Source organism: Populus alba, chromosome 18 (genome assembly GCF_005239225.2).
Source record: "Populus alba chromosome 18, ASM523922v2, whole genome shotgun sequence".
Classification (NCBI taxonomy): domain Eukaryota; kingdom Viridiplantae; phylum Streptophyta; class Magnoliopsida; order Malpighiales; family Salicaceae; genus Populus; species Populus alba.
Window position 1 is genome coordinate 10441980 of NC_133301.1, and position 71041 is coordinate 10513020.

The 71041-nt window shown below is 31.2% G+C and overlaps 6 protein-coding genes across 20 annotated transcripts in view; 3 read left to right on the plus strand and 3 right to left on the minus strand.

Annotated features, from left to right (window-relative positions):
- Nucleotides 1-525: 525 nt before the first annotated feature.
- LOC118051615 (uncharacterized) lies at nt 526-1614 on the plus strand. Its single transcript, XM_035062298.2, has one exon. The coding sequence runs from the start codon at nt 635-637 to the stop codon at nt 1277-1279; it is 645 nt and encodes a 214-aa protein (XP_034918189.1). The 5' UTR covers nt 526-634; the 3' UTR covers nt 1280-1614.
- Nucleotides 1615-9397: 7783 nt separating this feature from the next.
- LOC118051614 (golgin candidate 1) lies at nt 9398-19456 on the plus strand. Of its 9 annotated transcripts, none has more exons than XM_073406242.1 (22): nt 9398-9701; nt 10088-10168; nt 10735-10771; nt 10997-11046; nt 11154-11715; nt 11833-11895; nt 12220-12297; nt 12406-12609; nt 14249-14305; nt 14419-14493; nt 14581-14652; nt 15023-15085; nt 15185-15283; nt 16033-16110; nt 16311-16379; nt 16666-16713; nt 16812-16919; nt 17015-17091; nt 18482-18527; nt 18607-18705; nt 18799-18843; nt 18988-19456. In XM_073406242.1, the coding sequence occupies exons 3-22, from the start codon at nt 10736-10738 to the stop codon at nt 19057-19059; spliced, it is 2001 nt and encodes a 666-aa protein (XP_073262343.1). In that variant the 5' UTR covers nt 9398-9701; nt 10088-10168; nt 10735; the 3' UTR covers nt 19060-19456. The 9 variants fall into 9 exon arrangements, with proteins under 9 accessions (XP_073262343.1, XP_073262345.1, XP_073262344.1 ...); XM_073406244.1 differs by having other exon boundaries at nt 11164-11715; XM_073406243.1 differs by lacking the exon at nt 10735-10771.
- Nucleotides 19457-35974: 16518 nt separating this feature from the next.
- Nucleotides 35975-40370, plus strand: LOC118051612 (NADP-dependent malic enzyme). The gene is made up of 18 exons (XM_073406118.1): nt 35975-36449; nt 36525-36720; nt 36863-37014; nt 37104-37209; nt 37304-37369; nt 37612-37707; nt 37797-37868; nt 37962-38045; nt 38125-38223; nt 38566-38613; nt 38757-38810; nt 38925-39023; nt 39103-39192; nt 39301-39378; nt 39506-39580; nt 39663-39753; nt 39921-40049; nt 40124-40370. The coding sequence occupies exons 1-18, from the start codon at nt 36298-36300 to the stop codon at nt 40210-40212; spliced, it is 1776 nt and encodes a 591-aa protein (XP_073262219.1). The 5' UTR covers nt 35975-36297; the 3' UTR covers nt 40213-40370.
- A 2788-nt stretch (nt 40371-43158) lies between these two features.
- On the minus strand, nt 43159-47180 carry LOC118051613 (kihadalactone A synthase LFS). 5 transcript variants are annotated; one of them, XR_012168596.1, is made up of 12 exons: nt 46885-47178; nt 46583-46778; nt 46352-46450; nt 46184-46235; nt 45838-45959; nt 45641-45741; nt 45494-45552; nt 44667-44723; nt 44279-44324; nt 44048-44127; nt 43800-43947; nt 43531-43655 (listed from the first exon to the last, which is right to left on the minus strand). XR_012168596.1 is itself a non-coding variant. In XM_035062291.2 (11 exons), exons 1-11 carry the CDS (start codon nt 47011-47013, stop codon nt 43380-43382), a joined length of 1032 nt encoding a protein of 343 aa, XP_034918182.1. In that variant the 5' UTR covers nt 47014-47176; the 3' UTR covers nt 43159-43379. The 5 variants fall into 5 exon arrangements, 4 of the variants coding, with proteins under 4 accessions (XP_034918182.1, XP_073262220.1, XP_034918181.1 ...); XM_035062291.2 differs by lacking the exons at nt 43531-43655; nt 43800-43947 and adding an exon at nt 43159-43470 and having other exon boundaries at nt 46885-47176; XM_073406119.1 differs by lacking the exon at nt 43800-43947 and having other exon boundaries at nt 43477-43652; nt 46885-47180.
- Nucleotides 47181-48372: 1192 nt separating this feature from the next.
- LOC118051610 (kihadalactone A synthase LFS) lies at nt 48373-52168 on the minus strand. 2 transcript variants are annotated; one of them, XM_035062287.2, is made up of 11 exons: nt 51887-52168; nt 51571-51766; nt 51357-51458; nt 51202-51253; nt 50849-50970; nt 50648-50748; nt 50502-50560; nt 49695-49751; nt 49319-49364; nt 49094-49173; nt 48373-48660 (listed from the first exon to the last, which is right to left on the minus strand). In XM_035062287.2, exons 1-11 carry the CDS (start codon nt 51989-51991, stop codon nt 48570-48572), a joined length of 1011 nt encoding a protein of 336 aa, XP_034918178.1. In that variant the 5' UTR covers nt 51992-52168; the 3' UTR covers nt 48373-48569. The 2 variants fall into 2 exon arrangements, with proteins under 2 accessions (XP_034918178.1, XP_034918179.1); XM_035062288.2 differs by having other exon boundaries at nt 51357-51455; nt 51887-52166.
- Nucleotides 52169-65447: 13279 nt separating this feature from the next.
- Nucleotides 65448-71041, minus strand: part of LOC118051609 (putative ABC transporter B family member 8) — a 6601-nt gene continuing 1007 nt past the window's right edge. For both annotated transcript variants that reach the window (XM_035062286.2, XM_073406346.1), the window contains exons 3-9: nt 71030-71041; nt 70342-70799; nt 68296-68836; nt 67976-68155; nt 66545-67828; nt 66050-66465; nt 65448-65953 (exon numbers count right to left, since the gene is read on the minus strand). The exon at nt 71030-71041 is cut by the window's right edge and continues 167 nt beyond it. In XM_035062286.2, the coding sequence (XP_034918177.1) occupies nt 65602-65953; nt 66050-66465; nt 66545-67828; nt 67976-68155; nt 68296-68836; nt 70342-70799; nt 71030-71041 (3243 nt within the window). In that variant the 3' untranslated portion in view covers nt 65448-65601. The remainder of the gene's footprint in view (nt 65954-66049; nt 66466-66544; nt 67829-67975; nt 68156-68295; nt 68837-70341; nt 70800-71029) is intronic.

A 71041-nucleotide genomic window follows, 5' to 3' on the forward strand; every position in this document is an offset into this window, starting at 1 on the left:
ACCCCAGTTATAATGATCTCCGGTGAGCCCGGTCGACGTATCTCCGATCATCAGCTCTTGTGGCGTGCTTGTGTAATTTGGTTCTATGGGAGGGGCCTTCTAGCAATCTCGAAGGAGACTTCCGAGTGTTATAAGAGTCAAATATATTAAACTAAATGTAATTTTGGACCCAATCATGTATTATCCTTCCTTGCCACGTGTCTTTGCCGCGCATGAATTGTAAACCCAGTGTTGAGTATTTAAAAGTAAGGCTGATTATTGTTTAAAATATTTTTTATTTAAAAATATAAAATAAAAAAATTTAAATTTTGTCCAACTACCCTTTAAAACGCAATATAAATGGGTTAAACTTTAAAGGGCAACTTTTATTGGCTATTTTATTGCTTTTTGCCCCATCATTTCGCTTTATTGTATGGTGGTGGAGTGGACTAGTGCATGCTATTTTGCTCCAAGCGTAGTTTTAACTTTTAACCTTAATTAAATAGTAATTTCTAGCCCTTTAAATACCTCTCATTCCTTCCTCATAGACGAACCAGAATCCACTCTCTCTCTAATCATCTCTCTCCCCCTCCCTCTCTTCAGAAAAAAACACAGAAAAAAAAGACAAAACTCGATCGTCACTCTCTACATTCACATGGAGATGGAGCCAGCAAGCACACCGGAAGTGGGCAAGAAATTATGGCACATAGTACGAGTTATATTCTACATGGTAAGAAAAAGCATATCAAAGAGCAGAATAATGGTTGATCTCCATTTGATGCTAAAACGAGGTAATAAACTAGCAGAAAAAGCCATATGCAACCTCATGTTCCACAACTACCACCACTCTTCTTTCAGCTGCCGCTCCAACGACGCACTTTCCTTCATCTCCCCGCGAGAATACGAGTTTAGCTGCAGCAACAGCCCGGCTAATTTCAACCCTTTCTACACCCACAAACGCAAGCACCAACTCAACCTTTTCGCCAAGTCTTACAAGTATGACGATGTCACCACTGTTGCTGCTGTGCAAAAGATGCTCGAAATGTTAAACAATCCTGAGGTTGCCAGCGCCGTTGAAGCATCACCATCGTCGCTGCCAGGATTCGGAAAGAGTCCGATGGTGAGGCAGTTGAGAATAACTGACTCGCCTTTCCCACTAAAAGATGAAGGAGACAGTCAGGTGGACAAGGCAGCTGAGGAATTTATCAAGAAGTTCTACAAGGACTTGAAGCTGCAAAAAACTGCCGCCGCCACCGCCACCGCCCTTGAATCACCGTACAATGGCATGTGGGGCAGATAACAATGTGCTCTTTGTTGATAATGTTTTCATGGCTCTTTCTTGATTTCCTGTTAAGGTTGCATGTTCCATAGGAAAGCGGTAGTGCATATCCTCCTTCTTCACATACTTGTTCTTCAGTTCTTCAATTTGTCACACATCATAAAAGAATCTCACGATCATTCTCCGTCGATCTTTACAGCTATGGAACGTGTGATCAGTACATTGATTTTCTTGTGTGACAAAATAGTAGCATCTGGGATTACTTAATTGAGATGGGATTGGATGAAGGCTTGACAGTACTTGTACTCTCATGAAAAATATTTTCCAGCAATAATTAATCAAAATTTTGGTTCTCATCTTATTTGTATTTTTTCCTTTATTAATTCCCTTTCTCTTATGAATTTCTCTGCTTCTGTTTATCTATTTTATTTCTTCTATATTGTCTAAAATAATCTTAATTGTCAATGAGATACTGTAGGAGAAAACTAGTTCACTTGCTACACTACGCTACAATCGGATAAAAAAGAAATTGAATGCGAAAAAACACAAAATGTTATTTTATATCATCACTAAACTCGATCTAGCAAGTTAATTTTAAAATCCCTTGATTTGTTCTTTTATTTAATTTGTAATTAAAATAAAAATAAAAATAAAAATACCGAGTTTAATAATAGACTACAATACCAAGTTTAATTGTTGTTTTTTTTTTAACTATTTATTTAATAGATAATATAACAATAAAAATAAATATTTGTAAAATTAAAAATCAATCAAATATCAGGATGTTTATTTAAAACTATATAATTTCATAGAAAATCAATCAAAATAAATTATAAAAACAAATCCAAACCAATGAATAATAATAGATGAAATTTTAATCAAAAACAAAAAAATAAACTAGAAGACAGAATTAAAAAAGAAAAAGAAAAAAGGGTAGCTTCTTCAGTACTATTCATATCAACAGCGAAGTAGCTGAGGTTTTATCCTAAGTCTTCTACAGGCCATGAGATAATAAAGAAAAAGGAACTCCATGATTAATTTCCCTCCTTTTCATGGTGAGGTGCATGCTACATCAGGACAGAGTATAGAATTTTTAATGTATTTGCTTTCGCGGTTGGTGAGTGAGTGCTTTCGATTTATTAATTGGCCTTTTAGGGCTTTTGTATCTGTGTTCATCTTCGATGCTCGGACAGTGTGGAGCTCGTGGTTCTGTTTTATTCATGTAGTTGAGGGTCACCTTCCATGCCCGAGGGAGCACAAGTTAGTTTTTTACAATTTTTTTCTTTTTAATTTCCTCACAAATATATCGAAAAAGTATTTAGCCATCATTTTTTCTCTTCGCTGGACTCCAGCTTGTGTAGGATCTATGTCGCTGTTCACCTAGTTATTAAGTTTGCTGGCATCTTGAATTATTCAACAGTTGCTCATGGGTTTTCATTTCCGTACTTGTTTAGATATAGTGTTTTTGAGATTTGAATAAGATTTCTTCTTGTAGTTTAAATTTTTATTTGGTGGAGAATTTCTTGGGTCGAGAGATTAATTTAATGTGAAATTTCTAATTAAATATTCCTGATATTTCTCTCTGTGTAAGTATAGGATTGAATGCTAAAAGAAGACATTTTTAAAAGAGAAAAAAATAAGCTTTTGTAAATATGCCTTTTCTAAGCATGTTTTTATAAAAGATGATTAATGGAATGATTTTTAGTCAAACTATCACAACCACAATATTACATAATATCAATGAATTGTTTCGTCAATATTTAAATATTAATTTTTTTAGGAAAAAATTTTACCGGTAAAATTATTAACAGTAATTGGTCATCAAAAAATATATTGTCAATGATTTTTTTTTATCAGTTATTCTATCAATAATATCATCATCAATGGATTTATAAACAAAAAAACATGCAAAACAAAAAATATATATCAACATTATTCTGTTGATAATTCCATCGATAAATATGGCATATTATGTTGGCTTCTCGTACAATTGTCTAAGTTCTATCATCTCAAACCTACTTGGGTCATCTCATCAATAAGCTGGGTTGTCTAATCTTCAACTTATTCTTGTATAATCATATGGATGATCGAAGATTGGGAGCTCGAACCTGATTGTGAGGAACCAATGGTCGATACATCATGGCTCGTCCGTATATCCTTGGTCGTAGTGTTTGAGAAGTCATCAATTCAATTTCTATCGGGTCCACCGAACAATCTTGCCTCCAATCACAAATTCAGTCTAAGTTCTAGATAGGTTAAATGATTGTCCTTTGTACTTCTCATTTAATTGAGTGTTATATGTTTCTTAAAAAATTCAGCAAATTAAAAAAAATAACTTAAGAAAACAATTATTGAATTTCAACTTACCATGAACTTTTGAGCTCTATTAATACAATTATTGAATTATTGTATTAATTTTGACTCTATCATTGTGGGGATCTATTATGATTTCTCTATTAGTGATATCATACAAATAACATTTGAATAAAAAAAACTTTATTAAGCTCGCTATAATATTATGGCTCAATCATCTCTTCTAACTTTTCATAATAATTAACTTTAAACTTATTAAAAGTTGATCCTTCAACACAAACTTATATCATATAGAGAATCTTCAAGTTTAAAATTATGATAAAAACTCTCTATATTTAAGAAATATTACAATCATCCTTTTCGTGTTTGAAACTCTTTATGCGTTAAGACCATTTTTTATAGGTTTTTTTTAGTGATATTTATAATTTCATAATATATTAAGAAGTTTATTGCAATTTAAACCCTTGAATTATTTTAAAGAAATATTTTATTGCAGCTTAAATTTTCAGGTCTTCAAGATGAGAGGAGAAATCTATAATTTTTTTTTTGGGACAAAGATGAGAAAATGGGAGAACATGACACAAACAAAGAGTAGTTGAGGAATTAAAATCGTCTTTATGATATTGAGGAAATTCTCTCTCAAGCACGTACGAGGACTTTTGAAGTCTAGTAGTGGACTTGATTATTCTTCAAAAAAAACCAAACAACCATATGATTTCAATATTTTCTAAATAAATTGATGTAATTTTTCATAATCAAACTTGCATATCACTTTTACATGGGTGTGACTTTATATAGGTGTGTTTGAGAGTGAGTGATGTTCTTTATGTTCTTAGATATTTTTTTAAAAGAGTTTTTTTACAAAAAAAACATCAAAATGATGTATTTTTATTGTTTTTCATGATTTTAATGTTGATTTTAAAAAAACTCTTAAAAAATTATTTTAATATATTTTTAAATAAAAAAAAACATTTTAAAAAAAATACTTCACAACGCAATACAAAAATACCAAAATATAAAAGAAATCCAGACACTCATGCCACTCATAAGCATAGTAAATTCAGTTGGACTGTGACTAATGCCGTGTGAATGTGCCCAAAATGTTTGAACTGTTTAATCCATGACAAATTATTATTTTTTTCTTTTGGTTACAATTGATAAGACTTTGCATGTCCCTTGTCTAATGTTCATACCAATATTCAGCTGCAAGCATTATCTGCTGTTCCTGCTGGTTAAAGGAATTCCATAATTTATGTCTGTAGGGTATCTTGCTTTAACTAACACTTTTTTTTTTGTTTTATCATATACTTTAACTACCAAGTTCAAAGACGAAAACAAGAAAAAGAGAGATGATCCAGGAACAAAATCTAGCCCTTTACTTTAGCTGAAATCCGATGCGAGAAGCTTTCCGGTCTGTCCCCGGTGTTATACTTTAAGGGATAGCCGGGAGAGAGGCTTTCCGGTGCCTGGGCCTTTATCTTTCAAACTATTGTAGTGGCTCTTGCGCATATCTATGATCTCCCCCGGAAAAGCAGCGTCGCCGTGAAGTGGACCCTATCCTTTTCTTTTTCTTTCGACAGCAGAGATGATTGTCTAAAACGTACTGGTGCAGACCTAAATTCTGGATCCATTGTGATTTTCATCTTTACTGTAAATGAAAATTTCATTAAGGAAGAAGGAGAAGGAGAAGGAGAAGAAGAAGAAGACATCAATCGTGTAGTATATACATAACCTAGCACTAGTTATTAGTTGCTCATGAAATTTCTAAGCATGTTATTAGGGTTTATAAGCACAATTGATTGGACTGTTGAATACAATCTACTACAATATGAGAAGTTTTTATTAACCTTCTTGTTGGATCAGCAATGCGGTGGTGAATGCAATTTCTGAAAGTTTTTTTTTTTTTTTTTAATAAGTTCATAAGAAAAAAAAAAAGTTAGATAATTTGGTTTGGTCCCATTGCAATTGATTGGGAGTACTGTTTTACTTAGAAACCCAGTTACCTCTTTGTGGCTTGAGGGATGATCAATGGAATTCATGTATTAATAAGTTTTAATGGATTAACTCCTTGACCTGCTGGTCTATAACTTGGCGTAGATGAAGTTTCATTTAGAATCAAATGAAAGTTGAAAAATTAATTAATCTAATTATTATTCGGGTGAAACGTTATTTGACTTTTTTTGTTAGAAACAATTTTTTAATAACAACATCATTTTAATTTTTTAAAAAATAAATATTAAAATCAAGTTATTTTAGATTTGATCAGAATTAATATAAGTTAACTTACCCAGCTTGCGGTCAAAACCTTAGACCAGGTCAAGAGTTAAGAGTCGACCCAAGTTTTATAATTATAATATTAATAATTTGTCCTCCACGAAAAATGAAATTAGCATATACTAAAAGAGATCCTTCTTTTATTGTAGCACAATTACAGTTCACCATCACACAAATCATTGTGAATTTAGGTAGTATTATTTTAAAAAATTAATTTGGTCCTTGAATTTTTATTTGCATCATTTAGCTTTTTTGAAACCAAATTAGCACTCAATTGCATATTTTTCTTGGGAGGGAGGGTTGAATTGAAAGATAGAGGATTGGAGTGAAAAACATAGGTGAAATAGATATCAACTTTGAAATTTATCTTAAAAGTTCATTTTCATCCCCCATATTCTTTGGCTCTTAGGTTAAGTGGTCCCTTTAATTTTAAAAAATTGAATTTTGACAACAAATATTATTTCCCTCATTTTCAGTCCTTTTTTGGTGGAAAGAGATATAGGGTTTTGTTAGATTCCAATGTAGAGAAAGAAAATTATTGTTGGCGTCGATTCAGACTACTAAAACGATCGATTTTCATGTCTAATAGTTTTATATGATGAGAGGAGTTTGAATTAAGTGCTTTTTTTTACCTTGAAAAGTGCCTAAAAACCAGATATGAGTTCAAGAAGATTTTTTGTTTCAGGTTTTGAGTGTTTTTTTTGTATTTTTTAAGATATGGATTGGTTTAATAAGGTTCCTATGTTATTTTCTAGGTATTTTAAGTCAAAATGGGTTGAAAATAATTTTTTAGATAAAAAAAATAAAAACACGAACCATCTTTTCTTGGCCACCACAATAGTTGGAATCTTGAATTCTAGATGACACATCGTCTATTTTTTTTCAAAATAAATTGAGGTAGACGACATGTTGCCTACCCCCATTAACTTTTAAAAAAATATAATAAAAGGCTCGCATGCTTGGGCTTGACCTTGCAGGCCCATGTGCTAGCCATTTCTTGATGGGCTAGGCCCTGACTTACCAAACCCAATAATACGTGGCCTCATTTGTTTTTTTCTTTCTTTTTTTATTTTGATTTTTTAATTAATATCTTTTTTACATAATTTTTTAGTTTGTGTTTTAATTACTATTTTTTCTCTGTGATTGTTTTTAATTATTTAATATATTTTAAAATGATGATAGTTTTTTTTAATTATATTTTATTTAATTTTTAAGGATGTTGGTATGATTCATTAATAATTTTTCTTACATTTTATATGGATTAAATTTATTTTTAAAAATTAAAAATTTTTTTTTTATAATATGTGTAGCCTTGCATAGTATTTTTTTTCTTTTATTTTATTTAATAAATTTTATGTGTGTGTCGATTTCTGTTACAAATTGATTTAAATAAACAAACTCATTAAACACAACTCTATAAATAATTTGTGTTATGATATTAAATATTTTAATCTACATTTAGCTCTTAATTTTTTCAGTTTTGATTTTATTTATCATCAATTTTTTTCTATTAAATTATCCAAACCTCATGATTTAGAACACATGACATATATGTAATTTGAACATATCTCATGTCCAGGCCACGAGTTTCATGTGTTAGCTCAACTTTGCCAAGATAATATTTTTTTTCTTATTTGTTGTTGTTGCCTTATTTTTTTAATTATTATATCATTAAATTAATCAATATTTTTTCTCGCAATATTAAATCAATCAATTTTTATCCCAATTATCAATTTTTTTTTAATATAATCATCTTCTAATTTTTTTATTAATTTTTTTTTTTTGTGTATGGCCATGAAGCATTGCAGAAGCAACCAATCTAGTAACAAAACCATTTGTGATTGCTAGATGAATATGGGGGCAATAGTCTTAGTGAGTGTTTGGAAACCATTCAAAAAATTCAAAACATTTTTTGCGCTAAAAATTAACTTTTATTTTATATTTTCTGATCATTTTGATGTGCTGATCTAAAAAATGATTTAAAAAAAATATAAAAACACATCATTTTGATGCATTTCTAAATAAAAAACACTTTAAAAAACAACCACAACCATACTTTCAATCACATTCTTACTCTATCAGTTGTGTATTCGGTAACTTTTATAAGAAAGCAAGATCCAAATCCAACTGACTATATAATTTTTTAATTAAAGTAATGTAATGGAAGAAACCCATTATGTATCATGAGGACCGTAGAACCTCCCAATCATTATTTTCAAAAGAAGGAAAAATTGTATAAAAAATGAAATTTAGAATGAATAATACTAGTTATTTGACATGCGCTTCGTTATGGGTTAATTATTTTTCTTTTCAATAAAAAAATTTGAACATGCAATCTTTTTTGAAATTTTTTTAATAAAAATATGAAGTGTAAATCAAAAGGCTTATACACGCATTTAGTTAAACAAACCGAGAACCTTATGTGTCATTAAAAAAATCATTAACAATAACTTAATATATATCTAGAAAAGTCAATAGGCGGATATAGATTAAAATATTTGATATCATAACATGAGTCATTTACTCAATTGTGTTTAATGACTCTGTTTATTAATAAAAAAATTTTATTTAATCAAATAATATTAGAAATAGAAAAACATATAAAATTAATTGAATAAAATCAAAAGAAAAAAAAAATCTCCTCAAAATAAAAAACATCCTCTCAAGTTTAGATCTAGGTTTTAGGTAATTTCAAGTTGAAAAAAACATTCAATTAGAATCCCCCATCAAATGAAAGCTTTTGACACCAATATTTGATTATTTTGGTGGCCAAAATTGATATTAATGCTAATTTTCTCTTTATATTACTAAAATCTAATTTTATGTCCATCTCTTATCTCTTAAATTAGGGATTAAAAAATAACAAAAATAAATTTTTGTATCAAAACTGAATTGCAAAACTATTAAGAGACCATATATGTATAATTTATAAAGTTAAAGTGAACCTTTTGTGATAACTTTGAAACAATCATTTATTTGTGATATCCTTTTTCATTTTGGTTCCCTGTTTTTAAATTTTGTTTATAGTCAACAAATTTGATTTAATTGTCCCTTAATTAGGCCTGAAAAAGATAAATGGCGCAAAAACAAAGTTTAAGGACTAAAATAAAAAATTATGAATAGTAAATCCACGCAAAAATATAAAAGGGTGAATAGTATATATGTATATAATATTTTAAATTTTATCTCTAATCAATAAATTTAATTTAATTGTCTTTTAATTTGGCTTGAAAAAAATATAGTTGTCCAAAAACAAAGTTTAAACACTAAAATAAAAAAATTCTGAATAGTAAATTCAAACTAAAATATAAAAGGGTGAATAGTATATATATACCCAATATTTCGGCCACACTGTCTTGTCTAATAATAATGATAATAATATATAGTTCTTGTTCACTTAATTTCCTTTGGATCATCTTAAATGGGCCATGCTGGACTTGGGTTTCCAATCCAAACAATCATGCAAGTCAACTGGGCCCAAGCCTACTTCACCGATTGACCAACAGCACCCAGTGCAAAAATACTAAAATAGTCCAGCCACTCATCTGATCTGGGAAACTTTCATATTCCCAGAGACCCAACCACACCAAAACATACCTCATTTTCTTACATTCTACTTCAACGGTGCAACCTCCAGGCGAGGTGACACACTATACAGACGATGAGTCAGGCTTTAACTAACTAACTAACTTGACAAACACATTTTCTCTTGGTTCTCGATCTTTCAGCGATCAACCTAATCTTTCCGTTTCAAACAAGAAAACGCTCATTTGTGCTTAGAATCAGAGAACTTAGGGCTTTGATCTAACTGATCGGAGATTCTGAAAAATGGCGTCGTGGCTCAAAGTCGCAGAAGGTATGGATCTCTCTCATTCTTTTTGGTATTTCAATAATGTGGTTCGTTTGTTAATTATTGAAACAAATAAAAAAGTGTATCCTCTTCTTTTTTTTTTCTTCTTTTTTTTCCTGTTGAGATTATATAGAGCAATAAACCCTAGAAATCTCATGATTTTAGCCACCAATTTACATTAAGGTTAATTTCAATCAAATTGTTAATTTTAAAGAACTCTTGTGATAGAAATTCCAAGAAATTTAGGATGTTGGGCGTTTTGGGATTTGTTTTGAAAATTAATAAATAAATTGGTTTCTAGCGTTTGTACTAAAATACCTCCGTTGCTTATGTTTCATCTGTGGTATACTTTGATTTGAGAGATGTTTTAAGTGTGTTATTGTTGTGGTTAGATTTGTTCGAAAATATGGATCGAAAAGCAAAACTGGTTGCGACTGAATTGTCGGATGAGTCTTCTGATCTTCAACCAGCAGGTATAGATCTTGTATTCTCTGTTCATCTCTTACGTTCTTAGTTCTGATGTGGTTAACTGGACTTTGAGGCAATGTAGTTTGAAGATAGATGCTTTTGTTTTAGTTCTGTTGATAAAAAAAAGTTTCTTTCTTGCAATATATAAAACATTCTCCTAGTGCATTTATGATGTGTTTTCTTTAGATATACGAGATCATTTGTTTCTTTTGACGTAGATAATGCAATCATGAGCTTTCTCACAAACTCGTGCAGATATTATTAGTGACCCGGTATTTAAGGATTAGGGAGGGAATCCGAAAGCTTAAAATTTTAACATAATTATTATCTAATCAATTACTTTTTGCATAGAGTGATTTTGCTGGCTTCCTTGTTGTGTTTGGTATCTTGAGCATCCCAAGGGCTTTCCTAAACTGATATTCCATGTACAATTGTTACAGTTAGTTTTGGCTTAATTTGCAGAATGCATCATCATGCATTTCTTGTGCTCCTTATTGTTCTTTCTCAATAAAATTTCTTCCTTTATCCAAAATTATATATATCTTGCCATGACAACTTGGCATTTTTGCAGAATGTTTCTTCACAATGAGCAAAAATGGAAGCTAAATGTGAGAATTACTTTTAAAATCAATTCTAGTAAAGCTTTATAAAATTATTCTCTCCAGCTTGGATTCTAAGGCAGAGAGCAAACATAGGAGTTAGAAATCCAACTTAAACTACTGACATGCTAGGCCTTAGTCTTTGGAAAAGATATTGGTGTTGTAATAAACCTAGGTATGTAAATCTAACTTTTTTATGATGTCTGTACCTTTTTTTGTTGTTGAAATTTTAAGCTTCTAATGGGCAAGGATCCAAACCGAAGAAGATGGAGTCAAGGATGGAGGTATTTTCCAGTGTACCTCTAGACTCAAGATAGTACTTGGATGGTTATTTTGAATGGAATATTTTCATGTCAGACAATGCTGTCAGATGATTTAACATACATGTCAGCTGTTTGCAGGGTGGAAAGAAGCTCTCAAACAAAGAATCTCCCCAAGCAAGTAATGCTTCACAGGAGCTAGCTTGTATACAAATGCCACAACTAGACATCGCTTCTGATAATGATAGGGCTACGCTTTCTGTGGAAAATGAAGAGACCCTTCCTAGCAAGATCATAGCCCAAACAAGCACTGAGAACCTACAGGATGCTGGAAGGGATGTTACTGTTGCTGGTGTGGACTCTGCAACATCAACTTCTAATGGCGAGCTTCTCAATGAAAAGGATTCAGATGTTCCTGTAGAGCATCCCCCACCATTACCTGTGAAAGAGACGCAGGTTGTCAAAGAAGACCATCCTATTGATGATGGCCAAAATATCAAGTCAGGGGAGGCTGATGTTCCTGTAAAGACTGATCAAGAGAAATCGCAATCAACACTTACCAGCTCTCCTGTGCGTAAGGAAAGCTCATTGAAAGGTGCCGACCTTGAAGTCGAAACTCTTGTCAATGAAAAGAAGCAACTGGAGAACAAAGCTGACACTTCTCCTATGACAGTGCAAGACCAACTCGATGAGGTAAATTGTTTACCATAGGGAAGAAATTGGTGTAATTGAAGCATCCTGGAGTTTTGGGTTTTCTCATGTGTCTGTCATCTAAAGTCTTACTGATTAGTCCCTTTAGTTGGTCTACAGGCTCAAGGACTGCTGAAGACTGCAGTTTCCTCTGGTCAGTCAAAAGAAGCGAGGTTAGCTCGGGTAAGCTTCAGCTATGATTTCCCTTCTTTATCATTGCCAAAGTAGACTTCGGATAGGATTCAGTGGTCAAATCCATTATCTGGTATTGGTTGCAGCATTTTTTTATGGAACAGTCTGTATCCATAAAACAATTTTAAGGTATTCTAGTAGATCATGCACTTTCCTGCAATAAGATTGTTTAAGGAACCTTTTTCAGAAGAATAGCAGGAGCTGGTTTACTGTATCATGTGTACAAGCAGGAAAACTGCCATTCTTCCTCCTATATAGTTTCCTATCAATCATTTCCTATATGATGCTGTGTAACCTTTCTTTATAAAAATTCAGGCTTGTGCTGGACTTCAAAGCCGCCTTCAAGAATTTAAAACTGAAAATGCTCAGCTGGAAGAACTTCTCACTGCCGAGGTGAAATGACATTCCAATTTTATTTACTGAAGTTTCATAGGCACACGTAAATGTATATGATATGCTATCAAAAGAGGCTTGTTTAAATTTAAGATGCTGCCTTGACAGAGAGAGCTGACCAAATCATACGAGGGTCACATAAAGCAGCTACAGAAGGATTTGTCAATATCTAAAAACGAAGTAGCTAGGATAGAGTCAAATATGGCTGAAGCTTTGGCAGTGAAGAACTCTGAAATCGAGGCACTTGTCAGTTCTATGGAGACAAGCAAGAAACAGCTTGCTTTATCTGAAGGAAATCTGGCTTCAATGCAGGTTACGTACACTTTACATTTCAGATAAAGTGCACATGCATAGAAATGCTCTATCTGTTTAAGTGACTTTCTCCACCAAAACTATCAACCCTCTTCTTCCTAAAATTTGGATTCTGAGTCCTTTGGTCATATAGATTTTTTCAAGTCTCATATGTCTTCTTGATTCTTTCATTTGTCCCCTTTATTTGAATGGCATGCACTCTTTTAAAATATACCTGTCAAAGGAAGAATTTTTCATATCTTTCTGTAGTGCCTTCTCAAGTATTGGAGCTATTCCATGCACTGAGCATATGATGACTTTTATTCAATCATAGATTCCGAACAAAATACAAGTGATTTGAAGCCTGAAGGAACCATGGGATTGTGCATGGATTGGGAAAGTACACTAATTGAGATTATAAGAACATGAATCATATCCGTCTCTCATTGTGCATTCCAACTTGATTGTTTTTCTAAGGCTTGATAATAATATCCTATCAAAGCTTTTTGCAGTGTAATGTTAAGTTTTAGTCTAAATGGGGGAAAAAAAAAGAACAAAACATTTCTTTAATCTAGTTTTGTGCGAAAGTTATATGATGTTGTGCTTTTGTTGGTAGGAACCAAATTACTTGTTAGCTTGTTCTGGTTTTGGAACTTTAATTACTTTGCTAGGTTGATGCAGGACATTTGTTGTCTTCCCTGGAAGTGCACTGAATTGAGTTGTGATTTGAAAAAATGGAAGTTCTAGGATTTAATCTTAGTAAAGAGAATGAAGTTTCTGGATGAATTGAATGACTTGCAATATTAAGGAGAACTCAAAGGAAATTGAGTTAATTATCTATATACTATATGAAGATTGGTTAACTTTAGTTATTTTTAATATTCTTTTATTTTTGGTTGGATCTTTTGTGGCTATATGAAGCTCATTTGCTTGACATTCAGGATATGTATGATTATTCAAATAAATTGAAGTTTGCAAAGATAATCTCTCTTGTGTATTATATAGTAGCTGTCATAGTGATAAGATTAGTACTTCATGCGGTTGTTCATCAACTTGGCCTATGTGCCTAACCTGCTTACTTGAGACAGTCTGCTCATGTGTTTAGGAGGCGGTGACATTATGCAGCTAGTTTAGAATTATAACATTCTCAGATAATTGAGCCTTTGTTTAACAAGAGCAACACTGTTTTATAATTCTTCTCATTTTTTGAATTTTTGGCTTGTTCTCTTTTTTCAAACTGTTCAACCACCCAACCAACCCTGTATGCAGAAGCTGTATAATTTGTCCAATCCTTTCAACATTAAACAAACTTGACCCAGCCCCACCCTACTTGTTTTGGGACTGGTAAGGGGTCACTTATTTCAATGTACAGGGACATGATCCAATCCAACCTGAGAACACCTCTCTCATTTGCATCCCCAGCCTCTATACTTCACCATCCCCCTTCAATGGTAATGAAAATGCAACAACAACAACAACTACTACTCATCATTTTCTTTTTAGATTTCTATTTCCTGATGACCAAAGAAGACCTATTACCAAGACAACATGATGCCCTTTTCACTACATGGTGCAACTTGCTACTGATATCTCAGCATTGTGCATGAACTATTGTTTCATACACATTTTATTTACACGAGTTACAATAATAATGTTACAGGCAAACATGGAGTCTATTATGAGAAACAGGGAACTGACAGAGACAAGGATGATGCAGGTAAACTGGTTAGCTATCCTTGTTTCTGTCATTTGTTATTTCTAGTTCTTATTATATCCTTGCAGTGTTATTTTATCATGAGATTCTAGATCATTGGTATACTGCTTTATTAGGCTCTGCGAGAGGAGCTGGCTTCGGCTGAACGGAGGGCGGAAGAAGAACGTACAGCACATAATGCTACAAAAATGGTTTGTACTGTGACTAATTCAACCATTTAAACAGTCATGTCTCCCCCCTGTTGCTTGCACTTTGATAACCTCTGTTTGGTAAAACAGGCAGCTATGGAAAGGGAAGTGGAATTGGAACATAGAGCAGTTGAGACATCCACTGCCCTTGCTAAGATGCAGGTAATGTAAGGGTATGCCCTTCATGTTATTTACTAAAAAAGTAATCTGTTCTTTAAAATATTATATAACATAGAACTGATTACATTCAAGACATGCTGGTGGTATATTGCAGTTGAATATAGTACAATGTTCATGAATTTGAGCCCTTCTTTTTCCGTTGTTGGTTCGAGATGTCTGTAATGATAATACAATGGTTTCTTTTACTCAGTCAAAAAATAAAACAACGAACACCATAAGTATGAGTATTGCCTAGCCTAGGAATTCAAGATCTTAGTGTTTTAAATGTTTTTATGATGAAACTGGTGGGCATCTATTTTTTCACATTAATATCAATTATTTTGATTGAATGTCATTATTTCTTCCCTTTTAGAGAATTGCAGATGAGAGGACAACGAAGGCAGCTGAACTTGAGCAAAAGGTGGCACTACTTGAGGTACTCAAAACAATGCCAACTTTCTTTTTGGTGAATTTGATTTTCTTTTCCTGTTTATGCTCAAAATGCAGTTCAAAGTCACTAATACTTGCACTTCAGGTTGAATGTGCATCTCTTAATCAAGAGCTGCAAGATATGGAAGCTCGTGCTCGCCGTGGACAAAAGAAGTCCCCAGAAGAGGCAAATCAAATGATTCAGGTACCATCACAAGGCTGTACATCTCATTTTTTAACTCATTTGTTTGAGGTATACTTTATGCATTGCATGGTAGGCATACTTGTAATGAAATCTTGTTTTGGATAGTTAAAATAATTTAGTTAAAAAAAATGAAATACCTAAAATAATAATCTGTTGAACTATTTAACTATCATTTTATCATTCACACTAATGTGCTATGCTATGTAAGAAAGATGCAGTTTTTGTTATTCTTATTATAGGGGTAAAACTATTTACCTATCATGAGATTTTATAGAATTTTCTTTTTCAGTTATGAACATCCCTCTCATGTCAAGTTCTATCTTCTTTTTTTTGTTTGCATTTTTATGCTGTTTGCAGTACTACTTTGCACGAAATGCTAGCTTAATAACATCATGGTTTCTTTTTTCTTTATATCTGACAATAACATCATTATTTATGAGGGTTCTTGCTTTTATTGCTACAGATAATTCTTTTATTTACTCTGAAATAGTGAAAGGTTGTTGAGATTTTATATGATTAGTTATTGTTAGTTCCATTTAACCAGAATCTACTGATAGCACTGATCCTTGACTTGCATAATTTTTATGCACTATAAACTTCTATGGTTAGAGAGTGTACCTGTAGGAGTTGTCTGTTCTAAAAATAAAGCATTTCATATCCTTCTGCTTACTTGAAGAGAACAAATTATAGCACAGCAGTGATTGTTAGTGTACCAGGTCTTTTTGATGACTGAATTTTCAACTGTTAAGATGCAGGCGTGGCAGGAAGAAGTGGAACGTGCACGCCAAGGTCAGAGAGATGCTGAGAGCAAGCTTTCTTATACAGAGGCAAGATTTCTTTGATTTTTGCTGTGAATGTTGCTATTGAAGTCTCCAATTTAATACAAAATTGCCATCAAGATCATATACTGATCTCAAGAGATTTTGATGAAGAAGTTTGTATTATTATTGTACAAAATACTATGTTGAAAACTTGCATGGTAATTTAAGCAGTGTTTGCTATGATTTAACCATTTGTTTGACTGCAGACTGAAGCGCAGAAAATGAGAGTTGAAATGGCTGCCATGAAGAGGGATGCTGAGCACTATTCACGTCAGGTATCCTATGCTAATGATCTGAAGGAGTTTTATGAAGTGGAAATGTTTCTTTGTCTGAAGAAGATTTTACTGCTGATATGGTGTCAAGTTTTTCACTTTACCCACGTGTGACAGATGATTAGTTTATTATGGCACAAAATTATCCCATGCCTTGAATTGGTTTGCGTCATCAGTCATGGAAAACCAAGTTGATTTTGTGTGTGCATTTTGTTAAAGAAATGCATGGTATGATAACTTTTCAGTGTGGCTTTTACTCAAGCATCACCTTATATAGCGCATTTCACAGGAACATGTGGAGTTAGAGAAGCGCTACCGTGATCTAACTGACCTATTGGTAATGCAGATGCCACATAATCTATCCTTTTACTCAATTTTACTACTATTTTAGATTTATGTCGTGGCTTTTTATGTCTGTATCTGTTTATGATTCAGTACTACAAGCAAACTCAATTAGAAGCCATGGCTAGTGAAAAAGCAGCTGCAGAGTTTCAGTTGGAGAAGGAAGTAAAACGTCTTCAAGAAGCACAGGCGTGTCTTTATGTACTTAGTGCTGGCTGATTAATTGCAATTATTCACACTCTTAACTCCCTTTTCATTTAGCTGACAGCTCCATCTTTGTTTTGCACATTGAACAGGTTGAGGCAGAAAGAAGTAGAGTTTCTCGCCGGACATCGTCATCTTGGGAAGAAGACAATGAAATGAAGGAACTAGAGTACGCTATTTGGTTTTTTTTATTGAATAGACATTTTGCATGCTTCTCCTAATCCTTTTGGCATTTTATTGGGCACATTTAGAAATGTCTCATTACCTAGTTTTTATGAACTAAGAATTTAACTGAGCTTTTCTTTGGTAGACCAAGCTCCATTTTACGAATATAGGAGCTCGGTTATTTTTGACAAATGATCATCTAAATACTGCACTGAATCTTTTTTACTGCAGCTCAGTTAGATATTGAGGAAGATGGTTAAAAGTCTAAATGGACAAATATAGTTGATGCACATTATTGATTGATTTAATATGGAAACTATGCCCTCAGAGGAAAAAAGAAAAAAATGTGCATGTTAAATAACAATATTTGGTCATTTGTTGGATGCTAGTCAAAAGTTTACTCAATGATGCCAGTGATTTATGTTGTGGAGTGCAGTATAGCAGGTCAAATATGAATAAGCTAAATGGTTTTATCAGATAAAATGAATGTAGAAAGTAGCCTATACGAACTTTCAAATGTTCAGGTCCTGCTGATCTCACCTTTCTATCATTTTCAGAACTATCTCGCCATATAATTCACTATAAAACAAAAGTGAACTCCTTGATTGATGGTCTTGCATTGAAGGGTCTGTTTGGCCCTACTCTGTTTAAAGGCAAAGTAGCTTCTGGCCCAGTATTTAAGAATATAGGTGTTTTGATTGCAGTTTTCTTCTCTAAATAAAGAAAAGAAAAGGCATTTTATCTCAGTCCCACTGCTTATTTCACAATCAGTAAAAACCAATCCTTTGATTTTGCTCTTATGCATGGCAGGACCAAATACAACTTAAAAGGAAAATTCTTATGAAGAATGATTCTTCACTCGCTAAAAATTAGATTTCAAGACTAGTCTGGACATGTCATATGTCTCATAGCAGCATAATATGAGAGAACGATTACTTGTATATATTGTTTTCTAGGAATCAGCTTCTGAACTGTTTTAATGGATCAGGGCGGAAGATATGATAAAAAAAATATAAAATAAATTGAGTTCAGAGATTTTGAATTATTTTATTAGTCATTTTGAAAGAAGTAAAGCATCTATGATGGAATTAGTGATTCATTGAATGCTGGAGTGTTGATTTTTTTTTCTGTTCTTTTCATATACCCTTGTTTTTCTAATCCTGCCTCAGCTTTCATTTTCTTGATTCCTCTATTAGTGCTCCCTCTGATGCTTTATGAAGTTCATGTGTTGTAGTTCTGATTGGAATGCCTATAAACAATTGATCAATTGAGCATGGAAGACAAAATATCAGCACTCATTTGTCCCTTGTACTCTTTAAACTAGATATATGTGCTATTGTTTAATTCTCTGATGCTTTACGAAGTTCTTTTTTCTTACTAAGTAATAATTGCAGGCCACTTCCCTTGTATCACCGTCACATGGTTGGGGCAAGTATACAGGTAAATTTTTCACCTGTAGTAACCTACTTGCAGTACCTCTCTTTGTTTGATTGCATATGCTTCAACCTGCATCATGCAGTTGCAAAAGGCAGCAAAAATATTGGATTCAGGGGCTGCCAGAGTCACTAGATTTTTATGGCGTTATCCAACTGCTAGACTTATTTTGCTTTTCTATTTGGTAAGGAGTTATTTTATGCTTAAAATGTTTAATTAAAATACATGTTATGTAGAAGCATCTAAGTTTTTTGACGGCCATTAAAATCATTTGCAGGTATTTGTCCATCTTTTCTTGATGTATTTATTGCATCGCCTTCAGGTATGGAAACTTGGTCGTGTGATCAGTTGTTTATGTTATTGAGACATTCAATGCAAGATACTTGTTTCTAGCTGTAAACTAGGTTGCTTTGGACATGCTAAGCATCGGTTTCTATTCAGTAAAATTTTATTTCCCAATATGCAGGAACAAGCAGATAGTTTTTCTGCTAGAGAAGTTGCTGAATCTATGGGTCTCGCTAACCATACCTTACCATAATTGGGTAGCTGTTCCAGATCAAAGGTCAACGCCATGAAGTTGTCTAATATACCTGCGTTTTCATTTCTGCAAAGGTGTGCCTTGCTTGCCGACCTCACCGTCTGCCGTGCATTTTAGGTAATTATTGATCTTGGAAAACAGGGTATAGGTTAGAATAGCAAAATAGTCTAGATGAAGCCACAATTTTCAAATGTGCAGCAAATATAGATAAATCATTATCTCCGTGACAAGTGTGCCTTGTGGGAACTGCTGTCATAATATTCAGTGAGAGCCACCATGTTGTGGAATCCATACTTCGCTTCTTGGATTTAATATTCTTTCATTTATTATAGGCAACTGAAAATTTGCAACCATTCTCAGAATGGAACAGCAGTTTTCATTTTGGATTTGTCAAAAACATACCCCAACTTAGTTTCTGATTGTGAGCAAATTTGAGACAGATGTTCCATTTTCGGTGAGAATAAATTTCATGACCCGTTTGGTGTTTTGGTGCCAACTGAGGCTCACATGGGTTTCACATCGAAAATCATAGAGCCGCAAGCTCCACAGTTTCATTTTGAAACTTTTGATCTTAATTTATATCCTCACTGAGTGTGCTTGCATCTTAAAATTTTGATTAGAAGCCATGTCAAAAACCTGATTCAAAATAAAGATGGTCAACGGAGATCGGACTCTAATCTCTCAAGTTTGCAGGACAGTAACGACCATTTAGCAACATTAAAATCATTAGAAAATCAAATCATTGAAATCAATTATGCAAATCTGGATTAATGGTAAATCTACTTAGCTTGCTAACTGAGTATGTGCTTACAATAATTCAAGAATATTTCTATTCGAGTATTCCTTCACTTTTATTTCTTAACAAATACACACTTATCATCTTTAAAAAATTAGTCAAGCTTTTTTTTTAATTTAAATAAAATTAAGATAATATCAGACCATCAAATATCTAAGAAATTATAATTCCTAGAGTGACATTTGCAATATCAAAGTCTTTCATATAAAAAATATTAGTTAATATTTTTTTGATATCATTGATTATGTATTAGTTGTTGTCCAATATTAACAAGTCATCCATATAAAAACATACAATAACATAGCATTTATCCATATTTCTTACATAAATATATTTATCAATCTCATTGATTTTAAACTTGATTGACAACATAACCTTGTTAAACTTTTTATACCATTAAGTAAGAGCTTATTTCAAACCATGTGATAATTTGACAAGTTTAAAAACTTTATTTTCTTTCTTTTAACAACAAACCCCTCAAGTTAATCTATTAAGACCTCTTTGTTAAGGTTACAATTTAGAAATATTATTTTTACATCTATTATTATATTTGGATGAAAATAATCAATAACTAATTTGTGTAATATTGTATGCATGTCTAATGAATACACAATCCACTATTTTAAGTCTTATTTTAATATTTTTAGGATCAAGTAATACGAATTTGACAGGATGCTATTACATTTTAAAAATATTTGTAAAAATATCTTTTTTCTTTTCAAAACTCATGATATATATTTTCTAACTTCTTGTAAGGCACTTTGTTAAATATATAATTGAAGGTCAAAATTGTCTACTCTCACAAGTTTTAAAACGCTCTTAAACTTGTCAACATAAAATTCATCATTTGTTTTAGAACTTGGTTCTTACTTTCAATAATTTTATTTTGGTGGGTGAATAAGAAATATTAGATTAGTGTATAATATCACTTTGAGAATAAAATTCGCTAAAAGAGCCTTATATTCTCCATTTTTATTTTTTTTATTGCATTATTTTTTTGTTAAATTGATTTTCAACTTTATTTTTTTACTAAAACATTTCAAGAGCCTCATTTTTTTTTTTTTTTTTTTTTTTTTTGTGTGGAACTTTGTCATTTGTTTAACCATGTTTGCCCTTAAGTCCATTGAGGAGGAGCTTGTTTTATTTTAGAAAACTTATTAAAAGGCTTTTAGTAAAAAGTTATATTGGTATACCAATATAATCCGAAACAACTTAACAATCTCTTAAAAAATAATTTTTTTGACATGTAAGGGATTTTGAAAAAAGATTTGTCATTGTCACACCCCATGTATTTATAAATTTGATCAATTAACTAGGAACTAGATATTTTCTCACTTGTCTAATAAAGACTAATTCAAAAATACAACCTTCCATGAGTCATTATCCTAGGTAAGAGAGAGAGAGAGTAACTTTTATACTTTCTCAATTACCGCTTCCTTTTTATGTAAATTAACATCATAAGCTGAAAACATGAAAAAAGATTGTATATTCTTGAGAAATGTGGAAAGCCAAATAAATAAATGAACATGTTTAAGCAAGGGTCCTAGGAATTTATGTTGTTATTGTTAGTGTATATGCTTTATAACCAACCAATTAGATACATATTGATGTTGTCTTTGTTCATGTAACATATTTAATTTTTAATAAAAGCTTATTTATCTTTAATATTCATCAAATATTTGATTAATAAATATAGATTTAAAATAAAGTTTTTATGATAAAAATACTTTGCAAAGAAAATTATAAAGTTGTTATAATTATATGATTCATATTACATCAAAATATTGTTATTAAATGTTCATGATCAATGCTCTATTAAAATTAAATATTAATTAGAGTTGTTGATACTGATACTGATACTGATACTGATACATATTATTATTGTTGTTTATAAAAGAAAGCAGTTATTCTTTTAAGTTGAGGTATGAGAGATACTTAGAACTAATGTGTATGTGATTGTCAGATGATATGTGTATTGAACTGACTTGCATGAAAATTCTATATGAAGAAATCACATGTGTCTATGAAAAGACTCACATGATGGTTGTGTAAGTAATCATTAGACTTGAGATCACTAAGTTATCTTATATAGAGAATATTATGTTTTGATCTTGCTACATGTTGTCCTAATCAAGGGTAAAAAACAAAGTAGATATTGAATATAACATGAACTATATGAAAGTATTTGAGTAATCAAGAAAGTATTGACTATTCTAAGTGAATTAGAAAAAAAAATATTTTATTTGTTTTCAAATATTATTTAAATAATCAATTACTATAATGTTAAGAATAAATATAATTTAGCAAAATAGACACTTCATGCTTTAATTTCGGTTTGATTCAATTCAAAAACTTGAAAAAAATAATAATTTTGATTTGATTATTTATTTTGACCCAAAACCATATCAAACTGAAATTGCTCTCTTACTGTAAACCGACTTGGCAAATAGCAATTCCTCCATACAACAGACAGACTTTAGTAGCCAAAAACACTCTGCTCCTTTATCTGAGTTGATAACTCGTGACAAAATTATTGTCCACAGCACATAGACGTGGCCTGGCAATATTTCTATTTGGCTGTCAGCTGTCATGGCCACATTATGATTGCACTAAACATTTTCCAAAATAATGATTGAACTTTATAGTGGTGGGTTGTGTCTATGATATTGATGTAGAGTGTGTTTGGATTATGGCTAAAACATTGCTTGTCAAATATTTAAAAAATGTTTTTATTTAGAATTAATTTTTTTAATTTTTTTTATTTTGCTGATATTAAAAATAAATTTTTAAAAAATAAAAAATATATTATTTTAATATATTTTTAAATAAAAAATACTTTTAAAAAATAATAATTATTACAAATATACTTGCAAGGGGGTATGCAGAACATAAAAGATAACGTGGCAAGTTAAAAGTTTTCTTCTCTTTGATTATCCGTTTTATAATATAATTCAATTTATTTTGAAAAGTATTTTTAGATGTTTTTTTTTTATTTTAATATATTAATATTAAAACTGTAAAATATAAAAAAATATTTTAATATATTTTTTAATTAAAATATATTTTTGTAAAAGAACAACACCATGCACTACCTTACTAAATACACATTTATCTTTATATTTGAATGGTCTTGACTCTTGTTATCTTTGATACGAAGACAAATCATTCTTTCTCCCGTTGTTTATATGACAATAGTTTTCTTTGAAAAGTTAATTAAATGGAATGGAAAGAGAATTATTTGTTTATATTTGTAAATTTTATGAAAAATAAGTCGAAAAATAACTTTTAATATTTGGTTATGATATGAAAAATTAACTAAAAAATAAATTATTAATATTTTTTTCAAGTTTATTAAAAAACAAAGACTAAATTTGATAGATAAAAAAAATTAAAGAAGAATAAAAATAAAAATATTTTAAATTTTATAAATTATTTGAAATAAAACAAATAATAATTAAAAGAGTGAGGATCAAATTCGACGGATAAGAAAATCTCAATCAAGAAAAATTATAAGAGAAAAAACAAATAGCAATTAAAATAATATCAGAACATCAAATATCTAAGAAATTATAATTCCTAGAGTGACATTTGTAATATCAAAGTCTTTCATATAAAAATATTAGTTAATATTTTTTTGATATCATTAATTATGTATTAGTTGTTGTTTAATATTAACAAGTCATCCATATAAAAACATATAATAACATAGCATTTATCCATATTTCTTACATAAATATATTTATCAATCTCATTGATTTTAAACTTGATTGACAACATAACCTTGTTAAATTTTTTATACCATTAAGTAAGAGCTTATTTCAAACCATGTGATAATTTGACAAGTTTAAAAACTTTATTTTCTTTCTTTTAACAACAAACCCCTCAAGTTAATCTATTAAGACCTCTTTGTTAAGGTTACAATTTAGAAAATATTATTTTAACATCTATTATTATATTTGGATGAAAATAATCAATAACTAATTTGTGTAATATTGTATGCATGTCTAATGAATACACAATCCACTATTTTAAGTCTTATTTTAATATTTTTAGGATCAAAGTAATACGAATTTAACAGGATGCTATTACATTTTAAAATATTTGTAAAAATATCTTTTTTTCTTTTCAAAACTCATATGATATATTTTCTAACTTCTTGTAAGGCACTTTGTTAAATATATAATTAAAGGTCAAAATTGCCTACTCTCACAAGTTTTAAAACGCTCTTAAACTTGTCAACATAAAATTCATCATTTGTTTTAGAACTTGGTTCTTACTTTCAATAATTTCATTTTGGTGAGTGAATAAGAAATATTAGATTAGTGTATAATATCACTTTGAGAATAAAATTCGCTAAAAAAGCCTTATATTCTCCATTTTTATTTTTTTTATTGCATTAATTTTTTTGTTAAATTGATTTTCAACTTTATTTTTTTACTAAAACATTTCAAGAGCCTCATTTTTTTTTGTTGTTTTTTTTTTGTGGAACTTTGTCACTTGTTTAACCATGTTTGCCCTTCAGTCCATTGAGGAGGAGCTTATTTTATTTTAGAAAACTTATTAAAAGGCTTTTAGTAAAAAGTTATATTGGTATACCAATATAATCCGAAACAACTTAACAATCTCTTAAAAAATAATTTTTTTGACATGTAAGGGATTTTGAAAAAAGATTTGTCATTGTCACACCCCATGTATTTATAAATTTGATCAATTAATTAGTACCTAGATATTTTCTCACTTGTCTAATAAAGACTAATTCAAAAATACAACCTTCCATGAGTCATTGTCCAAGGTGTAAGAGAGAGAGAGAGTAACTTTTATACTTTCTCAATTACCGCTTCCTTTTTATGTAAATTAACATCATAAGCTGAAAACATGAAAAAAGATTGTATATTCTTGAGAAATGTGGAAAGCCAAATAAATAAATGGACATGTTTAAGCAAGGGTCCTAGGAATTTATGTTGTTATTGTTAGTGTATATGCTTTATAACCAACCAATTAGATACATATGATGTTGTCTTTGTTCATGTAACATATTTAATTTTTAATAAAAGCTTATTTATCTTCAATATTTATCAAATATTCGATTAATAAATATAGATTTAAAATAAAGTTTTTATGATAAAAATACTTTGGAAAAAAAATTATAAAGTTGTTATAATTATATGATTCATATTACATCAAAACATTGTTATTAAATGTTCATGATCAATGCTCTATTAAAATTAAATATTAATTAGAGTTGTTGATACTGATACTGATACTGATACATATTATTATTATTATTATTGTTTATAAAAGAAAGCAGTTATTCTTTTAAGTTGAGGTATGAGAGATACTTAGAACTAATGTGTATGTGATTGTCAGATGATATGTGTATTGAACTGACTTGCATGAAAATTCTATATGAAGAAATCACATGTGTCTATGAAAAGACTCACATGATGGTTGTGTAAGTAATCATTAGACTTGAGATCACTAAGTTATCTTATATAGAGAATATTATGTTTTGATCTTGCTACATGTTGTTTCTAATCAAGGGTAAAAAACAAAGTAGATATTGAATATAACATGAACTATATGAAAGTATTTGAGTAATCAAGAGAGTATTGACTATTCTAAGTGAATTAGAAAAAAATATTTTATTTGTTTTCAAATAATATTGATTGTAAATTCTTATGCAAAGAGAAATATTATTTGAAAAGAATTTCAAATATTATTTAAATAATCAATTACTATAATGTTAAGAATAAATATAATTTAGCAGAATAGACACTTCATGCTTTAATTTCGGTTTGATTCAATTCAAAAACTTGAAAAAATAATAATTTTGATTTGATTATTTATTTTGACCCAAAACCATATCAAAACTGAAATTGCTCTCTTACTGTGAACGACTTGGCAAATAGCAATTCCTCCATACAACAGACTTTAGTAGCCTCTCAGCTGTCGAAGGCCGTCGTGAGCAGCAGCCAACTTTGTTTCCTTTGGGCTGTAATTGTTGATGTCATGGGCTGAGCCCTTCAAGGCTTAAAGCTCTCTTTAGATTTACCAAATTCTGACAAACGAAAAATACAACTTTGAGGTCTTAAGGGTTGTTTGTAAAATGCTCCCCAATTTTTATTTTTTTTTGAAGTCATGTATTTCTGCCTTTTCAGTGTCTCGCAAAACATAACTTTTTTTTATATATATATATTTTATTATTTCAATTTTAGATTTGGCGCTTTGTTTAGTAATTAATTTTGGGTCTTTGGATTAAATTCTGGCACTTTAATATTTGAAATTATAATTTATATGCTAGGCGTTTTACAGTATTAAAAAACCTAGTTTCTCTCTCTCTCTCTCTCTCTATATATATATATATAATAAAAATCTTTCTTCCGAAATAATACATTTAAATAAATTTTTATGGCATATGATCAAGTCTCTCAAAAATAAATTATATTTGTATATTTTAGCATATTATAAAATCACAAAAAATAGTCTTTTTATTTTTACATGTATTTTTTTATTTAGTTTATTAAAGTCACGAGAACTTAAACTATATTTTAAAAATACCAACAAATTATTTTATTTGTTTTAATATCAAAGATTATAAACTTATACATAAGATATATTTTTAATATTAAAACAAAAAAATTTTAATTTTAGAATGGCTAGGTTTTAACCTAATAAGATAATGATCTTCTCACCAATAAAGATTTTTTTTTTAAAATTTTATACAAACTAATGATTAGAAAACAAAACAATATATTAGTTTCTATCAGACAAACAAATAACACAGTTTATTTTAGGTAAAATATATTAAAAATAATACATCATTTATATACATAATCATTTTCTTCTTCCAAACTCTTAAAACTAGTTATAATTTTTAATAATTAAAATACCATGCAGCAACCCCATTTCTTTTTTACTCATAGAAAATAAGAATTCATCATTCCTTTTTTTATTATAAAAAAGATCTCGATCTAAAACAACAATCATCATTGTACCACACACGTGCAACCCTCGCAATGCTCTATAAGAATAAAACCTGCCGAAGACATGATGATGCTTTCTCCTTCAATTTTATCCCTTCTTCTGTTTCCTTGCTTTTCTCTTAGCTTCAAATGCTTCTAAGCTCAAAAACTCTGCTCCTTTATCTGAGTTGATAACTCGTGACAAAATTATTGTCCACAGCACATAGACGTGGCCTGGCAATATTTCTATTTGGCTGTCAGCTGTCATGGCCACATTATGATTGCACTAAACATTTTCCAAAATAATGATTGAACTTTATAGTGGTGGGTTGTGTCTATGATATTGATGTAGAGTGTGTTTGGATTATGGCTAAAACATTGCTTGTCAAATATTTAAAAATTGTTTTTATTTATAATTAATTTTTTTAATTTTTTTTAATTTGCTGATATTAAAAATAATTTTTTAAAAAATAAAAAATATATTATTTTAATATATTTTTAAATAAAAATACTTTTTAAAAAATAATAATTATTACAAATATACTTGCAAGGGGTATGCAGAACATAAAGATAACGTGGCAAGTTAAAAGTTTTCTTCTCTTTGATTATCCGTTTTATAATATAATTCAATTTATTTTGAAAAGTATTTTTAGATGTTTTTTTTATTTTAATATATTAATATTAAAACTGTAAAATATAAAAAAAATATTTTAATATATTTTTAATTAAAATATATTTTTGTAAAAGAACAACACCATGCACTACCTTACTAAATACACATTTATCTTTATATTTGAATGGTCTTGACTCTTGTTATCTTTGATACGAAGACAAATCATTCTTTCTCCCCGTTGTTTATATGACAATAGTTTTCTTTGAAAAGTTAATTAAATGGAATGGAAAGAGAATTATTTGTTTATATTTGTAAATGTTATGAAAAATAAGTCGAAAAATAACTTTTAATATTTGGTTATGATATGAAAAATTAACTAAAAAATAAATTATTAATATTTTTTTCAAGTTTATTAAAAAAACAAAGACTCAATTTGATAGATAAAAAAAATTAAAGAAGGATAAAAATAAAAATATTTTTAATTTTATAAATTATTTGAAATAAAATAAATAATAATTAAAAGAATGAGGATCAAATTCGACGGATAAGAAAAATCTCAATCAAGAAAATTATAAGAGAAAAATAAATAGCAATTAAAAGAATAAAGATCAAAATTAATATAAAAATAAAATTAAGTTAAATTTTAAAGGAAAAATTAAAAAAATTCAAAACAAAGCATATAGCAATAAAAATTTAAGGATTAAATTTGATATAATAAATAAATAATAGGATATTTTATTTTTTTCAGTTTTAAAAAAAAATGTTTTATATTAAAAATAAAAGGAAAATATTTTTATCTTGGCTGTTTTTTTTTTTGTTGACTGGAAATGTTTTTTCTTCTTGATCAACTTTGCTTAAAGTTGCCAAAAATTGGAAAGTCAAGAAAGTAGTATTTCTTAAAAGTGTTTAAAAAACACATAGAAGAGAAATATACGAGTTTCACGAGTTTTTTTTTTATATAAAAAATTAGACGTGAGAAAAAAATTATAAAGGAGTACAATTGTATTTATTTATTATTTAAAAAAAATATATCCCACGGTTATCGTACACTCTAGTAACGCAATCAAGATTTTAATTGATTGCACTCTAACGAGTGTAAAATCTAAGAAAACATTAAAATATTTCCCAGACACGCAACCCTTAAAATACAAAAAATATTCAAAAGCTACTTTATTCTTATCGCAACATTTTAGATATTTTTAGTACTCATTTGAAAATAACATAGCAACCAAAAATAACTTTCAAACTAGTAAACTAAGAAATAGTCAGAGAAATATCATAGTCCAGCTGATTGTGCTATTGAGAATACCGCAAGTAGCGCAGCTAATAACGCAACCTACTGAAATTTTAAAATTTCAGTTCGGTGTCCGCCAGGTTCAGAACATGGATTCCGAGTTTTGACGGGATCAATTTTTTTAGAAAAAATTAAAATAATATTAAAAAATATTAAGAGATTGCAACTGGATCTTGCCAGGTCAACTCATCGGGTCACACTATATTTTTTCTTCTTTAATTTTTTTCAACTCAGCCTGGTTTCAGTCGCATATCGACTAAGTCCTGAGTCGACCCGCTGAGCTGGGCCGTTTTCAAATCTATGGTCGTGTAGCGCAGCAAATTAAATATCACGTATTGGATACACTATTAGAAGTATAGCAACTAGATGAATTGTGTTATTTTTTTTTAAATATATTAATTTACAAATTGTTTTTACTAACTATACTATTAAAATAAATTCCATGTATAGGCGGACATGGATCCAGGATCCAATTTTAGTAGGGGCAAATTAATATAAGTATTTAACTAAATTAATTAAAATTTTAAAATTAAAATTTTTAAATATAAAGTTTAAAAATTTACATATATTATAAAAAGATACTCCATAAAATTTTATTTTTATCTTATAATTAACATACGCTCCTTATAAAACTTTATATGTTAAAAACGTTGTAGGATATTCTTATTAACAACACTTTTAAATATCTCTCTTTTTAATATAAATAACTAAATAATCATTCAACCAATCATCCTTATAACTAACCATAAATTATTTATTTCAATCAACCAACATATAACCATAAATTATTTATTTGATTAATTTCTCACAGTCTAAATTGTTGGCTTTACTTCATCATAAACACCTAATTTTTCTTCTTCGGTTATGCTTTATTAATTTAAAGTCATTTACATCTTATTATATCCAAGAAACACCACATTTTCACAATTTTACTTTTTTCTAATTTAACATTTAAGAATCCTAATTCAAAATTTAATGATTTTGCATAAATTTTATTAATCTTTACTTAAACTTATACAATCGAGTTTATAACATCTTGCATGATAATGATATGAATTTTGAATGTTAACCAATTAAAGTTTTTTGCTCCTTTTTTTTTTTTTTTTACTTTTAATATCATGGGTTTTCTCTTTCTACTCTTTTTTATTTTTTTCACTTGATTTTCCCCTTAATTTTTGAGTTGGATATGTTGAATACTCGCTCCCTCATCTATCTTGTCTTAAATCTTAGTTACTCTCCAGGATATTAGCGAGGAAGCTCTTAATTTTTTTCTCTTCTATTTTTTCAGCACTGGCTGACATTTTAAAAGGGAAGAAGAAGCTGAATTTCTAGTTTTCCTAGCTTATTTATGAAAATATCATTAATGAGCCTACATGTTATTTTTTGTTCGACTATTGATATACATGCATGACCTTCCCAAACTTAAATTACCCTAAAATTTTAAATCATTATAGGGCAATGTGTTCAAAGGCTCCTTGTAAAGTTTCAATCAAATTCGATGGTCAGATTAAGAGTCATGTTAAATATCATAAAACTAGTCAGTATATAATTTCACGTTAAAATTCAAATTTTCTTATTATTCAATCATTGCTAGAATCATATCAATTAATTTTTTAAGTTCTTAAGACCATTTTTTTTATTTTAAAATATATTTATTTTTCATTGCTAGAATTATATCAGTTATTTTACTAATTCCTCGAGATCATTTCTTTTTATTCTAAACTTTTTTTATTTTATCTTTTTATTCATTACAAAACCACTATCATTTCATGATAATATTATCGATTTTTAACTAAGGTCTACACCAACACTTTTTTGCGTAGTTTTTTCTTAACTTTTATTTATAATTTTTATTATAATTCATCATAATTATTTCATCATTCTAAAAACATATCTATTTTAAATTTTTTTATAATTTTTCTACCTATCAAAACTCCATTACTAATTTCAACATGATATTTTTTATTTTATCATGTGCCCACATTGCACACATGCCGGATCCGTCCATGCGTGCAGGCGTTGAAATGTTTTAGTAAACACCATTTTTCACTTTTCAGCTCATGCATTATCTATTATTGAACAATATCTTTAACGAGGAAGAATTGTAATAAATATACCTATCATCTTGTTTTGTTTTGTTTTTTTTATATAAATCACATTGCCACTGTCTATATCTAAATGTTTAATACTGACTATGTTATTTCCCGCATTATACCGTGGATTAAAAAAAAAATTCGATGTAAAAAAAAAGTCTAAGTTATGAGGATTTTTTTTAATATTGTCATTAAATCTAATCCGACAAGTTAAATTTAAAAATTATTGACTTGAATTCCTGCTTTGTTCGGGTTTTAAATTAAACCATGTAAAAGTTATCTTGATATAATGTTGTTGACCTGACAGGTCCGAAGATGAAAAAAAAAAGAGAGAGAAAGAGAAGTAAATGATAAAAATAAAGGCTAGACATGTATGTCTAAAAACAACCTGGATAATCGCTAAAAAAGTTGTTGGATAACATTTTTTCTTTTTAAACAATGAGAGGATAATGTATTGAATTGATTTAAGTCAATTTAAATTAATTTGTCAAACCCGTGATTTAAATTATGGATTTTAACTTGTTCAATAATATATTTTTTTATTTAATTATATGATAAAAACAAAAATATATCCAAAATCACTCAAATAGTAAAGATAAAACTGAAAAAGAAAAACTTATAAAATAATTCAATAAAAACATGATGTTAAAGATTAAAAAGTAACTAAAAAAAAGCTAAAGCCAATATTAGGTGTCTTGACAAGCAATGCCTTACAAAAGCATAGGCCCATGAGCCTGGTATATTTATTTATTTTTATCTTTTATGATGGGTGTCAAAGATGGTTATTTGCCTTTTATTTTTTAGAAAAAAATGAAATAGTTAACAAGGGCAAACAATGTATTATAAGTTGCTACCCAACCCAAAATTCAACCATCAAACTAGAATGATTCTTTTTTAGCATGTTTATCACCATCAAACTCTCTTTATTAAATTAAACACGTAGACACCAAACTTGATTATTTTGGTTGTTAGAATCTTGACAACAAACTTTCTATCTCTTTCATTGTTTTTTTATGATTTTCTTTGTCCTTTTTTAAATTTAGAGACTAACAAATAAACAAAATGAATTTTTGACCAAAATAAAAATCCTCATGATTTTGGTGTGAGTCGTGCCTTTTCTCCATGTTTTATTTTTTAGTCTTTTATTTTTTTAATTTGGTATTTTTTTCCCCATAATCTCAACCCTAATTCTATCTAGTTAGGCTATAGAAGGATCTAATTGCAACAAAAGAAAGTTTGAAAATGAAAAGCAAATTTAAGGTGTTTCAATGTGAATTACCTAGGAAAAAACCCCAATTTTTTTAGTATATATATTAGTTATTTTTATCCTTGAATGTTTATTATAGTTGATTATTTTTATTCCCCGTAGTATCATTTAATATTCAAGTATTAAAATAAGGTGAAAGAAAAATAATTTACTATAATTGTACCAATTTAATTGTGGATAACTTGGTTAAGTTTCATGATTCGGTTGAAGATAGTTTGACTATGTGAAAGCTGAAGTTAGAATATAATAGTGTTAAAAAAATGGATTGCATTTTAATTTATTAATATAAAATCTCAAAATTATGTAATTGTAATTGTGATTTTTCTTTTTGCGATTTAACCCACTTTTCAAATTAATTTTAACATAAAAAACGTAAAAATCAATTCATTTTTAGATATCTTTTAATAATTTTAATGTGTTAATATAAAAATAAAAATAAAAAATTATTTTAGTAGATTTTAATTACAAAAGACTTCTATAAAGACACATTACCATAACGGAGCCTCCCCAGATAAACCACCACCACGCTTCACTTTTATTAGAATTTGGTAGCTAGTGACGTACCATAGATAGATATATTTTAAGGAAGGACATCCACACACGGAGTCTCTATTTATAATTGTATTATGATTAGATATTTTGTTGAAGTGTTCCGCTCTGAATATAATGATATTATTTTTAGGTTAATATATATGATTTATGATTATATATTTTGTTGTATTCTCCCACTTTAAATATTATTTTGATTTATCTGTGGAATGAGTAAAAACATTGAAAAACCAAGAAAACAAGAAAAAAAATAATTAAAAAAATTGAATCGTGAAAAAATTTTAAAAAAAATAGATCGGTTCGGTTCAGTTTTATAAGCCTAAAACCAAAAAAAACCAAACTGAAAAAACCCGGAAAAAAACCAAGTTAAACTGAAAAAAATCAAGCTAATTCAGTTGTTGTCCTAAAAAAAGAATCAAAACTGGTCGGTTTGAACATGTTTTTGGTTTTTTTTTTAAATTTGATTTGGTTACTTTTTATTTATTTATAAAAACCGAACCGAACTGAAAATGATCACCTAGATGTGTGTGGTCAATCATTTTTTGAGCTGACCTTTTTTTATTATTATTAATATTGGTATTTAGATCAACTTACACGTATCTCAACTAATTTTACAGATCTTAAAATTAATATTTATATAAATTTTTAGTGATTTTGATATTTATAAAACTCAATTTAATAATATTAAAAACAAATTTAAAACTCACCAGTTCAATTATATTTTTTAAAAGAAGCATAGGAGAGCACATTCATCCTCGGATAGATTTTGTCTAAATAGCAGAAAGTGACAAGCGAAATGAATTATTAGTGGGAGGGAAGTGAAGTATATCCTTTCAATATTCCTAAGCCAAAGGAGGCAAAGAACACTGTTGATATCGACATATTCACGCACAGGGGACCAGGGCACCTTACAACCTAATAGTGCTTTAATTGTGTTAATAATTGTTTTTTAAAATAATGTTTATTTAAATATACATTAAAAAAATTTAATTTATTTTTAATATCAATATTTTAAAATAATATAAAATTATAAAATAATTAATTTTAAAAAAATAAAAAAACTTTTTAACAGAAAAATAAACCCGTTATCAGTTTGTTTATCCTGCCAAAGTTTGATCGTGACAGGGGGGATGGATGTGCACATTACCCCCAAATAATTAACAGACAGAACCCCACGTGGCGGGTCCTTTCCTTCAACCCAGCTATTATTTAATTAAATTAAAAAAATTAGAAATAAACGTTTTATCCATTTCGCGGACAGGAAAATGGACAAAAAGGAATCCTTCCTTACCGATCACCTCCTCCTCCACCGCCGAACACGGACAAATCTGTCCCTCCCCCTCTTTGTTGTTCCCTTTTTTCAACGGATTCTTATGACGCTCTTCCATCATTGCAGTGACACTTTTTGAAAAATATTAATTTAATATTTTTTATGTTTTTTATTAGGTTTGATATATCAATTTAAAAAATAAAAAAATTTTAAAATTAAAAAAATACTTTTAAAAAATATTTTTTTTTCTATTCATAAAAAATAAAATAATTAATATATAATTTTTTTAATTAATATAAATGTTCGGTTAGTTTGACTTAATATTATGTATGATTAATAGGTAAAGTAATGGCTGCCATAGATATCTTGAGTTAGAGTTTTTAGTGTGTGTGTGTATCACATGTGAAAAATCCCTGAGTGCTGATTAAAAATCCGAACCTAGCGTTTGGAAAGCGAAGTGCGTGATTAGTGGGCGAATCATTATAAAAGTTCAACAATATTTCCTTTTCCTTGGATAGTGATTGTGAGATAATTTTGCAAAGGTCGTATTGTTCAAGCTTGTTTGGTTGAAATTAAATAAAGTTTTTAGAAAAAATTAACTTTTTTTTTTGAAGGTATTGAGAGTATAGTAACTATTTTATTTTTAAATATTTTTTAAAAATATATTTAATGTGAAAAAATATTAAATTAATTTTTTTAATGTTTCATGATGATTTTGATATACTAATGTAAGAATATATAAAAAAAAATTAAAAAACATTATCTTGATATTTTAAACAAAAACCACTTTCAAAAACACTTTATACCATGATACTAAAAATATATTAAGGTTATGTTTGTTTCCCGAAAAATAATTTTTGAAAAATAATTTTCCAAACTTTTCTATATTTGTTTGTTATTAGAAAAGTTGGTCGACAAAAAACATTTTTCAGTCAAAGAAAAATTTAGCTTAGTTTCCAGGAAAGTGTTTTCCTGGAAACTTCGGCGGAAAACATTTTTCAGGAGTTGTGAGAAATTTAGAAATATCATATTATTTGCTAATTATATCAAATTTGATCCTCAAACTTTTGATTGTTATATATAATTTGTGTTGAATATTTATTTTTCAATTTTATCTCTTAAAATTTATTTTTTATATTAACTTTGATCCTCATTTTTATAATTTTTATTTGCTTTTTTCTTATCATTTTTTTATTAAAATTTTTTATCTATCAAATTTGATCTTCATTCTTTTAATTGTTATTTATTTTATTTGAAATAATTTATGAAATGTTAATTATTATTATTTTAATTTCTTCATCTTTCATTTTATTTTAATTTTTTAGATTTGATCTCTATTATTATGATTATTATTTATTTTATTTGAGATAATTTATGAAATTATATGTTTTTTTAATTTCATTCTCATTCAACTTTTTAATTTGTAAGATTTGTTCCTCATTATTTTAATAAATTTAAGAAAATAAAATATTAATAAGTTATTTTCCAGCTTATTTTTCATAACATAACTAAACACTGAGAAATGTTTTCCAACTTATTTTTCATTACATTACCAAACATCGAAAAATAATTCACTGTTTTTCAGAATTTAATTTATAAAAAGAAACTGTTTTCTAACAAACAAACATGGTCTAAAGTGGTGTTTATTTGTGCAGTGACACAATCATGTCAGAACTAGACATCACCATTCATGAATAAGGTATATTTAAAAAAAATTATTTTAATATATTTTTAAATAAAAAATAATTAAAAAAAATAATATCTCGACAACAAACACCACCAAGAATACTTAATTCTCTCTCTTTTTAAATGTTATGGAATAACATAATCACTAAAAACTCATTCATAATCTATTGGCTTCCGATCAAATTACCCATGTTAGGAAGTATTTTATAGTGTAGATTTCATCAAATGCTAACTTAAAATATTCAAATATGAAATTAAGGACTAAAAAATAAATTAATTATTAAGTGCATGAACGAGGATACTAGATTAGCGCTGCTTCTGCTGCTAATAATATTACTTTTATAACAATTATTATATCAAGAATTACAAGTGCTGCAGACCAGATTTCCAAACAAACTGAAAATAACAAGGGATATTTTTTTTCTTTTCTTTTCTCACTTCCAAAATTTGATGCCTACCAAGTAATTGTACCGTGTAGAACAACAGGGGCTTTGACCTTGCCTGCTACTAATAATAAGTATTTCTTTAAAGTTGTGTTTTTGTCGAGCAGACACATAGCAAACCACTACTCCAGAACTTGTTATTTAATCTCTATATATTTTGCTGTTTCTCCCTTTGATTTGTAAAGAAAGAAAGGTCAGGTTTAGGTTTCGGTTCGGTTTAGTTTGATATTCGAAGATCAGCAGAGAGAGATTAAGTCAACTAAGAATGGAGAGCACGCTGAAGGAGATGAGAGAGGGAGCTTCGGTGCTCGACATGGACCCCAAATCCACTGTCGGTGGTGGTGTTGAGGACGTTTATGGCGAGGATCGTGCTACTGAGGACGTGCTTGTTACTCCCTGGACCATCTCCGTTGCCAGGTTTGGATTTTTGTAATAGTTTTCATTTTGATCGTCAACTTTTGTTGTTTTGGTAATAATAATACTGGGTTGTAGTGGATATACCTTGTTGAGGGATCCACACCACAACAAAGGGCTTGCTTTCACTGAGAAAGAAAGAGATGCACACTACCTGCGTGGTCTTCTTCCTCCAGCAACTATCTCTCAACAGCTTCAGGAAAAGAAATTGATGAACACCATTAGACAATATCAACTTCCTCTTCAAAAATATACGGCCATGATGGAACTTGAGGTATTATTATATATGATCTCAAATGGGATCTATTTTTATTTATTTATTATGGTGGGTCCAATTTTTTTACATTTCTCTAAATATGCTACTACGACAATAATAGTAATAATAATATTGATGATTTTTACTGTGGGGTTAACAGGAAAGGAATGAAAGGTTGTTTTATAAGCTTTTGATCGATCATGTTGAGGAATTGCTTCCGGTTGTTTATACACCGACGGTTGGGGAAGCTTGCCAGAAGTATGGAAGTATTTTCAAGCGTCCTCAGGGTCTATATATAAGTTTAAAAGAGAAGTATGGATATTTCTTTCCTTTGTTTTTACTTAAATCCTGCCAATATTTATAATTTATGAGCTCATTTTAGGAAGTGGTTGGTTTTCTAGGGGGAAAGTTCTTGATGTGCTGAAAAACTGGCCTCAGAAGAGTATTCAAGTTATTGTTGTTACTGATGGTGAAAGAATTTTGGGACTTGGGGATCTTGGCTGTCAGGTATAAGGATATTTACTGGAAAGGGGAAAAAAAGTTTCATTTTTCTTTGTGGTTTATAAAATATATACGTATGATTATGCTGAAAATGTTGCAGGGAATGGGTATTCCTGTTGGGAAGTTGTCTCTTTACACTGCACTTGGAGGAGTTCGTCCTTCAGCTGTAAGCATTTTCAGAACATTTTAAGTCTCTTCTCTACTTGACTGATTTTCATTAGGTTTAAGATGTTGCTCGCATCAAGTGCTTCATATGCCCTTAAAGATCTATGTGTGTATATGTAGAATAGTGTATAATGGCTATGGAGTATCGTAACTGTTTATCTTTAAAATAAGATCATGGATTGAGACGCATCATATGGTTTGATATCTTGTCTGATGGGAATATTTCATGTGTTCTTTTTATAGTGTTTGCCAGTAACCATTGATGTGGGTACGAACAACGAGCAATTGCTGAAGGATGAATTCTACATTGGACTGAGACAAAAGAGGGCAACTGGCCAGGTTTTATAATTGAGAATACCTTCATTATGGTCAGGCATGTAAAATATAAGTCGCAATCAAATAAAATTTGGTGTTTTCTCTTACTTCAGGAATACTCTGAACTTCTCCATGAGTTCATGACTGCTGTAAAACAAAATTATGGGGAGAAAGTTCTGATTCAGGTCAGATGCATAGTTGACTTATACGATCCCAAAGTTTCATGTTCCTAACTCACTTCTGATGTTATCTACATTTTTCCTTACCAAATTTTGCAGTTCGAAGATTTTGCTAACCACAATGCTTTTGATCTGCTTGCAAAGTATGGCACAACTCATTTAGTCTTCAATGATGATATACAGGCATGAGGCTCTCTAATCGTGAATCATTACTTAAGACACTGTTTCCCTACTTTAATATGTTATTCTCTGTCTATTGCAGGGGACGGCTGCTGTTGTTCTTGCAGGGCTTATTTCAGCACTGAAGTTGCTAGGTGGTTCCCTGGCTGATCACACTTTCTTGTTCCTTGGTGCTGGGGAAGTGAGATTCTGTCTTTGCCATATGATTTTGTTCTTTCTTTTCCTTCTGCAGCATGGGAAAAAAAGAAAAGAAAAGAAAGAATTAGTCGATTATAAAAGACTTCGAGAAGTAGACTATGGAATGAGTGATGACATTCTTGAGTGTTTAGTGTGAAAGCATGAGTTTCTTTACCCCCCCCCCCCCTTTTATTTAATGATTTCTTCGTTCAAGTTTTTCAGTTAATGATAGGAAAGATTATTGCTCATCCACATCCAATTCTATCCAGCTTTAAAAATCTAGTGGTTAAGTTATATATGTATTGTTTGAGCAGTTAATTTGAACTGTAGCTTTATGATTTTGCAGGCTGGAACAGGTATAGCAGAGCTTATAGCTCTAGAGATGTCAAGACGGGTATCGTTTTGCTCTTACAATATTCATGTCATCTTTAGTGATTCGTATCTTTTTACTGGGATTTGGAGTAACGCCATATATCACTCCAATTTATCTTCCATATATTTTTTCATTTACATGTTTCTGACTTTTTTTTTTTCCAGTCAAAAACTCCTTTGGAAGAGACTCGCAAGAAGATTTGGCTGACAGATTCAAAGGTAATACCGAAGCAGAATTTTTTATGACCTTGCTAAATAATTTATAGCTACGAGCAAGCTCTAGAATTATTTGATTGCCTCTCATCTCTTAACACCACATAATTTTTCTGACAGGGTTTGATTGTTAGTTCTCGCAAGGAATCATTACAACACTTCAAGAAACCATGGGCTCATGAACACGAACCCGTTAAAGGACTCCTAGAAGTTGTCAAGGTGTGGAAATCTGTTCAATTTTCAATTACCTGCTCTCAACTATTTGTTGGTTCCTCATTCAGATAGCCCACTTTCTCAGGCAATCAAACCAACAGTCTTGATCGGAACATCCGGAGTGGGAAAAACATTTACTAAGGAAGTGATTGAGGCCATGGCTACTATCAATGAGGTTCGATATGTCCAAAGCGTTTTTCACGTATATTTGTGAATGATAATTGTATATAAACAAAAAAAAAAAGAGAGAGAACTTGATCATTTTCTATGAATGGCATTGCAGAAACCTCTAATTTTGGCTCTCTCCAACCCAACCTCACAATCTGAATGTACAGCTGAAGAAGCCTACACTTGGACCAAGGTAAAATCAACATCACCGGGTTGAGGAAGCAGCCTCTGAGGGATCTACAATCTTTCTTCTTCAGGACATATCTAAGCAAGTGCGGTTAACTCTAAACTTATGTTCATTGCTTGATCTTGAATTGCAGGGCAAAGCAATTTTTGCTAGTGGAAGTCCATTTGATCCTGTCGAGTACGAGGGAAAAGTTTTTGTTCCTGGCCAGGTTAGGCAATGCAATTGTCTAATAATTTAGAATTTGAGTTGAACATCAAGGACTGAATTTTGTGCTGTTCTTGTCCATCCAGTCCAATAATGCTTACATTTTCCCTGGCCTTGGCCTGGGTTTGGTCATCTCTGGAGCTATTCGTGTTCATGATGATATGCTTCTGGCAGCCGGTAAGTTCAAAGCATATCTCAAGGAGTACTTATTTTTCATTTAATTTTTTTCACAGTATTTAGAACACAATTAGTTGCTTGATTTCAACTCTTTGGTGATTCACACTATCACGAGTCTCCTCATCAGAAGACTAATGTTTTTATCTGTTCTCCGTCTCTAATAACAGCGGAAGCCTTGGCTGGGCAAATTAAAGAGGAGTACTTAGCAAAGGGGCTGATTTACCCACCTCTCTCTAACATCAGAAACATCTCAGTCCAAATTGCTGCTAACGTAGCTGCCAAGGCATATGAACTTGGTAAGTGTGGCTATTCTTGTATTATGTTTTTGTGGTAGGAATTCTGAATTTATTTGAATGTTGTGATCTTGCAGGCCTGGCCACACGTCTCCCCCGTCCAGAAAACCTTGTGAAGCACGCAGAGAGTTGCATGTACAGTCCCGCCTATAGACATTACCGGTGAATTGTCTGTGTTACTGTACTTGTGCATTTATGCTTTCTTTTGGTGTGAAGCTGCGTGCTGTCTTGAGAGCAACCGCTATAATAAGCAAAATAAATTGTCTGGGATTGTAATATCAGTACCTTGTTGTTAAACTAGTAAATGGAGCTACTTTTCTACTTGACTGGTGTGTGGCGTCGCTGCGGAATCTATATATGTGTCTCACTTTAAAATCGGTAAATATGGGGAGACAAGAAATTCTTGTCATTTATTGATGAAATGGGAGTCGCCACCTAGTATCTTGGTCACTAGGAACCCTAACTAGTCTCAGAGATCGGATACGGGGACTGATTGCGTAAAGGGAAGGTATTAACACCGCAAATACGCCTTACCTAAGGTAAGCTGCATTGTTTGATAAAAAGCTAAGGTGTTAACATATTTCTAGTTGTTGGTCTGTCCATGGTTCAAGAAAAATCCTCCTCGGTAAGGAGGTCTTTATCTTATCGGGTAAAATCCTAACTGTTCTAACGTCTTTACAAAAACTTTTTTTTTAATATTAGAAATACGTTTTACAGTAATCCCAAATACTAAAAAAAAACTAAAAGATTATTTTAGAATTTTTAAAATATTGGCCTAGTTCTCGTGGTTCTAACAAACTTGTTGTTAAAGCCAGAATGCATGCTAATACATATATTTTTTGAAATTTTTTTGTTGTATGAAAATATGATGCGATGATTTTTTTTTTGGAGAGACTAAGCCGTATGCATTAAAACAAAAACATTTTTTTTTTGATGTCTTGATGAAAACTGGGTATTTTAATACTGGTTTTATATATTTACGGTATGAAAATACAACCTAATATTGAGCCCTTTTGATAAAAATATGCAGGAAAATCAACAATATTTTTTAGAATATTTTTTGAAAGCCAAACATTTTTTTATTTTAAATTTTTTTGATGTTTTGACGAAAACCTGGTATTTTAATACTGGATTTGTATTTTTACGGTATAAAAATACAAACCAACATTAAGCAATTTTGACAAAAATATGCAGGAAAATCAACAATATTTTTTCAAAGATTTTTCAGAATATATTTTTTAATCTTTTTAGACACACACACACATATATATATATATTATATTATATGGGCTGGGTCGGCCCAAATAAATGAGCCAGATTCAGCCCCAAAACAAAGGTTGGGCTGATCTTGGCCCAAAAGGATATTAGGTCGATCTCGGCCCAACCAGAAATCTCTCTTTAGTCTGGGTCAGCATCTGTCTGGCCCAGAGAAAGAAGCCCAGCGGGGGGGAGGGGGTGGAATTATTTTTCCCCTCCTCGCCTCCTGCATGCAGAACGATTCTGCATGCAGGAGGAAAGCGCCTGCAGCGAAAGAAAAAAATGTAAGGGGAAGAAAGTGTACCTGGCGCGGAGGAGGCGGTGCTGCTGGTCGGACTACCTTGCTCGTGGTGCTGCGGTGGAGGCCGGTGGCGGTGTCGTGGCTCACGGACGGCGGCTCCAAGCGGTGATGCGGCTGTTTCAAATGGCGGAGAGAGAGAGAGATATTTCTTCCTCTTCCCCTCTCCTCTGGTTCTTTCCTCTTCTTTCGTTTTCAGTGATTTCCCTTTATCCTCCCGGTTTTTTTAAGTTTTCTATCCCGTTTCCTAGCTTTTTCCTCCCTCACAATTTTGGGGTTTTTTTTTTTTTTTTCCCCTAGTGGTTCTCTCTTGTTCGGTCCTTTCTCTCTCCGTTTGGTCCGCCCTTTTTGTTTTTGGTTTGGTCTCTCCTCCCTTCGGTTCCTTTCCTCCGTTCGTTTCCCCCCTGCGTGCTGGCGTTGAGTCGCCATTTATAAGGGGCAAGGGAGCGGGGCTCATTATTGTTCCACATGGGGCAGGGCAGAACCGGTCGGTTGGCCAGTGGGTGCGACTGGCAAGGCGCGGCTCCCCTGGCTCCTCATCATCAAAGGGCGTGGGGCTTCGGGTTTTTGGCCAAGCACGCGGGGAGAGAGGCAGCAGAATTTAAAGAAGAAAAAACAAAAATCTTTCTCTCTTCCCCTACTGCACGTCCAGGGGAAGAAGAAAGAGGAACAATATCTCAAAACAACACCATTTCGAGCTTTTCTTTTGTTTTTTTTTTTACATGAAACGACGTCGTTTTGGACAAAATGCGCCGTTTCATTTAAATGTGGCGCCAGCACGTCAACTTCTAAATCAGTCCTTAATTATCTTTTGTACATTTCAATTGCATCCTTTTCAATTTCCGTCTCCGCCCCTCTTGTTGGCCGTGTTTTTCACTTTAGTCCTTGGCCTCTGATTTATGCAATTGAGCCCTCAATTGATCAATAAACTTTCAATTTATTCAATTAGGCCCCTGAATTAATCAATTACAACCCCTCTATTTACACGCCTTTTCCAATTTCATCCTTGGTTTCGGATTTCCTCAATTAAGTTCCTAATTGGCCATTAAACTTCAATATTTATGCAATTAAGCCACTGATTTGACCTAATAAATTCCTAAAAATTATAATTGGACCCCAGAACTTTAATTTCTTCTAATTAAAGCCCAAATTGACTTAAAAATCAATTATTCTTGCAATCAAATCCCCTATAAATTCAATTAAACCTTCAATAAAATCCAATTAAGTCCATAAACATCCAAATTTGGACTTTTCTCCTAAAAATTCAAATATTTTTTTTTCCAACAGGGCTCTCATCATACTATCAAAATTTCAAACTTTGTATTTTTAACTTCAACCAATTTTTTCTGACTATTTTTTGAGCGCTCCAGCCTCCTATTATTTTTTCTAATTTCTTCCGGCTATGTATTTATTTATTTATTTATTTATTATTATTATTATTATTATTTTATTTTTATTTTTATTTTTATTTTTTTTTTATTTTTTTGTGTAAGGACCCAAAAATGGGTTACAACAACTGGTAATGCAAATCAAGTCATGGCAGGCAACGCTTGCTGGTTGATGTTCACACATTTATTGAGCACCATAATATAATGTACATTTAGGATTAATTAACTAGGAAAACTCATCTCTATGGTTGATGCTATAAATAATGTAAAACATGACCACTAAAAGGAAAACATCCTGCGGTGTGCAAAGGTTCATTTTAATTTGAGAATTCTGATGGCAATTAACTGTGGTAACTGTACAATGCAAGCTTGAAATGTTCTCCGGCAAGCTCAACTCTGCAGTTTGTTGTACACGTTCAGATCAATATGAGTATCCTTGTAGCGTTGACCAAGGTAATCCCCATATATGACTGGAGGAAACCTGGTGAAAGAAATACATGCAGCGGTTCATAGAGAAGTTGAAGTTAATGAACAACTGATATGCACACTTCCATTTTCAAAAAAAAAAGGAAGCCGGCTCTATCATCTACTGTCTCCACCCATTCATATTGCACAGGCCGGTGAACATTTGCATGGAAAGGAATTCTTGTAATTGGCAAAACTCTTCTATATGGGAGTAAGATAGCAGCTATATTAGAAATCAACACCTGATGTAATCCATTTAGCGTGGAACTTAAAGAGGCAACATGCTCAAATCCAAATATCACAGATGTGGTACAACTCGCATAAAATGATAGAAGAATTTATTACCAGGTGCAACACAAAAGAGAAATCTTCAACACACTGTTCAAAGGTACCAGTTATTGGGTTATATATTCATTTATCCCCAAATTCCCAGTCACTTTCCGCACAAGGACATCACAGATCAGTCGGGTTAAGCATAATAATTATCTGCTGCCTATAACAAATTCATGAAGAAAGAAATGCATGGAGATGTCCAGGCTGCAGTCAGAAAGATTTCAAGCATGCAAAAGAAAAAAATTGAGGTTTCAACTTACTTGGGTGGATTTTTCTTGGACTTGCAGGTTGGCAAGCATTCGACAAGACAGTCAAAACTAGGTTCCACAAAATAAGCAATCTGCCCAAAGCAAAAGGTCAATGAAAAACTGTGTAACTGCCAGTAGGCAAATAAAAGCTTTTTACTTATGGGGAGCTTTGAGATTTAGAAGGCACACCAGGCCATCAACATGAAAGGCAAAGGAAAATAACAAGAAAAAATATATACTTACAGAATATCGCTCTTGACCATTCCCTAAAACTCTGTGCAGAGTGGACCTATGTAATATTATGTAGAGAACATGAGTTACGCCTAGAGGAATGGTAAAGGGGGCAAAAAGACAACAAAAAAATAGAAGAAAAGGAGAGAATTTTTGCAAAGTGAAAGAGGAAAATTGCATATGACAATGACAAGCAAAGAAGCATTATGGTACCATTATGCTACTTTCATCTTCATGACAATCAGATCTTGTAATTAATTTTAAGGAATTAACTATATATCCTTCCCAATTGCCAAATATACAGTATATATCTCCTTTAGTCAAGAATTTAAATCTCATTTTCTAATGGAAGGAAAATGTAATTCATGTGAAATATGTAGATCACATGCACGAAAGTTACTTGAAAAGACAGTTGCTCCAGCGTTCCAGCATGTCACCAAGATTCACTATGAATGCTCTGTTCAAGATAAACCAAAGTGAAAAGTAAGTCAATTTTCCCAAAGCAAGACAGTTTCCTCAACTATTTCTAATGGCACAAATATGTATTCTGTTGTTAATCTTACACATTAGCAATGTCAGAGTTGTGAAAAGTTTACACTCTATTATATCATTGCTCATAAACAATAATACGAAATTACACAATGGAGCAGGCAAAATGATCGAGACATGGAACAGAAAAGTTCCAGTTTCATGAACCAATAGCTTAAATAATAATCATTTGAGCACACTATAATATTCCAGAAACTGAGCGCACAATTTAACAGAGAAAAGTAGAAGTGTTCAGGGTCATGAACAAATGATTTGACTAATAATGATGCTCACACTGCTTAAATATCAAGTTTGACCATATTATTTGCATCATCTTCTTTTTCCAATGTAGAGAGGTAAGATTACTTAAAATTAGTTCCAGATAGTCCAACAAATTATTTCCAATTGTTTATTGCTGCCTGCTGCAACTTTATATTTGTTGTAAAACTGAATATTCTTGGACAAATCAACAATTCAATAGCCATTTAATAGTTAAGCATTACTTCAAAGTTGCACTAATGATTTCCATCTAGGCAGATGTAACTCTATAAACTGAAATCAGATATATGAGGCTTCCATGTCAAAAGACCTGAGATTTTGGCATGTAGTTGTTTACATGGTTGGATGTAAATTATAGAAATGGAAATGGAAATCTAATTACAAAGAATCCAATTCTCTCATAGTCCTACAGAGCCTCACCCTTTCAATGGTGCTATGAATTCCCATACTCGAGGTTGAGCATATTTATCCTTGCATATCTGCAAGAAGATTAAAAAAATGCAATAACTAATTAAGCTGTGCAAAAAAGAAGCTATATGCATATATATCACCACAAATTTTTCATACTTGGAGGCCATAAACATCATCTGTAGATAAGAGGGTAATGAGACCATAATCAGTATGTGCTCCAGCTCCATATACTCCATTTGAGGGATCGGAAATCTGACCTGGAGACAAAAAAATGAAACAAGATATAAACCACACCTGATTGGTTTAACTACATCCCATGAGCTTTAATTAATTAAATCATTTAAAAGTATGACCTGGATACTTTAGCAATCGCAATAACGCAAGTGGCTGGCCAAGAATTTCTGGCTTATCAAAGAAATCAGCCTCCAGATCAAGTGCAAGTGCTATGATCCTTACAATGGCTCTTGCTACTTCTCTGTATTAACAAGATACTTGAAATAAAATGCCAAATGAAATAGAAGCAAAATGATGAGAAGAATCAAGAGCAAGTTTTTGAAGTGACAAAATTGTCTGATCTCAAATATTCATGCATGGCATACAATCATGTTCACATACATACATCATCATGCACACATAAATTGAGATTGGGATCATTTACAACTATCCATAGTATTTCCAAATATGTCAGCAAGAGCTTACAATGCCTCTAGGTAATACTTCTCCATAGTGTGCCTCCAACCAGGCAAAATATCTAAGAAACCAACCATGAAAAAAGAAGGAAATAAGCTTTAACATTCTAGAACTAACAAGACAAGTTTCTTGAATAAAAACTACTGAATCAGAAACAAAAGAGAAAAGAAGAAATACCATCTGAAGGCCAAACATTGGGCCCATAAAATGGCTTCTCAGCTTTAGGATCATCTTCAGGCACTTCAACTCCAATGTAATAACCCTCCTTATAATCTCCTACCACCATATAATATACCCCCAAAAAAATAAAAAAACTTGCATTTTTTATAATATATTCCATAAAAAAGAAAAGAAAAAAACAATTTTAACATTGAAAAGAAAGAAACAGAAATTAGAAAAGAAACCCACCATGAACTTGATTATCAGGATCCAGGAGCTCATCAAAAAGAGGAGTGTAGCCTCTATGCTTCTCGTTCCTTAAAACTTTCATTTTCTCACTTAATGGCAACTCGAAAAATTTCTTGTTTTGCTCAAATACCTCCTCCATCAATTCTTCACTTATCCCATGATTGATCACGTAAAAAAATCCACAATCCAAACATGCCTAGTAAAGAAAAACATGATTGATTTTAACAATAACAGACACACAGTTTTCTCTGGTTTTTTTTTTTCGAAAAATAGAGAAGCATGAGATTATTAAATTGAATTACCTGTTTGAGAAGAGAAACAGATTGATGAATATCGGGACTGGAAAGATCGATGCGATTGAGGAAGGAGACTTCCTTAGTAGCAGTACCCGTAGCATTATCATTACCAGTACCAGAATGCTTATTCTCCATTTTTTTTTTGTTTGACTAAATTTTGATATTATGAATATAGAGTGCTTAGCATAGTTATCCAATGAAATTAAAAATTAAAATTAAAATAAATTATTTTTCATACAAAGGTAACTGTTCACCAAGACTCCATTGCTGAAACAAAAAAAACCGTACTAGGTGATGGAAGGAAGATAATCTTTAGAATTTATTTTTGTGATTGAGATTATTTTTTAAATAATTTTATATGTTAGAATATATGTTAATATATTTAATTTTAATTTTTAAAAAATATTTTTAATATTAATATATCAAATTTAAAAATACTAAAAATATATTAATTTAAAATTAATAAAAAAATAAAAACAAACAGAAATACATGAAATAATTATTTTTTTATAAAATTATATAAGACTAGATTTATAATTTTATTTATTTTTTAATAAAATTATTAATTTCATATTAAGATAAAATAATTTAATGAGATTTTTATTTTTTTAAAAAAATATTATAATTATTTTAATGTTTTTTTTTTTAAAAAAACCACAAAACCAATCTAAAAACTTTATAATTTTACATTAATTTTATTACTTATTATATTGTTACAAATTATATTTATTAAATATAATTAATAAAACATATTGTTGCGTGTGTGTGGACAATCTGTATTATTTAGGCGACATGTGAAAAACTATTAATTTTAAAGTATTTGTTATTTAAAAATATATTAAAATAATATTTTTTTATTTTAAAAAAATTATTTTTAAAAGAGAATACTATAGTAATTTTAAAACATAAAAATAAATTAAATAAATTTTATTTTTTTAAAAAAATATATTTAAAATATGAAAATAAACATCATCGTACTCGAAGTGTAAGAAGGCTGGTGAAAGGAGACCTACCCTCACCTTGGGGGCAAGGGTTGTTGAAGGGGAAGGGGATGTAACAAGTTTAGGATAGTTCGACAGACAGGCATTCGATTGCAGACAATAAAGGAATTTTGAAGCAGATGTTGCATGAAAGGAAGTGAACACTTGGACGACAGAAGATAAGCCATCAAATGGAAATCTAAACGATAACGTTTTCTCTTGGCCGTGAACTACCTAAATAGTAGCACTCCAGAGCTGGGGTAAATCTTTCAGTCAACCCAAATCTTTGTTTAAGCTTTCAATCACATCCATTTAAAATTCAAATGCTATTTTGGTTGATACCTTGAATCTGCCCATAAAATTCCTTGTCCTGGATCTTTGTGGGTCGATTTCTTTCAATTTAATAAAATCCCAGATTCTTATTGTCTTTGATTTTCATCCTTTAAACTCCAGTTAATTCAATTATACACTGAACTCGCCATTCAGGTCTAGAGACTTGTTAAAGATCAGGGTGTGAACAATTAAGAACTAACTAATTATAGAAAACGAAGTGCATTCTTCATGATCGATGGATGCTATAAATCAATATTGGTACAATATTACACCTAAGAGAAAGCCACCCTTTGGCGCGGCGGAGTGTCACTGGATTGGAGGGCTCTGATGGCAATTATCACTTGCCGGAGTAGATTTGAAATGTTAGTTCTGGCAAGCTCAACTTTGATGTTTGTTGTATACTTTCAGATCAGCATGTGTGTCCTTGTAGCGTTGGCTAAGGTAAGCCTCACATTTGATAGGAGGAAACCTGGTGAAAGAAACACGAGCAGAAGTTCATGCAACTGTGTAAACAATTTTCTACAGTCTATACTCGTCACATTACACACCGTCAGTAAACAATTCATGGAAATGATTTCTTACACGCAAAACTATGCTGTATGGAAGTGAGACAGAAGGATGGATTCAAATTCAACATCTAATTTATCTATTTAATGTGCCTCAAGAAGAAAACAATTATCATGCTCAACTCCGAAAAGCAAGTATCCTGGTGCCTACAGCAACTATATGAATTATGTATCCTGCAATCCCAAGTCACTTTTCACGCATCGACATCACAAATCATTGGGCTTGACGTGATGGCTATCTGCTATCTATAACAAATTATTGTAGATGCAAGACTCTGAGTTTGCAACTGCAACTATTTCAGATACTGTACAGAAATTATTGAGAGTTGAACTTACATGGGGGGTTTTTTTTCTGACTTGCAGGTTGGCAAGCATTCCACAAGACACTCATGACTGGGTTCCACAAAATAGGCAATCTGCCACAGGAAAAAGAAATGAGAAACTTTGGGATTGCAAGCAAACAAAATAAAAAACTTTGCATAATGGGAACTTAGACACTTAAAAGGCACACGAGGCCATCCGGCTGAAAGGTAAAAGAAGATTAAAAGAAGGTATCCTTACAGAATATCGCTCCTGACCATTCCCTAAAACTCTGTGCAACGTGGACCTGTGTAATATCAGGTAGAGGACATGATTATGCTGAGAGAGGGTAAAAAGAAATGCAAAAAAGGTAAAAATAAATAAAACTGTAAATTCTCAAGAAATGATGGAAAAATAAATATGACAATAATCAATAATGAAAAAAGTAACTGTAGCACCATTATGGTAGTTTCATCTTCATGACAATCAGACCTCTTAATTAATGTGTAGGAATTCATCATATGTCATTCCCCTTTGCAAATATGCTAAAGATCTGCTTTAGTTAAGCATTTACGTCTCATTTTGAGTGCGGAATGAAAATGGAATTAATGGAAACTATGTAAAGCACGAAAGTTACTTGAAAATACAGTTGCTCCATCGCTCCAGCATGTCACCAAGATTCACTATAAATGCTCTGTTCAAGAGTAGCCAAAGAGAAAAGAATGTCAATATTCCTGGATGTAGAAAGTTCCCTCAACTATTTCTTTGGTACAGATGTGTATTCTGCTGTGATTCTAAACTTTTAGCAACACCAGAGCATAAAAGGAGTACAGATGAGTAGTGAATAGTTTGCGTTCTATTATAAATTCTCTCCCAAATAACATTCTAGACATTGAGCACACCACGTAACAGACAAAATGCTGGAGTAGAAGTGTTCAAGTTCACGAACCAAAAACTTGACTACACTCCTTGAGATTCTAAAAGTTTGACCATACTATTGCATCCTTTTTTTTTAAATTGTTAAAATTTGTTCCTGGAGTCCCAGAACCTGTTTCCAAATTATTAAAAAACTGGACCTTGAAGCTTTTGTATCTCTACTACCTACTTGCAACTTAAGTTTATACTTCTACTAGATATTCTTGAACAAATCAACAATTCAATAGCCATTATTTCATAAAGCATAATTTTGAAGCAGAGCTAATGGTTTCAATCAAAGCAGATGTTACCCTATAAATTGGAATTTCAACATAGCAGGTTTCCGTTTCAAAACATGTAAGATTACGGTATGTAATTATTTACACAGTTGGAGGTAAAATATAGACATGGAAATGGGTATGTAATAGATTCCATAATTTACTACAGCTCCAGAACAGCTAGTCTGACAAGTATCAGTCCATTTCTAACATAGAGAATACAAATCTGCAATAGCCCTACAGATGCTCACCCCTTCAATGGTGCTACAAATTCCCATACTTGAGGTTGAGCATCTTTATCCTTGCATATCTGCAAGAAAATCGAAAGAATTATGATGACTAATAAAACTGTGAAAAAAAAGATGCTATGTATACAAAATTTACAAATTGTTCATACTTGGAGGCCATAAATATCATCAGTGGCTAAGAGGGTAATCAGACCATAATCAGAATGTGCTCCAGCCCCATATAATCCTTTTGAGGGATCGGAAATCTGACCTGAAGACCAAACAATGAAACAAGTTATAAATTGTACTTGATTGGAGAATGGTCTACGCTACATTCCATAACATTTAATTAAATTATTTAAAAGTTCAACCTGCATAGTGCAGCAAACGCATGACTGCAATTGGATGTCCAAGCATTTCTGGCTTATCAAAGAAATCAGCCTCCAGATCAAGCGCAAGTGCTATGATCCTAGATACTGCTCTAGCCACCCCTCTGCATTTATAAGAAACTAAATTAAAATTTCAAATGGAATAGAAACCAAATGATGAAAAGAAACAAGATGAAGTCTTTGAAGCGACACAAGTGTCTAATGCCAAATGTCCTTGCAGGACATGTAATCATTTGCGTGTGTAGGGTCTCAATCACACGTCATGCATAGATAACTGAGATTCACATCGTTTTAAAACATCCTTAACGTTTTGATATATGTTTGCGAGAGCTTACAGTGCTTGTTGATGAAACTTCTCCATAGTCTGCCTCCATCCAGGCAAAATACCTGAGACATCAACCACCAAAAGAAATTGCAAGATCAAACTTTATCTTTTCCGAAGAAGAAAAATCTTTTCGTGGATAAAAAAAGAAAAAGAAAAAGGAAATACCATCTGCAGGCCAGACATTGGGCCCATAAAAAGGTTTGTCAGCTTCAGGATCATCTTCAGGGACTTCAACTCCAATGTAATACCCCTCCTTGTAGTCTCCTACTACCATACAATACATCCAAAAACAAACAAACAAAAAATCATTTTATGTTGATAAATTCATAAAAGAAAAGAAAAGGTAACAATTCCGAATTAAAAAGGAAAAGAAACGAACCATGAATTTGATTATCAGGATCCAAGAGCTCATCCAGAACAGGAGTGTAACCCCTATGCTTCTCATTCCTTAAAACCTTCATTTTCTCACTCAATGGCAATTCAAAAAATTTCTTACTCTGCGAAAACACCTCCTCCATGAATTCTTGGCTTATCCCATGATTTGTCACGTAAAAAAATCCACAATCCAAACACGCCTATGCAAAACAAAACCATATTTAAACATTAACTAACTGATTAATTAATCATCAAGGAGTGAATAAAACGAATGAAAACTTTGATTGGACAAGAAGGAAAGAGATTGTATTTTAAATTACCTGTTTGAGAAGGGAAACAGATTCCTGGACATCTGGGGTTGAAAGATCGATGCAATTAAGGAAGGAAATTGTCGTAGACGCGGGAGTATCATCCTGCTTCGACATATTCTCCGTTCTTTTTTCTTTTTTCTTTTTGAGAGAGTGCGGATTTCGAGAGCCTCAAGTTTCGAGAATTCCTCTCATCGAACCAGGTATTTATAGGCGAGGGTGGAATCCAGAGCTAACGATGTCGTTTCCTTCTTTTTTAACTTTTGCTGATAGCATGAACTCCCTCTCTCTCCCCTACACTGTCAAGGTTAGGTTATTTCTTTAATTCCAACATTTCGTCGTTTCATGATTGTTTAACGTCCACTTTCATTTTTATTTATGATATCTTACTATTTCTTATTTAGCTACCATATATTATTAGTAAGGCATTTTTTAAGTTAGGTTATGAAATTGAAAACTATATATTATGAATCTTTTAGTCCTAGATTAAATGACTCATTTTTTTTTTTTATCTAATTCAAAAACAATTCAATCTTGTGTGCTTATAAAAAAAAAAAAAAAGCATATCTAGCAGCAAAATTACAAAATTAGGCTCATTCCATATTGGATCTAAAGCTCGGGTCACAAATTAAATAAGTTAATTTATGTTGATCTTGTTATGTCTCATTTGTTTTTACTGTTAGAAAACATTTTTGTAAAAACATAATTTTTTTTAAAATTTTATTTTTATTGTTTTTAGATTGTTTTGATATAATGATGTTAAAAATTTTAAAAAAAAAAATATTATTTTGATGTGTTTTTAAATAAAAAATATTTTAAAAAATAATCACAATTATAATAATAAATATTCTTTTAAAAAAGGTTCGTTAATGAAAAGATAAAGAAATGAACATGAGAAATTCAAAGAATAAAAAGTTTTAAATGAAACATATTATATTTAAGGAATTATGTGAATTTTTTTTTATTTTTAAACTTATTATATCGAATTCTAGTAAATTATATTTATAGCATGTTTGAGAGCATGGTTGAATGTGTTTTTAAAAAATTTATTTTTTTTTATTTAAAATTAATTATATATATTTATGAATCATCTTAACATATTAATATTAATATTAAAATTAAAATTTTAAAATAAAAAAATTATATATTATTTAAATATATTTTTAAACAAAACTCATTTTAAAAAACGACTCCTCCACCGTTTCAAACCCTTTTAACAGTGAATAGCTAGGAAACTGCAATGTCTCATGACCTCTCCTGGAGGCGCGTCCCGTCCCGTCACGGGCCCACAAATAGTTTATTGGGCACTTTAGTCTCTGGTGGATTTCTTTTTTCAATTTGAAAGAAATAGTATAATTTATTTAATGGACACTTAAGGTGGACGAAGATCGACGGAAAATAAAATAGACTGCAAAAAATGATTGAAAATGACAAAAAAGCCATCCAAGTGGGACCAATTTCAGCCCTGGTGGTTCCGGGAAAGGAAGAAAAAGTGCCATGTTTCTACTTTGATGTCCTTGACTGGAGAGAGACGGCCATGGAAAACGTTTTCTTTTCCAGCGTTCTACAGAAGAAGAAGAAGAAGAAGAAGTTCCATACCTATTACAGATGATTTTTAAGGCATCGATAAGTTTGCTTTTTAAATTTTATTTTTAATACTAAAATATTTAAAAAACTTAAAAATATTAAAAAATAATAATTGAAGATGCGAGTTGCCGGCTTACATTCTCAGGCAAAGGTAGAGCCTCATAAGCTTTTATGTCAGCTAGACATCTCGAAAGGGTGTTGGATACAGTGGCCATGCCATGAGAGAGAGGATTTTGCCGTGGAATTTGTAGTGGAAAGGGAAACTTCGAAAGCTGCCATGGAGGAAAAGATAACAATGTGGCGTCTGTGGTCCAATTTGAATAAACTTTTAGAAGGAAAAGAAAGTGAATAATCCAGATAAATTAATTACAACTTGTGGTTTACTTTTTGCTAGGATCCATCAACAGCAGAGGACGTGTTCATAGCCCACATGAAGAGTGGACGATACCTGCGTCGGATAAACCAATAATATATAATTAACATTTAGCTATCATATGTTAAGTGAATCGAAGTTAATGCTACCATTAAATGATTTATAATTTCTCAAGATATGTTTTCAAATCACTCTATGATCTATTTCTGTGGGAATAAATATTTTATAGATGCACCAATTGTAGGGTGGATAATCCCAATGTTCAAAAAAAAAAAAAAAAGAGTTAATTTCAGGGCTTGCTGGAGTTTGCTCTCTCTTTAATCTCAGGTTGAGCAATGTGGTTGCTAATATGATAGTCACTAGAAAGTTATATGATTGTTAACTTCAGGACCCATGAAATTAATTGAGGTGAGGATAAGCTGTCTGAACACTTATATTAATAATAAAAAAAAACCTTCAACAAAATATTCAACTCAAGATAATAATTAGAGAAAACTTCAAATTTGATAACCCAATCTTTTGTTGATTTTCTATTTCAATTACCTAAATTTTAATGTTATTCTTGAGTTGCTCGCCTTTCCCCCTCTCTAATGTGATACTTGTGTGTAAATTTTATTGTTTTTATGATATGAATGTTACCTCATGCCATAGGACAAAAGAGTAGACTCAGATAAAAAAAAAAAAAAAAAAAAAAAGATAAAATGCATATTTAAGTACCTAATCTTCCATTAAAACCTAATCTGAACACCTCACCTCACCTCAATTCATCAATCTATTTGATTTTCCAAGCCTTTTTTTTTTTCCCCTTCAAAATGGTACCTTTCATGGCAAATATTAGGAGAAAGAAAGAAGATAATGTGAGTATTAGGATTGAGGGTTAAATAGATAACCAATCAAAGATTACTTAGCATTAAAAATACTACAGTTTACAAGAACAACAGCATCATCTCCATGTACAAAAATAGGAGCTTAAAGTTATGAAATAGAAAACCACCTCAATATCTACTGCTTTGTCATGCCTGATATAGGTGAACCTGCGACTTGCATGATTCATCTTACGACTCTCTCATGTAACTCGGGATGACGCATATCAAACCCAATTTTTACTCCCTTAAGATTTTTCAAAACTTTCTAAGAGAAAAAAATCATTTTAAAAAAAATATTATAATATAAAATACAATTTCGGGTGGGCATGCATTTTGGGGTTTAATTGAATAAAATTAAAAAAAATGGATGAAATTAGTCATAATTGAAAGAATTGGAAGACCACAAGTCAAAATGAAGAAGGCGGCAAAGTTTGGAAGTCTAATATGGTCAATTGAGGGCTTAATTGAAAAGAAAATTAATATTTAAGGTAAAATCGCACAAATAAAGAAGTTAAAAACCTAAATGAAAGTTAAAAGAGACTAAAAGTGCAAGCTTAAATTAATATTTTAAAAACAACATCATATGTTTTAAATGACACGATATCATATTGATATCGAGACATCCAATTTAATAGTATTGCCATTTTGAAGACAATGCTCACTTTCTTTCCTCCATGCACATCCAATTTAATCAAAAGAAGGTTGTTGAAGGTACCTGTTTTGGTTAAAAAAATAATTAATGGGTTGTAATTGACTTTTTTTACTGTGTTATTGGGTAACCTATCGGTTACTTGAAGTTTTTATTTATTTTTTTATATTTAACTTAGTTTTAATTTTGGATGAATCATGTTTTAGACTAACTCATCAAGCCCAATCAAGTTTTAAAACTATAGATTTATCCCTTTTCTCGCCTACGTGTTCCTTTTAAATCCCCTACGAACCCATGCTGAAGTCCCATGGCAGACCAGCCGAAACCTATTTGGAAACCCAACTTCACCAGACCCCAGCTAATACAAGGACAAGCGTGCATTGTGATCAACGGTGGAGGGAGGTCCATGAAGATCAATGGTATTGACCTTACCAGCACAGACCCCCCATGGCTCCCATTTTTGCCTATAAAAGCCTCCCAAATACCTATACCAGGGCCACAAAAAAAGAAAAAGAAAAAGGAAGAAGGCAGCAAGTGCAGGAAACCTTAGCCGCAAAAAAGGAGAAAGAGAGATAAAAAAACATTAAAAACACTAAGAAAGGACATAAAAGGAGGAGTACAAAGAGGGAAAAAACAAGAGTAGAAAAGCAATAAAAGATACATTACACAAAGAAAAGCCATGGAAAGATGCGGTAGAATAGAGAAGAAGGACGAAGAACAAGCTTTCTGTTGGCATAGCAGTAGTTAGTGCGTTGACCAACTTTGCTTGGAAGTCCTGTTAGATGCAGGCAGAAAAATCCTTGTAATCCATAATTTCCAATTCTTCACACCGCGCCTTTGTACATCTTTAACGTTTTGTTCAATGAGATTTGTAGGATGATCTTTCCTGCTAATACGAGTTGTTTTTCTTGTTAACACTTTTTTTTTTTAAGGTTAATGTTAAGTGTTATTATTTTTGATTTGATTAGGTTTTTATTAAAAAAATAACAAAATTGATTTTTTTTAAGCTGAAATTGGTTCAAATCGACCGGTAGTTCGGTTTTTTAGAACAAAAACTGGTTGAAACCGGTTTGACTCGGTTTTTTCCTAGTTTTTTTGTTCGGTTTTTTCGATTTCAGGCTTATAAAACCGAAATCGAACCGAGCCAGTTAGTTTTTTAAAATTCTAAGAAGTTTAATCGGTTTTTTTCACGGTTCGGTTATTTTTTCGATTTAATTAGTTTTTTTGATTTTTTTACTTATTCCTAGTTAATTAATGCCCGTTTGTTTCACTTGTTAACACTATTTTTTAAGAATTAACTATTAAATGTAGTATCTTGACTTTTTTGTGTGGAAAATAACATTGAATAAAATTTTAAAAATGAACACCAATATATTTTTATTTTTATTATTATTATTTTAGTGTTGAAAGTATTTTCTTCATTATTTATACATTTACGTGGTTATAATTTGTTTTAAATATATATAAACTTTAGGTTTTTATTAGATATTTTTTGTTTGACATATGTTTTTTTTATGAAGATATTTAGCCTAAATATCTTTACTCATCAATTTACTATCAATACTTTTTTAAAAGAATTAATTATTAAATGTCGTATACCGACTTTGTTGAAGAAAAAATAACATTGAATAAAATTTTAAAAATGAACTGATTAAGGCCTGTAGAAGGTCGTCTATAGACTTATATATTGGGTTGCAGTTTGATTATATAATTCACCCAGTCATTGTTTATCATTGTTTACTTAAATAAGTGAATATTGTCTCGATGAATTAAATTTACTTGGATATTGTTTGTGTCAACAATGCCATGATTATAACTACTTATATTAAAAAAATTATTTTCTTAAATTATATTTTACTTGAAAAACTAGTGTTTAATATTATTTAATAACACTACATAAATTAAAAAAATATCGCATGATGACGTAATATTTGTAGAATTTGATCGCAATTTCAATTTTGTTTCAATGATATTTTATCTGATTTTATTGCACTGTAAAAAACCATGAAAACTATAATCCTTATTATCAGATTAATTTTACACATGATGAAATTGTAGATAATTTAATGGAATAATAAAAAAATATTTGATATAAATATTATTTATTTAATGATGTAATAATATTAGTTAAATCTACAATATTTAAATTAAAAACAATCAATATTAACATATATCTTTTTTTAATTATTTATAACCTTAATTTGAAAAGCATGTTTAACCAAACACAATAAACTATTTTTTATTCGACTTTAATTTTAACAATAGTTTTAACCAAACATATATAAATACAAAACAAACCTCAACCAAAAGTATTTTTTTTATAAAACAACTTTTTTCAAACCACAACTACAAAAACTACCATAGTACCAAACACACTTATTTAGTAGTGTGGTTGCGGTTACTTTTCAAATAATTTTTCGTGTCAAAATGCATGCCAATGATTTTTTAAAAAATTATTTTTGATATCAGCATATCAAAATAATTTGAAAACACTAAAAATATATTAATTTAAAGTTAATAAAAAAAATTTAAATTTTTTTAAAAAAATATTTTTAAAATACAAAAACAAACAAGCCTATAAATATTGCCTTGTCTATACTCTTTTCCAAGTTACAGAGTTTAATTAGGAGGCATGATCAAAGACTATTTCTCTTGTAGGATGCTATGAGCCCAAAACGAAAAAGGAAAATGAAAATATTTTTGGTGCAATTAATTAGCATCACTTAATTATTTAAAATTATCAATACCATTTAAATTTATTTGTGTTTGCAAACCAGATTCAATCGATCTAAGCTCATAGTTAACTATCGTTCAATTTCTTTGTTAATTAGATATTACGACAAATGAAAATGCATTGGATAATTGACCCGTGTTTTCTGTTTTGTCGTGGATTGCATCAATTTCTTTTTAATATAAAAAATTGTCAAAGTGTTGATGATGTATTTTTTAATAAAATTCTTTTACTCATAAAATATAAATATGAAGCATATTGGATGGTATTTTTTAAAATATTGGTACGATGATATATTAAAATGATATATATTTTTTAAAAAATATTGAGATAATAACATATTGAATTGCTTGAGTTAATATGTTAAATCAACAACATGGGTTATGAGACCATGATAACTCCATAGAAAATAAATTATGAAGGCCAGTTTCTAATTAACCACATGTTGAAAGATAAAATTGCAAAAAAATAAAAAGCTCAATTTTCAACCAACTCAATTTTAATAAAAAAAAAAGACAAAAAAAAACTACCCAAGTTAACCCGAGTCACAAGATCGAGATAATCCTATAGAAAATAAATTGAAACAAATTTTATGAAACTCAATTTCCAACCAACCCAATTTTAATCAAAAAAGGACAAAAAACTACCCAAGTTAATTAACCCGGGTCACGAGATCGGGATAACCCTATAGAAAATAAATTGAAAAAATAATTATGAAATTCAATTTCCAACCAACCTAATTTCAAAGAATAAAATAAAATAAAATAAATTAAAAAAGAAAAAGAAAAAACAACCCAAGTCAACTTAGACCAACTTGTTAAACCCAAGAGTTGGGTCATGAGACCGACATAACATCATAAAAAAAAAATAAAAAAAAATTTATAAAGCTCTATTCCCAACAATCCAATATTAAAAGTTGAAATCAATAGAACAAAAATAAATTTATGAGATTAGAATAACTCTACGGAAAAAAAAATTGAAAAACAAATATGAAACTCAATTTGAAAACAACTTAATATTAAAAGATGAAATTGAAAAATAAAATAAAAAGGAATAAAATTGAGTTGTTGGAGGGTGAAATTAAAAAAAAAATGTATTCAATTAAAAAATTACCCAAGAAAATAAATAGAGAGTTAACCTAAGTCAACTTGCCATAGAAAATGAATATAGTCAACTCATGTTAACATGCCAAACATGTGATCTAGTCATGAGATAGATAATCTCATAGAAAGCAAATAAAAAAAATTATGAAGCTCAATTTCCAATTAACCTAATGTTGAAGGATGAAATCATAAAAAAAAATCCATTAGAAAAGGTTTTAAAAAATAACTTGAGTCAACCTGTTAAACTTGTGATATAAGCTATGAGATTGAGATAAATTCATAGAAATTAAATAAAAAATATTATAAATTGCCACTTTCAACAAATCTAGTATTGAAGGTTGAAATCGAGAAAAAAACTAAATTCATGAAACCGATATTTAACCCAATATAAATTAAAAATATACAAAATACAATTTCCAAAACAGCTTGATATTGAAAATTGAAAATAATAAAAAAAACCAATAAAAAAACAAAGATTATGTTGTTGAAGGGTTGAATTAATAAAAAAAACAAAAAAGAAAATTATTATAATGAATAATGTTTTATAAGTAAGGTTACAATGGTTTAGCCACAACCTAGTATTTTGTTAATGTAATTATGAAGATGAAGATATAAATGAGTTTTTATTCTGGTTTCAAAGATAATTTTTAGTTATTTTTTTGTTCCTTAAAATAAGGATAGAAAAAATCAACTTAAGACTTTTCTTCACAAATATTCCTTTATATATTTAATAATTATAATTGTTTTCCTTACATTCAAATCTAAATTATTGATTTTAATTATCTTAATTTTCACTATTATATCTAAGAACTAAAAGCTATATAAAAATGTTAGATTTTAACAAAAAAAAAATGATATATATATATATGATAAAATTATTATTTTATGTTTTCAACTATATTATATTTTAAAGTCGTGTTGGCACACATATTTTATTTAATATATGATTTGTTTAATTATTTATTTTATTATTAAATATATTTAGATAAATAATTTAATAATTGACTAAATCATAATTGAATTATAGTCAATTATCTTTTTTGTTAGGATAATTACAATTTTTTTTAACATGATTCTGATGAAAAGAGAAATTGTCATTTTAATTTAGTTAAAAAAATAATGTTAAAAAACTAATAACATCTCTTTATTGTTTCAAACAGACTTTTCTATATCATTCTTGATCAAGCAAGCAAATTATAAAAACATTTTGTATATTATTATAGAATATAATTTTTTCTTTATTATATCTTGTTTTGTTTTATTCCAATCACACATGTCTTTTAGATCAAGGCACTTCACCAACTTCATTGAAAGGATTGGCTACTCTCCCACAAAACTATAGGGCTAGGGTTAACAATAAAAAATAAAAAAAGCTTGAACAGTAGAGATTTGGCCAGATTTGAATGCTTCTTGCAGGTCCTCGCCCATATTGTTCTTGTTTTTCCTCGGGGGCTATCGTCCAAAAACTGCAGCAAATCATTCGAGATTACTCGACCCCGTTTTCGCCTGCTGAGTTAAATCACTTCCTTCAAACTGATGTATCAAATTGAATCTTAACTGAGTAAAATGGATGGTGACTTGACGTACCTGGTTGGATATATCGATTTTAGGTCAACTCCTTTCAGGCAACCGACCTGAGTTAAGAGACGAGTCAGACAAGTACCCGGATCTACCTGTGAGAATTTATTGCCTTCTCAATGCATGTGACACTAAGAAATATCTTCAATCACTGCTCTGGAAGTCCTCGTGTCTGGAGCTCATATGTAACTGTTCTCGGTGCTCGTGCTGCTTCCTCGCCGGACAGAACCCCTTTTTCTTTTTTCTTTTTAAATAATAATATATATTTATTGAAATAAAGTTTAAAAAATATATAAAATATTGCTTATGATAAAAGTATAATAATTTCCAAGTCTTGATATTTTGTTAAATCTACAGTTAAGACTATTACTACTACTATTACTATTATTATTATTATTATTATTATTATTATTATTACTCATTTTTTATTTTATCACCACTTCCATTACAATCACCATCATTATCATCATTACTATTACTATTACTATTATTATCGAAAAAAATAAAAACCTTAAGTTGATTTGAATGATAGAATTCAAAAACTACAAAAACTTTGACAAAAGAGCCAATGATAACGATAAGAAAAATAAAAAAGGGACCAAATTGAAATCATTATTATTCTCATTTAAAAAACAAAAAAAAAATCATAAACTTGATTTGAATAATAAAATTGAAAGCAATATATAAAAACCTTGACAAAAGGATAAAAAAAAAAGAAGCAGAAGGACCGAATCAAAACATATTACATATACAAATTAGAAACCAAGGGTTAAATTGAAAACAAATAAAACTTTGACCAATATATATATATATATATATATATATATATATATATATATATATATATTAAAATCAAAACAAAAAGATTGAATTTGAAATACCAATAACAATGAGGATCATAGTGCTTTTCTACAAGTAAGAGAGAGAAACAGAGGGAAAAACATGGTCACTAGTGATAAACCAACTATATTTTGACTATATGCACCACCTATTATAGATGAAGAGACGATGGGGATTAAAATGATATGGCAAAAGCCCATTTCTTTCTTCTTCTTCTTCTTCTTCTTCTTTTTTTTTTGATGACCGGAGTGTCCGGGCCAGATTGCGCGCACCACAACTAATCCCCGGGCCCACTGAACATCCTGCAAGCCCAGTGGACAGGTAAGACACCGCGAGGGTGACAGGGTACACAGAGAGGGTCGAACCCGGGACGTTCGCAAGGATTGAACTTGCAGTTGACCACAACAGCTAGGCCCTCAAGTGTGCAAAAGCCCATTTCTTACTAGCATGAGCTGTTGCACATGCCACTACAAATACATGAAGGCTTCCATGCTAAAGCACATGCTATCTAGGTGCCATCAACTTTTTCCAATTTAAAAAATATTTTAATGTTAAATTACATAACTACCCTTAACCACAACAATAATAAACAAGAGAGAGAGAGAGAGAGAGAGAGAGAGAAAACTAAACTAAAAGACCCTAATATGGTGACCTTAATGATTTAAATTTCTTGGATCTAAGATTACATGTGTAATTGTACCGTGTACTAAAACATAAAAATATCTCTATCTGAAACAATTGATTTTTTTTTTACTCCTGGGGGTATTTTCATTTACTGTTATTTAAAATGTTGAATTAACAAATACCCTCAAACAAATTAATAATAACTAATTCCCCATGTGAAAAATATTAAAACATCTCTAGTTCATAAACAACTAATTTTTTAGCCAAGACCATAGATTTGACTTTAATATTATAATGAATAGTTAAGTGTGTTTATGGCTATGAAAAAATAACCTTGCAATTTAGTATATTTGTTATTTGGACAATTAATTTTATATATATATATATATATATATATATATATATATATATATATATATATATATATATATATAAATTGCTCCCTCTAATCCTAACTTGTACCTATGGCCACCATGTATGGTTGGTGAAAAGATGTCCATGAAAATCTCGAAGTAAGCTAAACTCACCCTGAATTGCTGGCGCACCAATTTTTATCCTTGTAGTTTTTTCTATTTAAATCACAATTTTTTTTTTTCTTTTTACATTATATCTTTTAGAATTAAACATCATAATTTCTTTCAATTATTCTTATATGATGTTCTTATAGTATCAAGAAAATGTCTTGAAATTAATTTAATGCTTGACTTGGTAAAATAAAGTTCAATTTTATTGCTTAAAACAAATTGAGACCTGGGGGAACAAATTTGACACTGGACAAAAAACTTGCCTCTTATTCTCTCTCTCTCCTTTTATTGTACATGAGGTGTGAGTTTTTTTAATTTTGATCACTAGAGTCTTCCCTTTTTTTTTTCTTTTTTTTTTATGCCTTTCATTTGAAGTTTTTATGTTTTGGTCTAAGATTTCATTTTGTTTGCATTTCGATCCCTGAGTTTGAGAGAGAGTCGTTGGAAAATGATAGAGAAGAAAGAAAAAAATTGGTTGGCTGGATTCTATGATAAAATATCAAATTTGAAATCAGTGTATTCCTCTTGATGACAGAAATGACTTGTCTAAAAAAGTAAATTGGGGTTGGAAATAATATTTTTTTAGTTTGATTTTGGGTTATTTGACTAATTTTAGAGGTGTTTTGAGTTGATAAATTCATTTATTGAGGTTGCAAGGCTATTTATTAGATATTTTTAGATGAAAATGGATTGAAAAATAGTTTTTTTATGACAAAGAAAACCCAATTCTTTTATGTTTGAAATCTCGGCAAGTGTGCACCGCGTCGTTTGTAACTAAAAACAACGCATTGTTAGTTTTTGTTTTTTTAATTAATAAATAAACAATTTGTCATCCACTAATATTAAAAAAATAAATAGGTAGCCATTCGTGTGGGTCGACCTTACAACCCAAATGCCTTGCCTTCTTTTGATGTGTTAAGTGCATTAACCCACCTACCAAACACCTAATCTCTTCTCTTCTCTTTTTTTTTTTTTTGCCTTTCTCTCTTTTTTTTTCTTCAATTTTAATTATAATGCATTAAAATAAATAAAAAAAAATATTTTTTTATATTATTTTATCAAATACTATTCAATTATTATTTTATTTATGAAGTTATACATATGCTACAAAAATATATAAAAAATTAATATTTTAAAATTGAGTTTAAATAAATAAAAAAGAAGAAGATAGATTTGCTTACTTAAAGTCAGAGTTTTAAAACTCGGACCGGCCTGGCCGGTTGACCTGGGCCTGGGACCGGTCTGGGTGGAGGTAAAAACCCGCTTGGAAATTGGCCAAGAGAAACCTGGTCGACCCGGGACTCGGTCCACCCGGTCAAACCTGGGTGAGAGCCGATCATTTTTTTTTATATTAACAGTCATTAAACGACTTCGTTTTGACCTTTTAAAAGGCCAAAACGCTGAAGAGTGAAGAAAAACGAAGCAATATCAGTTACAATTTGCAAACCTAATTAACTCAACTCTTTGAAACCCAAAAGGTTTGAATCTCCTTCTTTCACTCTATGTTTTCTGTGGCCTTTAGCCTTCTACCCATCTTCTGACATCGAGCCGCTTTGCCCTTTAGTCCAGAGAGGCTCAACGGAGATGGTTTGAATCAAGCGGAAGCAGAGGCATTCATTGGCACCCGAGATGCTAAGGATCGAAGGATTAGGAAATGAAGAGAAAGTCTTACAACTCATCTTCATTTAGACAAGTGCAAATTATTAACCCATCTTAGTGATGGATTGTTTGTGGCTTTTGGGTATATTGCTACTCTTGTAGTGCATTGAAGAAGGAATTAAAGAATAAAAAGATAAAAGAAGAGAGATGTCAAAGAGAGGTGTTTTTTATAGGGTTTTTTTTTTAGTTAATCTGGGTTAACCTATCTGACCTGTGACCCGATCACTTGACCAGGTCAATAATCGGGTCGGGTTTCAAAACTATGCTTAAAGTGGAAAATATTCAATAAAATTTGAATCAGAACATGAATGCTAACAAATTAAGTGTTGTGGTGGCTAAATTTGATGTATGAGGTTGACTTGTGTTAGATTGAGGAGTGACTGTTTGTTGCAGAAAAAAAAATGCACAAGAAAAAAGGAGAAATCAAGGAGAGTGAGAGGAGGGTTGATCACCAGGTCATAAATTAAATATTACCGATGATATTACTAACATAATTATTCTATTAGTAACTCCATCGGTTATTCTATCGGTAAAAATATCATGTCACCGTACGATTTGTCCTTTTTAAATCTCATTGTAATACCCTTTGCAATTTTCTCAATATATACCAAGAAATCTTTTCTGTCAGCATATTTACAGATGTATTTTACTGTTGAGTTAATTCCATCAGTAATGTCTTCTGTAATAATTACATATCATTGTCCTATTTGACCTTTTTTTTTCATTTATTATTTTTCCACTGCAATTCTCTTCGTATAAATCAAGAGAGTTTTTATGTCAATGTTTACTAATAAATACAAAAAAAAAAAAAAAAATTATGGTAAAGATCATCGCAATATACCATGGAAAAAATCAATTGATGTTTCTGTTTGTAATTATCAATTTTCTGTTAGTGAAATTAATATATATTTTGATTCCAGATTTTTAAACCACTTTTTTGAGATAGATTTTTTGTTCCTGTTCAATCGATTAGGCTTTGCAACTCATCAGTGCTGAATTGTAAGTCTCCAACTAATGCAGAACTTTTTAAAACATCACAGGAAGGAACATAAGAGAATTTAATTACGTATGGAAGCACGTGTTTATTTTACAGTTCTTCAAGCAGCAGTAATTCCATCCCAGTATCCTTCCGAGCCTCTTATCATGCTTATAAACACACGTAGGTGCTCCAATTAAAGCACAAGTGTGTCCATCTAAGTCTGAAGACTAGCTAAGTCAAAGAAGGCACCTCTCTTGTTCTTTAGTTGAGCGTAGGTTCCTCGCTCCGCCACCTTTCCATCGGCGACGAAGGCAATGGAATCTAGATTCTTTATAGTGTTTAGCCGATGAGCTACCACAATCGTCGTCCTTCTAACCATGATCCGGTCCAGTGCTTCCTGCACAACCTGCTCAGATTGCACATCGAGAGCGCTTGTTGCCTCGTCTAGTAATAGGATGGTTGGGTTGCGGAGTATAGCTCTTGCTATGGCTATTCTTTGCTTTTGCCCTCCCGAAAGCTGCACTCCTCTTTCACCGCACTCAGTTTCATACCCTTCTTTGAGTGATCTACACAGAATTACAGATTTTCAGAAGTTAACAATCACATAATTTGTTTAGACATGCATGGATCGAGCTAATTAAACACTGATCGGTAAGACTTACGAGATAAACTCATGAGCATTCGCTGCTCTTGCAGCCTCCACCACCTCATTCTCGGACGCGTCGAGCTTCCCGAACATGATGTTATCCCGGATGCTTCCTGAATATAACACGGGTTCTTGACTAACAAGAGCAGTGCGCTTCCTGAACCATTGGATGTCTAGTTCCCTTATGTCCACTCCATCTACTCTTACTGACCCCTTCTCGACATCGTAGAATCTTTGAATCAATCCAATCACGGTTGATTTTCCACATCCACTTTTTCCCACTAGTCCAACGCTGGTGCCTGGCTTCACCTCCAAGCAGAACTGCCGAAGTATTAGGGTCTCCGGCCGGCTTGGATATGCAAAATCAATCTTCTTCATCTCTATCTTTCCACCTAGTTTTTCCAACTTGGTTCCACTACTTCCATCACCGGCCTAACAGAAATCGCAAAGTGTTATTCAACAAAAAAACTTGTGCTACAATAATCTATATAAGCCAAAATGTGTAACTTACATGGTAAGAACCTGGAATCAGGGATTGTCTGTCCAGAATCTTGAACACAGAAGCCACTGCTGTTGAACCTTTGGATAAATCTGAAGTCATGCTTCCTGCCTCAGCTATAACCTTCCCGGTGCTCACTAAAATGAAAAATGTCTTGAACACATCTCCTGCGGATATCTCTCCCTTTTCCACTAGAGTACCTCCAAACCAGAAGTCTAGAGCCCATGACATGAAAGTTAGGCACTGAGCAGATCCCATGCCAATCCCTGCTAGCCACGACTTTTTCCTGCCCTCCTTCCTTGGTTCCTCCTGAGCCTCGTCAAAAAGTTGAAGTACCTTTCCCACGCTCGCAAATGATGTCACAATTCTATGATTATAGACCGCTTCCACTGCAATTTGAGTACTTTGATTTTGTGCCTTGACAAAATTTGTCGAAATACTAGACAGCAGAATTTTCTTCGTGTAGAAACACAGAATTGTGAGGGGTTGCACCGCTATCATAACAATTGCAAGCTTCCAAGCCACGACTAGCCCCATTATCATTGCTATAGTAACTGCAGAAGTGGTTTGAACTAATAAACAAACTCTGTCTGCGATAAGGGTTTTAACCATGGAGGCTTCAGTGCTCAATCTTAAACATAAAGCCCCGCTAGAGTTTTCCTCTTCATCAAACCAAGCTGTCTCAAAACCCAAGATCTTCTCTAGCATTCTCAATCGAATTCTCTTGGTTAGCCTCTCACCCATGTATGCAAAATTGTAGTGTTGCACAAGGTTTATAATGATGGAGAACAAGGAAAGAGAACAGAATATTAAAGAGTATATACGTATTCGGTCACGCACTTCGTCATGGTTTGGTGCAAAGAAAGCTCCAATCATTCCACCAACGGTTAACGCATAGACAGGTTGCACAGCACCAAATGTTACAGCTGAAATACTTCCCATCAGGCCTTGCTTCCATTCAGGGGCATTTAAGGAAAGAAGCCGAGAGAAGGAAGGCGCGGGGATGTGCACTGGTTTTGGGCGATCATCAACAGGCAATGGTGAAGCAAAGATGGCTGGACTTGATTTTCCTGTACTTTGCCTAGCAGCACTACTAGTTACTGAAGAAAAGGGAATTTCAGGATTTTGTTCTTGCTCATCACAGCTGAATTGTCTCTGTAACTTTGCTAGTTTGGCATAGTGGCCATTTGGTATGTTGATGAGATCATTGTGGGAACCTATTTCAATGATGCTACCATTGTCAACGACTGCAATGAGGTCTGCATTTCGAACTGTAGAGAGCTTGTGTGCAACAACCTGAAGATTGTTCATTGTTATTGTTAGAGTGGAAAAATGATGATCTGATTTTGGCGGGTAGAAAATTAAAAACAATTTTGAAGGAATTCTTGTGGTTCCAATACATTATTCTTTCACAATTCATAAGGGAAAAATGGTAGAAGTTACCAGTGTAGTTCTTCCCATGGAGGCTTGATCTAGTGCATGTTGGACCAGTGTTTCTGATTCAGAGTCAAGAGCACTGGTTGCTTCATCAAGTAGGAGAATCACAGGGTTCTTGATTATTGCTCTAGCAATGGCGATTCGCTGCTTTTGTCCCCCAGATAGGAGTGCTCCTCTTTCACCAACCTATTACACAAAAGCATTGCCTTTAAGATGACTATATATACTTAGGGAATTGTTTTGCACAAGTGACTGCAAAAGACACCCTTTAAGATGACTATACCGATCTCAGGTAGATTCATAGAAAAATGACTAGAAATTATTACCTTTGTTTCATACCCCTCTGGAAGCTGCCTTATAAAGTTGTGAGCATTTGCAGTCATAGCCGCAGCCATGATTTCATCCATGGTGGCATCAAGCTTCCCAAACATGATATTCTCTTTTATTGAAGTCCCAAACAAGGCATGGTCTTGACTAACGAGGCCCATTTGTCCTCTTATCCATTTCAAATTCAATGTTCTTAGATCAACACCATCAATCTTGACCATGCCACTATCAACATCATAGAATCGCTGGAGTAACGCAATTGCTGTGGACTTTCCACTCCCACTTGCTCCGACAAGAGCTACTGTTTTTCCTGCTTCAACTTCCAGGTTGAAATCTTTGAGAACAGCGGCATCTGGACGACAAGGGTATGTGAAACTGACATGCTGGAATACAATTTGGCCTTGAATTTTGTCTAATACACGTCCTTTTGTGTCTTCGCTATCGATTTCTGGAACTCTATCAATCCTTTTGAATATCCTTGTAGCAGCAACAGAAGCTTCTGTGAAGTACTTCAGATCAGGAAGTGCAATTCCAAGGGATCTGCATACAATTCAATTGCTAAATAATTAATGATTCAGAAAGTGGATTGTTTTCATTAATTATCCTGTCTACTAGATATGGTGATTTCCATGGAACTTCGATAGAAAAACATTTTGATGCATACGACTAGACACATGTTTAACTTAACATTTGATTTCATTCCTTTTCTTAAGGAAAAACAAAAAACATTCATAATCATTTACTTTACTTCTAGCAATTAATAATTACTATTACAAGCTAGTTTGCAACTTAATGTTCAATCTAGTGCCACTAATATTTAAGATTGATGGACGATCGTTTTAGCATTCTTAGCATGACCTACTATCCATTTACAGTAACCCCCTAAGCTTAATTTCTTTCCTTGTACTTGGAATGTTTTTTTTTTTCTTTTCCAGTTTTTCCTAACTTGAACTTCTGTAGATGACATTACTATCACACACTAAGCATTTCTTTTTTCATTCCTCCCTTTATAAAAAGAAGAAAAAGCAAAGGTAATTCTTTACGTACAAATTCTCCACTTTATAAAAGAATGACATGACTATATCTTTAATATAGATTAGTGTCGCATGCGGTGGTTTTTAGAGTTTAGGTGAGTGTAGAGGTCATCAAAAATAGTACTGCAAGTAAAAACTCATGCGTACGGGGGAAAGTTTGTGAGATATATGAATAAATTTATTTCTGCAATAATTTGCCTTCAAATTAGACATTCTAATGGTTCGATAATGTTTAGGGCAAGGCAGTTTCACGAAGGAAAACAACATTTTGGTGGATGGTTTCAACAAATGTGGACAGATCCGTTGGCCTGTGAACCTTGATGAGCTTAGGGCACAGTATAAAGGTCCAAGTCCACCTTCAGGACTGACAGCTAGAAACTACCATGAAGCTTCAAAGAATCACAAGTGCCAGAGATTCTTGGCCTCATCGTAATCCTCATGAGATAAAACTGGAAGGTGGTTACATTTTCTATGCATCAACTGAGTTCAGAAAGTGTGTCCAACTACACATGCTGGAAAAGCTAAATCTAAAGACACAATTTTACAGATTTCAAATGAGAAAGTAGGCATAATTAAAGCCTTGCCACTAAATCCCTACCCCTTCATGCATGTTTCTAGCATCTAATATATATGTAACCAATTAACAATAAGAAATCCTTGATCCAACATAAAGTTCAAGGACAGATTGTATATAAAATGTGTATTGTGGGAACATGCTATCGAATCTCAAATCAATTCTATCATAACAATTTTGTTAAAGTTGGGGAGAGCTTTTCTCAGTCTAGGGATTGTAGGTTCAATCATGGCTACTTAGGAATATACATGTTGAAACCTTTCGATGAACCTATTAGTATTTTTCATGAAATTATTTGTTTGATTTGATAATTAGGGATAATTTGAGAAGGATCTACGTACTAAAGTTTCACTTGGCAGTTAGCACCTCACTAGACATACAAATATTTAGACTGGCCATGCACAAATCTAAAGTTATGATGCAAGAAAGCGACTCACAGTCCACTCAATATGAAGGAAATGCCAGCAGCATAGATCCTCCCTCCACTTTCTCCTTTGTACATGACCAAATGACTTCCATACCAAGCAAGGAAAGCCCATATTGCAAAAGAAAGCCCTGTACTCCCAACAGCAAGACCTTTGGCTATACCCTGCTTGATTCCCAATTTCGTTGTTCTATCCAATATTGCTGAATACCTATCGATGATTCTCTTCTCCGCAGTGAATGAATAAATAGTCTTGATGGAGCTTAATGCCCGCTCCACGATGGAGTTTGCTTTGCCATACTCCGTCCGAGCTTTCTTTGACAAGTAGAGAAGGTATTTTCCGTATATCATTCCAGGGATGATTAGAAGAAGAAGAGTTGGGAAGGCTACTAGAGACAGTCTCCATGAAAAGTATGTGGCAAAGGCAAGTCCTGAGAAGAATACTGAAGCGTGCATCAAAAATATGGGCACCTAAAAACGTTAGAGATGATGTTAAATAAGTGCTCCTATGAGAATAATATCAATAAAAATGAATACAGAATTTGAGATCTTGGAGTACTTTCATCCTTCATAACATTTGTACATCAAAGGAAGATTGTAAGGGAAGCAAAAGGAAAAGGGTGGAGCAGATTTGCCAATCTACCTCATACATAGAATTTAAGATGTTTTCTATCCATAAAGAGACGAAACCTTAAGTTTACCTTTTCACTTAG

Bases quoted from the DNA above. Each gene is read 5' to 3' on its own strand.
- LOC118051613 (XM_035062290.2), bottom strand. From the start codon at position 47,013: ATGGAGAATAAGCATTCTGGTACTGGTAATGATAATGCTACGGGTACT. The intron at 45,960-46,183 runs GTAAGCTCTTGC...TTGTTAATACAG, and splicing joins AAGTATTACCTAGAGGCATT to AGAAGTAGCAAGAGCCATTG. The intron at 45,553-45,640 runs GTATGAAAAATT...ATCTTCTTGCAG, and splicing joins ATGATGTTTATGGCCTCCAA to ATATGCAAGGATAAATATGC.
- LOC118051615 (XM_035062298.2), top strand. From the start codon at position 635: ATGGAGATGGAGCCAGCAAGCACACCGGAAGTGGGCAAGAAATTATGG.
- LOC118051612 (XM_073406118.1), top strand. From the start codon at position 36,298: ATGGAGAGCACGCTGAAGGAGATGAGAGAGGGAGCTTCGGTGCTCGAC. The intron at 36,450-36,524 runs GTTTGGATTTTT...ACTGGGTTGTAG, and splicing joins TGGACCATCTCCGTTGCCAG to TGGATATACCTTGTTGAGGG. The intron at 37,708-37,796 runs GTTTTATAATTG...CTCTTACTTCAG, and splicing joins AAAAGAGGGCAACTGGCCAG to GAATACTCTGAACTTCTCCA.
- LOC118051610 (XM_035062287.2), bottom strand. From the start codon at position 51,991: ATGTCGAAGCAGGATGATACTCCCGCGTCTACGACAATTTCCTTCCTT. The intron at 51,254-51,356 runs GTATTTCCTTTT...TTGATGTCTCAG, and splicing joins CAATGTCTGGCCTGCAGATG to GTATTTTGCCTGGATGGAGG. The intron at 49,365-49,694 runs GTAACTTTCGTG...GATATTACACAG, and splicing joins TGGAGCAACTGTATTTTCAA to GTCCACGTTGCACAGAGTTT.
- LOC118051614 (XM_035062293.2), top strand. From the start codon at position 9,674: ATGGCGTCGTGGCTCAAAGTCGCAGAAG. The intron at 12,298-12,405 runs GTGAAATGACAT...CTGCCTTGACAG, and splicing joins AAGAACTTCTCACTGCCGAG to AGAGAGCTGACCAAATCATA. The intron at 14,653-15,022 runs GTAATGTAAGGG...CTTCCCTTTTAG, and splicing joins CTGCCCTTGCTAAGATGCAG to AGAATTGCAGATGAGAGGAC.